This window comes from Lutra lutra, chromosome X (genome assembly GCF_902655055.1).
Source record: "Lutra lutra chromosome X, mLutLut1.2, whole genome shotgun sequence".
Classification (NCBI taxonomy): Eukaryota; Metazoa; Chordata; class Mammalia; order Carnivora; family Mustelidae; genus Lutra; species Lutra lutra.
In genome coordinates, this window is record NC_062296.1 from 64,075,696 (window position 1) to 64,147,784 (window position 72,089).

The window sequence follows — 72,089 nt, forward strand, 5'->3', positions numbered from 1 at the left end:
AGCGGGCCCACAGAGTGCCCCCCCACCCCCTGTCAGCCTGTGTCGGTGGCCTCTCCTGGAATGCGCCCAGAGGACTGGGTGAGACCTCACCCCCTCAACCACCAACCTCTCTTCTAGTCTGGGGTCCTAGCAGCCCAAAGACCCTGCCGAAGTGCCCAGAGGAGGCAGAGGTGGCGTTCTCGGCCACAACGACACGATGGGTAAGAGTCGTCGCTCAGGTTTGGAGGAAAATTCCACAGGTCCCCCCCAATAAGCAGTTACAGTAACTTCCATCCTTTTCAAAGGGAAAGAAGACTCAGAACGATCCCTCCCTTGGCTGGGCCAAGTTCTGGGAGACCCGGCAAGACCTACATCTAATTAGATACCCAGAGAGGCAGGTGTGATTCACCCGCCCATCATTTACAAGCAGATCAAGATTTCAGGTTTTGCAACCGAGGCTCAAAACGAAACCATTGGGGTTTCGCAGGCCTGCTGCAGCGCGCCAGCTTCGGCTTCGAACTGGTGATTTAGTAAACAAGCTGGAGGGAAAACCCAGCTCCCCATCAGCAGGCAAGATGAGCCCGGTGTGGGGAGCTGAGGCAGCAGCTCGATAAGACAAGAAAGAAAGCGCTCAGATTTCGAAGTTGCCAGGACTCCAGGGCTGGAGGTGGGGGTTGCAGGGGGAGGGGAGGCGAAAGGATGGGCAGATCAAAGTGCCCCCTCCGGCCAAACCTGTGGCAAGCGCTTTGATCTCCTAATCACACCTATTTATCCCCGGTCCAGCCTGAAGGGCAAGCCTTTGTGGGCCAGTTGGGCCCCTGGGATCCCTGAGCCCAAAGCCAGACCGGCTCACTGGAGGCCAGGGGAGTGGACACCGCTGGGCTGTGACCTCAGAACCTGGCGTGGGAAACGGGAAGTGGCAGCCAGCTGCAGAGGCCAGAGCAGGGACATTCGCGGGGCTTCTGTCCTCAGAGGTCTCCCACTGTGGGAGTTGTGGAGACAGGCAGCGGGGGCGAGGCAGAGAAGCTGGGTCTCAGGGACCTGCCCTCGGCCACTGCCGGCCACTCCTTCTTCATGCCCAGAGCTGTTCCTATTAACCCAGGGCTCTACTCTCCGAATGCCCATTTTACAGCCCTGGACACAGAGGCACACAGAAGTGACATGAGTCACACAAGGCGCTCCGATGTGGACCCTGGGAGCCACATGCCTCACTGCTAAGCCGTGGCCTGCTCGCCCCCTGCTCCCCTCCCCCTCCTTTGCTCAGAGCCCTGAAACAGGGCTGGTGGGGGGGCGGGGGGGGACAGATCCAGGACCTCAGTGGCCCTGATCTGGGTCCAATGTCCTCACCCATTTTGCCAAAGGCCTATAACCACCCCTGCACTGGCACCCCCACGGGGGTGCTTTGAAGCTCGAGAGATGCCAGGAATGTGAACTTGTTAACAACAACAAAACTACAGGGCCCTTGCCAACCAGAGAGGGCATTTTTCTTCCCTTTCCTCTTCTCAGCTCCTCTGGGCTTCCTGGTGAGATCAAAGTGATAAGAGGTGCGGTAGAAAGAGTTTGGGGAGCAGAGATTTCTGGCAACAGGGGGCTGGGGCCTTTTCCCCCTGGGCTGGAAAGGCCTCTCAAGGGCTCTCTCCTTAGGGCCTGCAGGCAGAGGCGTTTGTCTGATTACTGCAGGGGGCGTCACTCACATCAGGCTGAGGTGGGAGAAGCTTCTCGAAAGGGCCCTTCTGCCTGGGGAACAGCCCAGCCCTGACCACAGCACCCCTCCAACCCCCCGGGGGAGCAGAAACTGAAAGGCTTGAGGAGTCGGGGAGCCAATGGTTAGGGAAAGGGCAGAGACCAAGAGAGGGGGTCTGGTGAGGCCGGGCCACACAAAGGAGGGGCAGCTATCACAAAAAAGCTCAGGGATGCCCCTCCGCCCCGCCCGGGCTGTGGGAGGGAGACCCTGACCACATCAGGGGTGTGTGGCGAGGAAATGAGGCCTCCTCAGGAACGAGCTGCAAATGAGAACCGTATGGAGTTTCGGGAGCCCCGAAGGAACACAGGGAAAGGATACAGTTGCGTCCATGGGAAAGTTATTATCATCTGCGCTGAAGTTAAACATTCAGGAGGGTCTGCTTTCCATCTCTTCCGCCTGGGAGCCTGTGAAGGGGGAGGCGCGGGGGGCTCCTCAGGAGGGCCTGGTGGGTCATGCTTTCCCGAGGGGAGTCAGGGACACGGAGGGGCTGTTGGGGGGTGGCAGGAGCCCGCGGCTGTCTTCATGCTCTTTCTCCAGTGCCCAGGAAGCCATTTGGCCAAGGGCAGGCTCTCTCTGGGGCTGTCAGAGGCTACACTTCACCTCCACAAGTCCCAGGACAGATGGAGGGGAGAGGGAATGAGAGGCCCTGGCCCCTGAAGAGAAAAACAGGGAACGTAGAATTCTGGGAGAACCACAGGAAGGCAAGGTCTTCGGGCTTCTGGACAGTTCTCTCTACCTTCCAAATATACCAGGAATGGAAGTGAGTCTGGCAGAGAGGGCCAAGAAAGGAGGACCGCCAGCCTCTGTATGCCAGGCCTTCACCGATGTTCACTAGAGACCTCTGGGACTGTAAAACTGCCTCAGAAAATGTTTCTCCTGCTGCAGTCGCCCTCAGAGGTCCAGCTAGGCTTTCAGGCTTTGGGAGAACAGGTGTGGGGGGCAGACGACACAGCAGCCTCGAAGCCTGGGGAAACTGAGCACCTTTTCAGGTCTCTTGGAGGACCCCCACCTCAGAGATGGGTCCCTCCCTCGCCCCCCAAGCCCAGGAATTTTCATTTTCATTCTTTGAGCTTGGAGGGCAGAAGGCTACCTGCTACCTGCTTCACAGCTTCCCCGCTCCCTGCCCCCCAGGACCCATAGCCCCACTGCCTCCTGTTCTGGGTTTATCTCTCAAGAGTAACAACGGAAAAAGGTGATTTTTAAGACTCCTTTCACACACACACACACACACACACACACACACACACACACAAACACACACACGTTTTTTTCTGGAGGCAGATCCCTGCCCAGTTGCCAGTGAGGCGCCATGGTCCATAAAGCCTGACAATGCCCCACCTCTGGGGACGTCCCAGGCACTCCCCTGCCCACCCCTTGGGGGTGTACAAGAAGGGCCTCCCAGTCCTGCCTGCAGGACCTCAGGCTCCTTCTGTATTTCTGCTTTGTTTTCTTTAACATGGGGCTTCCATCCTCAAGGTCACAAAATGGCTGCTGGAGCTCCACCCGTGAGCATTCCAGGCAGGATAGGTTTAGGAAGAAGGGGAAGCACAGGGACAAAGGGAACTCTCCCCAGCTGAATGAGCCTTTCTGAAGACTTGTTCTTATATATTACCTGCCTCCCCTAAGCTTCAGGCAAAGCTGGGGACATAGTCCTTTCGCTGGGCACAGTGCTGGCCCTAATAAAATCCGAGGAAGAAGGGAAGATATTCATGGGTACAGCAGCACTGTTGTTAAAATATTGAAATATCTCCATACTGATGATAAATGGCCCTTTCCCCAAGCCTCACCCCCAGTGTCCCTCCTTGTGGTCCAGGACCGTCCTCCCTCTCCCCCTGACTGGACAACAGAAGAGTCAATGCCTGGTCCAGCAGACGGCCTCCAGAACCCCAGCTCAGCATCGGCCTAACACCAGTTGGTTTTGGTCATTACTTATACCACACAGTGGCGAAACATTTCAACATCACCCTTGGCAGAATGGTGAAGGGCCGTGCTCTAGAGGGTGCTGTTCTGACCACACCCCTGCCCTTGAGGCAAGGAGCACAGAGGACCAAAGGGACACCTGCCTGGAGCCTGTTCTTCCCTTCTGGACACAATCTGGAACCCCGGGACCCCGGAATTCTGCTTGGTAGCCCTAAGGGACTGCCCGGGCTTCCTCCCCTTGTGTATCCTCCCAAGAGCCACGTTGCTGTCTGTTCACACCTTTAAGTAGCCAAGAGGTGACTGCTTGCAGTGTGTGTGTGTGTGTGCGCGCGCATGTGTGCGGGCGGGGGTTGTTGGGAAGGTCAAAAGTGGATAGAGCTGGACCATGGGAGTTGGAGGGTGAGCAGGTATGCACCCCAGGCCCGTCCTCGTGTGGGACCGAGCCCCACAGGTGGAAAGGGAAGGAGCAGATGGGGGCGGAGGCAACAGACGGAAAAACCCCACCCCGTCTCCGGAGGAAAAGCCCTGCTCTGGTGGGAGGGAAATCCAGAGCCTGGGGAATGCGCTCATTCCCATTTTCCAGCGGGTGACCAGCAGACTCAGTGGCTGTGACAGGGACCTGACGGGCTCCTTGCTCTTGACCCCAGCATGTAGCCCAGCCCCCACTGCTGAGACCTCCCAGGCGCGTCACCCCTGTCTCCCTGAAGCATGCCTCCCTTCTCTGTCCTCCAAGCCAACTCCACTGTGCTGGGCTCCTAGAGACAACAGTCACTGCCCAGACCAGTCACCCACTCCGGCCAGCCTGTGGACCCTGGTTGCAGCAGATGGAGTCACTCCCCTAAAACTCCACGACAATTTCAATGTGTCAGCACCCCAGGCACTCTTTGGGGGAGGGAGTCTCTAATTTTCACGTGTTTCCCAGCAAAACACTCCATGGTTCCTCGTGAGTGAGTAAATGTCTGCTTGCTTGCTTGCTTTTTTAATGATTTATTTATTTATTTGAGAGAGAGAGCCGGGGGACAGGCAGAGGGAGAGAGAGAGGGAGAGAGAATCTCAAGGAGACTCCCCCCTGAGCCCAGAGCCTGACGTGGGGCTCGATCTCACGACCCCGAGATCATGACCTGAGCCGAAACCAGGTGTCAGACGCTCAACCAACTGAGCCACCCAGGCACCCCTAAATAAATGTTATTTTAGCACATGTGTGTCCGATGATATTTTCAGTGAAAGATCTCATTTTGCTAACTTTTAAAAAGTGTATTGTAAAACATTTCACGGCTTTGAAGAAATAAGTTTAGGAAAGCAAAGGAAAGAAATAGCACTTTCCGAGACAAGTTTTGCCAACACCCCAAACAAAATCCAGATCCTCTGTTATACTCTCTTGGCATCCAATGTTTTTCCTTTGGAACGTTTATCTCGCTTTGTAATTGTATGCTTTCTTATAAGGTCATTTATTTTCTGTCTGAAGCCAGGGATCATGCCTGTTTTATTTTCAAGTGTGTACTCATTGCCTAGCATGGTTTAGGCACTTGATAAATGTGTATAAATGGAATCAATGAGTTCTTCGAGGGAACGGGTCCAAAAACAAGGTTTCATGACTTTGCGGAAGAGTAAGACCAATTTCCACGTGCTCTCAAACCAACTCCAGTTGTTGGCTGAGACCCTACCCCCAAAAGAGAAGATCCGAGAAGAAGTTGACGTTGCCCTGGGTCCCAAATATGCACCTGAAATCCTCCTGCCCATCCCCCCAGCTCCTGGTCAAAACAGCCACGGAAAGAAACTTTCCTGAGACTGAGTGGCAAGAAAAGAAAAGAATTATGCTCACAGGTCGGAAGTGCAGGCAGAGGATACTGGGGACAGCTTGCCTCTGCTCCATGATATCTGGGGCCCCAGTTTCCCTCCCCATGAGTGTCTCCATGTGGACTCTCCATTGGGGCTGGTGGGGCCTCGCGCACCGCTGGCTGGCTGAGTTCTCAGGAGAGTATCCCAAGAGCGAGAACCGGCCAGGTGGAACGTGCATTGCCTTCTGTAGCCGGTTCTTAGGAGTCACAGCATCATTTCTGTCTCATTCTATTCACGGAGATGATTACAAAGTCCCACCCAGGATGAAGGAGGGGGACTCAGACTCCACTGGAAGGGAGAGTGTCACGGCTCTAGAAAAACAAGGAGGACCAGAAATATTACCATGGTCTTTATGGAAAATATAGCACCAGCGAGTAAGTCCCGGGCCTGGTAGCCTCAGATCCCTCCTCCTTCCTCTTCCTCTGCTCTGCCTTGTCTGCTTGTTCCCTGGTGTCCATGGAAGGCACTGGAAAAAGACTGGAAGACAGGAAGAAGGAAGAAGTCAGGGAATTTCTCTGCCTTGCTCTCGGCCTCAGTAGCTGGAGCCCCTCGGTAGCCGCAGATCCCAGAGGACAGGACCACAGCCACTCCAGCTCCAGTCAGCCAACCCCACTGCCAGGCGCCAGTGACCTGTCTCTGCCCTACATCCCTCCAGCCTTGGGGGCAATGGGGGCTTCCTACACACACTCCTCTATGAGTTGCCCCACCTTTTCCTGTTTGGCTTCTCCGTTTCTCCACTGTATGTGTAAACCATTTTGTGCGAGATCCAGCTGCTTGAAACACCTAAAGTAATTTCTAGTTTCTCGACTCAACTTTGACCCCTCTAACTAGCTAGGGGCTGGGGAGTGCTCACAGGACAGCTTAGAAGGTCACGGAGTTTGTGTAAGGAGCCCTAGGATCAAGTCTTGTCTTCATCATCAGTTTGAGTCACTTTGAAAAGTTTGTCTTTCTCCTGGATTCTAAAAGAGCAAAATTAAAGGAGTCTTTGGGGCCCCTATGATGGTAGCCAGAATTTCCAGTTTCCTTTTCAGACATGTACAGTAGCTATCTGACTTGGCTAGCTCTTCACTTTCTCTAGTGTACTTTGGACCCACAGGACCCTCACCCACAGGGCCAGGAACCGCAGAGCCAAGAACGCCGGCCAGACAATGCATATGGTAGCACACCTCCAAGATGGCCTCCAACGAGCCCTAGTTCCTATTCTCGTACCCTTGTATATCCCTTCCTTGACCAACAGGACATTGTGGGAATGACAAAGTATGAGTTCTGGGGCTAGATTATCAAAGACATTCTGGCTTCTGCCCCACTCTCTCTCTCTCAGCCGATCTGGGGCAGGCCAGCTGCTCCGCTGTGAGGACGCTCCATGAAGCCCCCCATGGAGAGATCCAGATGGTGAAGAACTGAGGCCTCCTGACAATAGTCAATGAGGAACTGAGGCTTATTGCCAATGGCCATGCCACTGAGCCATCTTGGAAGTGGATCCTTTGGCCCCAGTCTTCAGACAACTGTGGCCCCAGAAAACATCTTGACTATACAGTCTTACGAAAAACTCCCAAGCCAGAACCACCCAGCTAAGCTGCTCCTGAATTCTTGACCCACAGAAACTGCAAGGTAATAAAGGTTTGTTGTTGTTTTAAGCCATGAAGCTTGGGTGTGACTTAGGAACAGCAAAAGATGACTAGTAACATTAGACTCTTAGAGCAGCGCCAAGGAGAAAGACATCTAGAATCCTGTGGGCAAATGAGATGCTGTTATACCCACCAGGGGAGCTACAGCAAAAAGACTGATGTTGTTGAGTGCTGGTAAAAATATGGAGCAACCAGAACTCTCATTATTTTGCTGGTAGGCATGTGAAACCATTAGTCAGTTTCCTATAAAGTATACACTTGTCATATAACCCTGTAAAAGCACTCTTAGAGATTCACCCCAGACAAATGACAACATATAACCATAAAATAGACACATTGTAAACTACCCATACAATGGCGTCCTACCCAGGGTGGAAAAGAAAGGAATTAACTATAAAAGAAAATAACTATCCACCAACATGAATAAAACTCAAAATACTATGTTCAGTAGGATATGATGTGGTCACATGAGCGTATCCTGTATGATCCCATTTATATGAAATACCAGAAAAGACAAAAACTTATCTATAGTGCCTGGGGCCAGGGGCTGGGGGAGGGAATTGAATGCAAAGGGGGCATAAGGAAACTCTGGGGTCATGGAAATATTCCATGCGTGGGTTGTAGTGGTGATTACATTTGTCAAAACGCATCAATGTATACACTTAAAATGGGTCTTTTTTTTTTTTTTCAAAGGCAGCAAATCTGTTTTCAAAGCCCACAGTATGACAGCTTTACAATTTTCTTTCGGTTTTATGTATTTATTTTAGAGAGAAAGAGAGAGAGAGAGAGGCAGAAGGAGCAGAAGGGGAGGAAAAGGGGGAACCAGACTCCCCACTGAGCAGAGAGCCCAACTCAGGGCTCGATCCCAGGACCCTAAGATCATGACCTGAGCTGAAACCAGGAGTTGGACACTTCACTGACTGAGCCACCCAGGAGCCCCATGGGTCTATTCTATTATATGTAAATCATACATCGCTAAGGTTACCTTAAAGAGAATGCAGTATATGGTTGGATTCTTGCTATAAACAGCACAATCCCACCCATGGGACATTCTGGAAACAACAGCATGGGTTCCTCCCTCATGGCCTGCAAATAGGGCAGCAAGTGCCGGGCTGGCACATGTGAGAGACACTGAACTCCACAGTCACAGAGATGAGGACACAAGGGGACACCTGTCAGGAAGTGCCCTCTGTCTCTCAGGAAGTGCAAGATAGTGTTTCCATCCGAAGCAGCAGATGGGAACTGAAATAGGACCGCACCGTGATGTCAGGGACTTGTTGTTCTAAAGCTGAATCCAAGATTTTAAAACTATACCCAACTCTATGTCAACTTCTGGTCCATGTGTCTAACAACAGCTGCCGTGGTCCTGATCACCTGTTACTGTGTGGACTGTCCAAACCCAGTGGCCTAGTACAGTTGTTTATTATTATTATTATTATTATTACTTTAAAGATTTTATTTATTCATTTGATACAGAGAGAGAGCATGAGCAGGGGGAGAGTCAGGGGGAGAGGCAGAGGGAGAGGCAGAAGCAGACCCCAGAACCTCAGATCATGACTCTGAGCTGAAGGCAGACGCTTAACCATCTGAGCCACCCAAGAGCCACTATTATTATTTTTTTTTTTTCCTAGCTCTTTGAGTTGACTAGACCCAGCTGGGGGCTGTTTACTCTGGATCTCCCATGTAGTTGTGGTCAGGTGTTATCTAGGGCTGGAGTCCTCTAAAGGCATAACTGAGCCAGGCATCCACAATGGCGCGTGCACACATGTGTGTGTGTGTGTGCGCGCACACACACGCGGCTGGCAATTAATGTTGGCTCCTGGCTGGGAACTTAACTTCCTTATATGTGACCTTTCGATGTAGGTCGGACTTCTAACAGCATGATAGCTGGGTTCCAAGAGGGAGTATCCCCAAAGCAAGTGTTCTAGTAGGCCAAATCGGACACTCAACCCACTGAGCCAGCCAGGCGCCCCTCCAATATAGACCTTTAAATTGGGCTCCAACAACTTTGACTAAGGATGAAGGTTTGAAAGAGTCAGGATTGCACCCGTGGTCAGCCCAGGGGCACGTGGGGCCTTGTGATATATACACTTAGCAGTGTGAGGAGTTACAGATATTTGTGTCCCCAAATACAGATGTTTGTGTTCCTCTGCAGCCCTTAGAGCACTCAGGAGTATCTCTCCCACTCCAAGACTCCCCTTTGATATTAGCCCTCACCCTTCCCTCCCTATAACCCAATCCAAAAGATATTGGGCCACACCTGACTCTACAGTCTCATCTGCCAGCACCTGAAGCTCCACTTCCTTCCCTGTGGGCATTTACAATGTCTTGTAAAGCTAGGCTGCAGTGCTCCGTTTCACCAATAGGTGGCAACCTAACATGTGTCTCAGGCCTGAATTTCAGGGAGAGGGGATGCAGGATGAGGGTGGGAAGAAGGAAGGGCCACAGAGGAAGGATCTAACAACATACTCCTGTGTCCCAGCCTGAATTTTTCAAGTTTGAAATCTTGATTGTTCTTAAATACTCTTTTTATCTGGATAATTCTGGCTTCTTCTCAAACAAAGGACATCTATGGTAGCTGTACAGAACATATCAGAGGGAGTCTTGATAATATAAGATCTCATCCAATATCCCACCCCATCTGGGAACCAGTCAACAAACCATAATGGACAAGTCACTCTTCCAAGGGAACCCTATTAGGTCTTCAAAGTGGGTCATAATAAGGAAGAACTCAAGTCACTAGTTTCAAGGCACTACCTGGTAACTTTCAAGACGTTTACAAAACTGTCAAGGGTCTAATCAACTTAAACATGGCAACCACAGGGCTCAAGTGTGGGGCAGTTGAAGCCCATGATTGCTCTGTGTGTGTGTGTGTGTGTGTTGGGGGGGGTGACGGGGAGGGAGCAATGGGGGGAAATAGGGAAGCCCAAAAAACTAGTTGTTGGTGTCCACAAGATACACTCAGGCAAAATGTCCCAGAGAAAATGGGCCGGGGGTGGTGGTGGTGGGGAGACAGACTTGGCTTGAATGGAGGGCACAGACCCTAATTTTGAATTATAAAATGTTATTACCAACAGGAACCCCAGAGACCATCCAGTCCGAGACTAATGAGTAGTAGGGCCATCGTCACTAGAGGAGTGCCTGGACTTGGGATGTGCTGTCCTGACTTTCGTGTTAGGGCTCCCTCCAAGTGCTGAGGGAGAATGAGGTAACGCAAGAAAAGAAAACAGTCATTAGTGAGAATTTCCAAGAAGCAGTAACCTCTCTTCTTTTTTCATTGTGTCCAACTCATTTTGGCAACTCCCTGAGTGAACTTAGGGAGATTGTTTCTCCTCTCTGAGCCTCGTTTTCTTGTCTTATCAGGCACTTACTATCTGCTTTGGTGTTCTTGATGCATTCTATGTGTTAATTCATTTCGTCCCCCACTACAATCGTATGAGGAAGGTAGGGCTATTACTATCCCCATTTTACAGATGAGGAAACTGAGGTAGAGGTTAGTAACTCATTCAAGGTCACACAGCTAGTAAGGGGTGGAGTCAGGTTCAATCTGGGGCCATCTGGCTCCAAAGCTGTCCTGCCTCTTAGCTGGCAGGGCTGGACTAGATGGCCTCTGAGGTCTCTTCCAGGGCAGATACATTAAGGTTCTAGCCACTTGCTTCCTCTAGGATTGGTCCAGGAGAATCCAGAGTTGAATTCTCTTCAATAGTGACCGACAAGAGTGACAGAATGCAACCAGAGCCTAAGAAAATCCTCCCTAAATGGCCATGTAGCCTTCTGCTTTTTGGCACATCTGACAACTCTAGACATCATGGGAAAGGCCAGTGGGGACGATCAGAATTCGCGAAGAGAGACAAATGTGGTGGGCAATGGTACAACTTGCCTTTTCCGATCCCTCCATTTCTGCTGTTGTTTCTCTCGGCAGCTGCTCCCATGGACAGAGGGTCCACTTTTCCAAGTGTGATTTTTAAACTGCAACAGAGAGCAAGCAAAATAAACACAGAACGGTCGGCCGAAGGCCCCCACTTTCTATTCCCTGGTTACCAAGTAAAATTAGCTAGCTGGTGGCCAGGGCTGGGAGATTTATTTTGGTCTGAAGTCAACCCACAGATTAACAATATTGGCAAAGACTCTACAGGAGGGGAAAATATTTTGGACAAGGCTGCATATGTTTGCAGATACATCCATCCCCCTCTGTGCAGCGGCCAAGGTTAAAGAGAATGGGAGTCAGGAGCAGGCCGCGTGGTCGCCTTTCTGTGAAGAGTCGCCTTCCCCTGCACGAGGCCAGCTCACGGCCCCCGCGAGCAATTGCACAGGACGGAGGGAAGGTGCACGGGCAAGCGCACTCCCCATCTGGTAGGAGATGGGCTTGCTCATCTTTTCTTTCCTCCTTTCCTTCCAAGACCCACATTCCATTCTGAGGGTAATTCTCAGGCAACAGCTATTTCCGGATTCTCAAGGACTAACCGAGGGTAGTGTCAGAAAAAAAAAAAAAAAAAGATCCAAAACGGGAAATGGGCAACAGAGATTTTTGCGTGTTGTCTTAGCTCTCGGTGCTGAGCTGGTACCTCTGACTGATTTCCTATTGATCAGACTATTGGCCAGTCCCATGGGTGCAGAGCCGGGTTAACTATCAGATTTTTTTAAAAAGGTTTTATTTATTTATTTGACAGAGAGAGAGCATAAGCAGGGGGAGCGGCAGGCAGAGGGAGAAGCAGGCTCACTGTTGAGCAAGGAGCCCAATGTGGGGCTCGATCCCAGGATGCTGGGACCATGACCTGAGCCAAAGGCAGACGCTTAACCCACTGAGCCACCCAGGGGCCCAACTTTCAGATTTTTGTCTGGTAGCGACGCAAGTATTTCTAACCGAGCTACCTCGCTCTAAATGTTTTCTATTAAATTGCCTATAAATACCCGGCTCCTTTCATTCTCATTAGAACTGGCTTTAACATCCTAGAGGTTCCCTCATTAATGAAGGAGCTAAATCAAATCTTCGACAGGCTGTCATTATCTACTCGCACTAGAGTCCAGCTGTCTAACCCTCTGAAACTCCTTTTTCACAACGGAATGCTTCCATCTGCGGACATGACATTTTTCTCTGGCCACCTTGTCATCCCAGCTCAAGCCTGTGGGCCAAAAACCCACGCTCCTCAGGGGTGGGCTCCACGTAGCACCGTGACAGTAGGTGGCCACTGGGCCCCCTTCGTGGAGATGGGCCTGTCCATGACCCCCCTGGCACCCGGCCCTGCTTACTCCACCCGCTGTCGGAGTGTGCTGATGCTTTAAGGAACAGCAGCGGGCAGGGAAACGGACCCAGGACAAACAGGAGTCACGAGCCTTCTAGATGGCGCATGAGCTTGGGCAAAAAGAAGTCATCAATTTCATTTAGGAAGTTTGCTCATCCACGGAAAGGGAAGTTATTTCTTTTCTTTTCTTTTTTTTTTTTTTTTAAGATTTTATTTATTTATTTGACAGAGAGAGATCACAAGTAGATGGAGAGGCAGGCAGAGAGAGAGAGAGGGAAGCAGGATCTCCGCCGAGCAGAGAACCCGATGTGGGACTCGATCCCAGGACCCTGAGATCATGACCTGAGCCGAAGGCAGCGGCTTAACCCACTGAGCCACCCAGGCGCCCTCTTTTCTTTTCTTTTTAAGATTTTCTTTATTTATTTGAGATAGAGAGAGAGCACAAGTGAGGCGGGGGCGGGGAGGTGGGGTTGGGAAGTAGACTCCCTGCTGAGCAGAGAGCCTGATCTGGGGCTCGATCCCAAGATCCGGGATCATGACCTGAGCCGAAGGTGGACACTTAACCCGCTGAGCCTCCCAGGCGTCCCATGGAAGTCATTCCCGAATTCCGTATTGCACAGGGGGTTCCTAAAGTACTTCTTAAATTTTAACGTGCACAAGAGTCTCCTGTGGACCTTCTTAAAGTACAGAGTGGGCAGGGGCGCCTGGGTGGTGTGGTCAGTTAAGCATCTGGCTCTTGATTTGGTCCAGGTCTCAAGATCGAGTCCCACGTCAGGCTCCCGCTCAGTGCAGAGTCTGCTTAAGACTCTCCCTCTGTTCCCAACCCGAAATAAATAAACAAAATCTTAAAAAAAAAAAAAAATACAGACTGGGCAGACCTGGAGGGCAGCTGAGGGTCTGCCTTCCTAACAGCCTCACAGGTGATGTTGCTGCTTCCGGTCCAGTCCACAGGCCCTTTGAGGAGCTTTGAGGAGCAAGGCTCTGGGGCTTGACACCCTTTGGGAACCACTGGGCATGGCACCAAATACACTGAGAGGCCTCAAAGGGATTATGACTTATACTTAGGGCTCTACTACTACAAGTCAAGGGGCCCTGGGCCTGAATGAATCCCAGAACCCAGCACCTCCTAAGCCCACAGCCCACATGGCAGGGTACCCTCAACCCATCACACACCCGATCTCCCTTAATCCCCACAATTGGCCTATGAGGAAAGGAACGGCCATAATCCCAGTTTGACCAAAGAGGAAACTGAGGCCCACACCAGTTAGCACTGACTTCCTGAGCTGGGTCTGTTGAACTCTAATTACATTCCCTTCCACACAATTCTACGGGGCTGGACTTCTTGGTCAGAGCTGACCAAGGATGTTTGAAAGGGGGAAGAGAGAACTTTCCTCCTCACCATGACCCCCCACCCTCATTGCCTTGACGTTGCCTGAACATTCTTCCATCCTCTCCCTCTGCAGCCGTCAGAGAGAGCCAGGGCAAGATTTTCTATGAATTCCAGAGTAGACCAATGTTTCTTGAGAACCTAAGGTTTGTGTAGCTCAGTTCTGGGCCCTGGAGGGGACTATGGGGAAATTTAAGCAACTGAAACAGCTCCCGACCCGCCAGGAGGTTACAGTCCAACGGGGGAGCGATCAGGTCTCTACATTATGGCAACAGAAATTCAAATTGTCTCTGCCTTTTGTTTTGGGAGCTCCTCAACTGCTTGGGGCAGGGCCCCTGTTTATCAGCAGACCTTGTGGTCTGTGAAGATAACCCTTCTGAGCTTTTTTTTTTTTTTTAATGGACTGGGAGCAGGGAAGGACAAAGCAGGTGGCAGGTGGGGGGAGGGGGAAGGCTCGCGAGGGGCAATTATAGCCTGTTTCAGTTGACAGTGCCCGCTCCCAGGGACCCAGAGACTGGGTGCTCCTTTGCCAAGTGTAAATATCAAACCAATAAATGCTAATGTAGCATGAAAAAGTGCTGATTTGGGAGAAAGTTCCAATTATTTAGAGAGCTTGTCTCAGAAAGCAGTTAGGTGTTCCAGCTGCAAGGGAGTGTTGGGGAAGGAATTAAGGGGATGGAATGTGTAGCTTCCTTCTGGGTCTGGGTACTACCCTGGGCACCAGTTCCAGGAAGAGGGAACCAGCAAAGAGAGGCCTGGGCTGTGGGGGCAGGGAAGGGACAACAAACGAGGCAGAACCAGGAAAGGCGGTCAAGTTTCTGAACATCTGGCACCAGAACAGGGAGGGAGCAAAAGGCCCTGTTTATCAAGATCTCTGTGAACTTGACACCTGCCTCGATGCATGTGCCTTTGCCCAAGATCATTGTCATCCTGAAGGGTTTCCTGAATGCAACCTCAGCTGTATTAACCTGCCTCGGGGACCCCTTCCTAATTGTTGGCTCTGATCTTTCTGTCCGTCACCCTTCTACTTCCATGCCACCAAACACCCACACTTCTAACACATTTATCAGGATACCCCACCCCCCAAAATCCAGAGCCGCTTGCAGCCTTGCCCAACACACGCCCACCCCACCCCCCTCCCCAGACCCTAGGGGAAGTCTGGAGTTCCTTGTGAACTTGACTCAGTGTAAGTGGCAGTTAGGGGACCTGAGGGACAGAGAAAGTGGGAAGGGGGTGCTGGGGAGTGCTGGAGAAAAGACGCCGAGTTAGGACCACTGGGTCCACTGGGTCCCAGGCCTGGCTCTGCTACCTCCTTGACCCCAGCAAAGCTCCCCCACTCTCTGAGCCTTGAAGCCTCCGCTGCTTCCTCTGTAGAATGGGAATAACTGTTCCCATGGGGACAATTAAGTGAGACCAATAGATTCGTGCAAGTGCTTGGTAACCTGCAAATCTAGACAGTCATTAGGGCATGTTTCTCGCAGAGGAGGTTGTCTGGGAGACAAGCCGCAGTGGGGCCCTCACCCCAGATAGGCTGTAGCCAGACCCCCTGCATGAATGACATCATGGCCCAAGCTCTGCCAGGCCCCAGGCTTTCTGGTTTCTTTTTCTGGCCCTGGGTCACTGAGCAAACACCTTAAGCCTCCTTACTGCGCTGCTGCCTCCCAGCATTCAGAGGGAAAGAACATTCGGAGAGCAAACCACTCATCCGCACGACCCCTCCTCCCGTCTAATCTAATCTGGCCATCGACTCTGGTCAAATTTCTATCCAAATCTTTTTCAGACCTGCAGGTCTCCTTCCCTTCCATCCCCTTTCCAGGGCTGCGGCCTTGTTTCAGATCCTTGTCTTCCCGTGTCTGCTGCTTTCTGTCTACCCAGTTTCTTCTTCTTCTCCCCCGCTGCCTCAGTTACCCCCCAGCCCCTTAATTCAGCATTAACCCTGTGTTCCCTGGGGTGCCTGGGTGGCTCAGTCATTAAGTGTCTGTCTTCGGGGCTCGGGTCATGATCCCGGCGCCCTGGGATTGAGCCCCACATTGGGCTCTCTCTTGGTGGGGAGTCTGCTTCTCCCCTTCCCACTCCCCCTGCTTGTGTTCCCTCTCTGTCTGTCTCTCTCTCTGTGACAGATAAATAAATAAAATCTTTAAAAACAAAACCAAAAAAACAAAAAAAAAACCTGTGTTCCAGCCTCATCCGGCCCGGCACTCACAGACCTGCCCAACCCCCTTGCAGGCCCCAGAACGCACATCACACCTTCCCACCTCAGGGCCTTTGCACCTGGCTACTTAACCAGAACAGCAATGCTGACTTGTCCTCTTTGGCCCAGCAGGAGCGCTGGCCCCCCCCACTACCCCTCAGCAGGATGTGAGCTCCTTCCCAGGCACTGTCTTCCCTCTCCAGGCCTGCTTGGCTCTTGGCCTTGTGGGATGGTTATTTGGGTTTCCCTGAATGTGAACTCCCTTAGAATGAACTCAGAAGCCCAAGGTCAAGGTCTGGAAGGAGAGTTTCCAGTAAGGAGAAACAGCTGGGTCCTAAGCCTTAGCAGCTGGATCTCCCTGCCTCTTCCCTTTCCACAGCCTTTGGGATCCTCTTTAAAACCTTGAGGGGCACCTGGGTGGCTCAGTCATTAAGTGTCTGCCTTCAGCTCAGGTCATAGATCCCAGGGTCCCGGGATCGAGCCCTGCGTCAGACTTCCTGCTCGGCGGGGAGCCTGCTTCTCCCTCTCCCACTCCCCCAGCTTGTGTTTCCTCTCTTGCTGTCTCTCTCTCTGTCAAATAAATAAATAAAATCTTAAAAAAAAAAACCCAAAACACGAAAACCGCGAGCCCACCGTCAACATAGGTGCGGAAGGCAAACACTTTGCAGAAGAACATGAAGGAGCTGGGGCAGACTAGCTCAGATGGCTCTGTCCTCCACTCCTTCACAGAACACTCTGTGCCTGGCTTTAGCATTAGGCCGGGCTCTGGAGATACAGCAGTGACCAAGACAGACCCAGATTCTACCCTCCCAGAGAAACCCACCCTTGGGGATGCCAGCTGCCGTGCCAGGAAGAAACTCAAGGAGCCATGTGGAGGGCTCACTAGGGGAAAAGTGAGGCCCTAAGCCAGCAGCCGGCACCCACTCGCCAGTGTGTGACCAAGCCTTGGAAATGGGCGCTCCAGCCCCACCCGAGCCTTCGGATGACTGCCGACTCTCGAGAGATCCTGCTGCCCGGCCAAGCTCCAGATTTCTGGGCCAGAGAAACCAGGAGAGTGAACGAAATTATTCATTTTAAGCCACTAAGTTTTGGGGTGATCTGTTACCCGGCACTGTCTAACATACTGTGCCCCAGATGATCGACCTCAGGGCAGAGAAGAGGTAGGGAAGTCAATCCGGTATCATGACAGTGGCTATGATCTGTTGAACAGCCGCTGTGTGCCAGGTGTCCTACTGCGACTCTGCACACCTTACCTAACCCGCTGTCCACACTGAGCCTGAGGCAGGGCTTATTATTGCCAGTCTAGACAAAAGACACACAAATGTTAAGCCACTTCTCCACCACCACACAGTAGGGCTGTCTCCAGCCCCACATTCTGGGACCCTGGCCCTTGGGGCTGTGTGTATAGAATCCCCTCTCCCGGGTTCATCTCATTTTCCTTGTGTGTCTCACTCAGCATGGACTTGGACCAGTGACCTCTGCTTAGGAAGGAAACAAACACCATCTAACAGAGATGCCTCGGTGGGGTGCTCTGGGTTCAAACTGCCCTTGCTCCCACTGCTCGAACCCATCACAGACAAAAGCGCAGAGCAGACTGTATTTTCCACGAATGGCTGGAACAATACTATCCATCCCACATGCTCTCCTACAATGTGACACTGACACCCCTCATAGAGAGACTGGGTCTGTGCTCCCATCCCTTGAACCCAGGAATCCTTGTGACTGCTCCCATCAAAAAGCACAGAGGCAGTGATGGCGGGCGTCTCCCAAGGCTGAGTCCTAAAAGGCTGTGTAGTTTCCACCTCGTTTGCTAAAAGAATCACACTTGAAGCTCTGAGCCACCTGGTAAGAAGTCTTATCAGGCAGACGGAGGTCACCATGCTGCGAGGAAGCCCAAGCCACCTGGAGAGCGTACCTGTAGGCACTGCAGTCCACAGTCCAAGACTCTGAATCCTCCCAGCTCAGCACCAAACATGACAATGACCAGGGGGCGCCTGTGTGGCTCAGTCAGTTGAGCATCTGCCTTCAGCTCAGGTCATGATCCCAGGGTCCTGGGATCAGGCCCCACATCGGGCTCCCTGTCCCTCTGCCCGCTTGTTCTCTCTCTCTCTCTTTCAAATAAATAATAAATAAAAATCTTTTAACAAACATACTAACATGATATCACTGAACCTGCAGGTGACCCTTGCCCCCAACTACCATCTCTGGCTTTGGGCTTTGAGTCTTTCCGGCTGAGGCCCCAGACATTGAGGAGCACAAATGTGCTCCCTCCCCTACTGTGTTCTGTCTCAGTTCCCAACTCACCAGGTCTGTGAGTGTAATAAGACTGTTGTTACATGTCACCAAATTTTAGAGCAATTTGTCGCATAGCGATGGTCACTGAAACAACACCACAAAAAGGTGGATGAAAGCCTGGGTCAGCTGGTGGGTTCCCCCTTCCCCAACATGAACAAACCGCCACCATCGTATCTCAGCTCTGAAACCAAGGAAACTCTGCACTCCCCCTTATACCACCACCCCCACTTATCACTGAGAACTGAAACCATATCATTCCCCCTTCCTGTGACTCTTGCCCCCAATATGAACTCCCTTGCATCATTGCTGCCCACATGGAATAAGGCTGGCCTCTAAAATTAATAGGGCATGGTGGAAATAATGAAGTGAGATTTCCCAGGGTAGGTCAGAAAAGACACCGTGGGTTCTGCCTGGTTCTCTTTCGACTTATTCCCTCATGGGCAGCTACCCTGCGATGAGGCCACTAAGTACTCCTAGCAATAGCTAACACCATGTCACCAACCATGTGAGTGAGCCTTTGGAAGTGGGTCTTCTAGCCCTGCTCGAGCTTTCAGATGAAGGCTGGTAACTTTGGCCAACACCCCAGCTGCAGCCTCATGAGAGACCCCAAGACAGGACCATTCAGCTCAGCCACTCCCAAATTCCTGACCCTCCGCAACTGTGAAATAATAAATGTTTGTTGTTTAAAGTCACTACGTTCGGGGGTTCATTTGTTATTCCCCGTCCCTATGTTAAACAATACTGGGACCCGGCATACTTGTCCCTGTGTTCGCATAACACTGAGAACAAGCAAAAAATGACTTAGCTATTTTTCCCTAAGAAATCCTTGCTCCTGGGAGAAAAGACTGAGCCAACTAAAACAGCTTGTTATCAAGAGCAATCGTGGGCCCATCAAAACTCACCACGAGATCCTCGCCTTGCGTACTATCCAAAACTATCGTTACCAAGTCTCCCTAACCCCAGTTCCTTGCCTTGGAGACCCAACTTCAAAATCACCCAGTCCAGCAACAACAACAACGAAAAAATCACCCAGCACCCAGTCTCGTCTCTATAATGCTATAAATACCCTTCCCCACATCTCTGCTTGGAGACATTACCAACATTCTGTCAAGGGATACTGTTCCTTCCTGAAGTAGGTCTAATACACTTAGCTTTGCTTGACTGACAGACTTTTCTGATGGTCTTTTTAGGCAGTTGACAATACTGTACACTGCCAAACTGGGGCATCCGCGCTTGGATTTTTTGGGTCATCTGTCCCTGCGCTTCCAATATGGTGGCCACTGACCACATGTGGCTTTTTAAATTACATAAACTGAAGTAAAAATTTAAAATTTACTTCCTCAGTTGCACCAGTCCCATCACAAGCGCTCAATAGCCACACGGACAGCACAGATGTAGCATTTTTCTATCCTCGCAGGACGTCTCAGGCTACCCCTGAGAAAGCTCATAGAAGCAGATGAGTTTGGGGGGGGTGGCAGCAAACTGGGGGCGGGCCGCCTCCCAAAGGCAAGCAGACCATCAAGCTTGTTCCTCATGGGCCCGACAAATGCCCACGTTGGCCACAGGGACGACTCCACCGGGCGGGCCCTGTGGACTGCAGGAAGTCACCAAGCTTTAGACCCACAGTACACACAGGCCCACAGATCCCTGGGTCTGTGCGTGATGTCTGCGGAGCAGCCCTAGCTCAGCAGGCAAGGAAAAGAGACCATCTCCAATCAACACAGCCTCCCTCATCAACTCTCCGGCCCGTGGTGGGCCTTGTTTACTTGCTTCAGGTCTGACAGTGCCCTGCAGGTCTTCAGGACCTCCTAGCCAAGTCCCCAGCATCCTGGTGACCCCCCGCACCCCCCTCCACGCCCAGGTCAGGGACCCGAGGAGAAGTTCGAGGAGAAACAATGGCCTCAGATACGGCCCTTCCAGAACAAACACTGGGGCCAAAGGGCAATCTGGAGATGACTCAAATCCATAGACTTATTTTACCTTTTCTTTTTTTGGCTTTGAGAATTTTGATTTCTTCCATGGTAACTCTTCCTGGCTGGGGAACATCACTTAAAATAATTCTGTCTTTGAAACTGTGGGAAAAAGTCACCTCCAACCAGGTCCTCACCATGCAAATCAAGGACATTTCAAACTGCTGGCAATCTGCTCAGGGACTTCAAAGGTGTCCAGGTCCAATTACACTTCATGTGGGGTGTGAATTGAGGAGTCTGGGGGAGGTGGCCCCGGGTGGAACGTGTCAGGGTTGATACTGTGGTAATGAACCCAGGCCTTTGTTCCTGGGAGCCCAGCTGCTGACAAGTGGGCTGTTTCCTGAAGGGCGGAGACGTGCGGCATCCCCTACCAGGTGCAGGAAGCAGCGGTAGAGACGGGCTGTCATGAGAAAAAAAAAAAATCGTTGGTGGGGGGGGGCTTTTATTTTCCTTCACTTTAAAAAAAAATCAAACATTTATGGCAATTTTAAGAGGCGGGAGCTACAGCCAGGGTCAACATCTCAATCTTGTCCTGTTCTAGAAATAGCCACGCTAGGGATGTCTCACATGATTTGATTGAACTGGGGTCTAGGAAGGGACTTGAGTCTAACTTAGGGCTTTGGTACCACGTCGATTTCTGCGGCAGAGTGTGTTTGGATGGGTGTTGGGGAGAGCCTAAAGGGAAACGAGATCCTTAGCATTCATTCCCAAACGCTTAATTTTTTTTTTTTCTTATTTTGGTTTTGCTAGCTAGTTAAAATAGAACTGACTGGCTGTTACTAGTTTTGGAAACTCAAGCCTCTGTGGGCAAAGTTGATAGCTTAAGGGCATTGAAATATGCTTTGCTCAAGTTCTTCTAGAACTTGAATCCCCTCGAAAAGACACAGTATATTCAGAAATCTCAGCCAAGACTGCTGGGTAGATTCCTAGCGGGATGTGTGATGGCAATAAATCTGGGGTAAGTGGGAGAAATGAGATCAAAAGCTGGTCTCTCCCACTTGCTAGGACACTTATGCAATTCATTATTTCATGTCCTTGCTTCTTGTTTTTCAAATGCAGATACCCTGAGAAAGGTAACACATCCAGTCACTAACACCTTAGTGCAAATGCATTCATCAGAAACATTTTAGGGGCGCCTGGGCGCCTCAGTCGGTTGAGCATCCGACTCTTGGTTTTGGCTCAGGTCACCATCCCGAGGTCCTGGGATTGAGCCCCATGTTGGGGCTCTGCGCTCAGTGGGAAGTCTGCTTGAGGATTCTCTCTGCCTTTTCCTCTGCCCCTAACCCTTGCACTTAAGCGCGCTCTCTCTCAAATAAATAAATAAATCTTTAAAAAAAGAAAAAAAAGAATCGTTTGGAATAGCAGAAGAATCTGGGTAAGGCTGTCTGGGAATAGGGACTAAGAAATACAGAGGCTGGAGGCACAGCCCAGAGATAGGCTTTCCCAGGGTGGAACCCTAACAGCAATACTAGTTTACAAAGCTCTCCAGGTGATGGCCAAGTTGAGAACCTCCGGGCCAGAAGATCCAGACGGAAGAGGGGTGAGGACAGAGAGGGAGGGAGTGGATGACACGGAAGAAAAAAACATAGTCCATCTAATGGAAGACCTAGGCTTGCGTCCCAGCACTTCCCTTGCTCCCTGCGTGATCCCGGGAGCTTCTTAGACCCTCTGAGCTTCATTTTCTTCATCTGTTACGTGGGGATAATAAGCTTAATGAATCAGTGGCTCTCACACTTGGACCTGTAAGGACATCAGAATCAGCTGGAAGGCTTACTAAACTACAGATTCCCGCCGGCCCCCACCCCACCCACCAAGATTCGGACTCAGTAGGTCCTGTGTGAGCCCTGCAAATTCGCATTTCTTTCTCTTTTTTTTATTCTTTTCATTTTCTTTCTTTCTTTTTCTTTTTTTTTTTAAGATTTATTTATTTGAGAGAGAGCGTGCACATGAGGGGAGGGGCAGAGAGTCTACCAAGCAGACTCCACACTGAGTGCTGAGCCCGATTCGGGGCTCGATCTCACGACCATCATGATCTGAACCGAAATCAAGAGTTAGATGCTCAACTGACTACACCCCCCAGGCATCCCAAGAATTCAGATTTCATTTTTTTTAAAAGATTTTATTTATTTATTTGAGAGAGAGAGAGAGAGCACAAGACAGGGGAGGGTCAGAGGGAGAAGCAGACTCCCTGTCAAGCAGGGAACCTGATGTGGGACTTGATCCCAGGACTCAGGGATCATGCTCTGAGCTGAAGGCAGTTGCTTAACCCACTGAGCCACCCAGGTACCCCAGATTCACATTTCTAATAAGTTTCCAGGAGATGCTGATGCTGCTGGTGCCGGCCCATGCTTTGAGATCCACTGATCTGGTGGGCAGCTGAGGCTATTACTAGTTCACAAATTTAATCCATGACAGGCTTGAAACCACAGGTAACAAAAAAGGGCTCAAGAGCCACATAGGAGTTGAACTGCATACAAATATTCACGATGTTTTCGCATTTCGCTAAGATACAGCCCACATTCAAACTGGAGGCCTGAAGCCACCATCGGTCCATCATGGAGAAGACGGCTCTGGAAGAACTGTGCAAGGCCACAGAGAGGCCACATTTTAAGTTACACCCCTCCGCACCAGAAAAAAACCAAAAACAAACCCACCCCAAAACCAAAACCAAAAACAAAACCCAAAAAACCAAAAAGCAAAAACAAAAAAAAACCATCCTTGCCATATGTCATCCAAAGGGGCTTGGCCTGGTCTTTCTGGAGCCTGCTGGCTGGGACACTGTCACCAAAAGCAGGTATAACTGATTCAGGCTACTGTGCTCCCTGAGGGAACAAGCTTCCTCCCTTTCTGGAGCACAAGCCACACTGTGAAACCACGGTGTGTGTGCGCAGGGGGGCACAATTTCTTCTTTAAAATGCACAAGGGCTTTCAGAGTCTGGAAGAAGGACTGGGGGGCTCCTATCTTAGCTGACTCTCAGAGCAGGGTGGGCCAAGATCAGGCTTTGAAGTCGGGAAGATCATCACCTTCCATTCCAGCTACCCATCTCTCCTGCCCTTCTCGCCCCAGAGCCCAGCCTCCTTTTGTTTCCAGCCTGGGCATGTTGCCTGTCTCTGCCCCAGACTTTCCCTACTTCCTCCTCTCGGAAGGTGGCCAATTCAAACTTCCAAGGTGTCCTCAGGAAGGTAAAGGAACCTAGTCTTCACATATTTGGGGGTGGCAGGTGGAGGCATGCTCCACGAATCTTGGCATTTCCTGGGGGGAGGGGTCTCCCAAGTGATGGACTCTGACTCAGAGAACCACAGGGGAGGCTACAAGCTCTGGAGGTGTCTCCAGGATCAAAATAAAAGCCAGAGCATGTCAGGTCAGAGCCAGAAGGAGACCTTCCATCAAGAAAAGGGAAATTGAACCAAGAAATGCAAACTCTGTCCGTATGGGTTGCACCTTCCACTTGACATCGCTCACCCGCGAGCCCCCAGTCACCAATTAACTAGGCATGATGAGCCTGAGATCTGAGATACACACCAGATACACCAGGGCCTCGGATGGGTGGATGGCAAAATGGATGCATGGAAGGGTGGATGAATGGATGGAAAGATGGAGGGATGGATAGAAAGAAAGATGGACAGATGGATAGATGGATGGATGGATGGCTGGATGGATGAGTGGGTGGCTGGATAGATAGATGAACAGATGGATGGGTGAGCGGGTGGTTGGGTGGATAGACGGTAGGTGGACTGGCTTTCACATCTTACCAACGTACTTCTCCTGTAGATATCATAACACCCAGACCAGCAGTTCTCAAGCCTTTAGTTCTTGGGACCTCTTATTTATTATTGAGAACTCTAAAAAGCTTTTATTTATATTAACCATATCTATCAACATTTCCTATATTAACCATGAAAACCAAGATGTTTAAACTATTTATTTATTAATTCATATAAAAATAGCAATAATGAACTTATTATGGGTGGTAAGCAGCCTCTATGAAGGTGCCAAATACCCACCCCCCACGTCTGTCCTCCATGCCCAGGGACAATCTTCTCCCCTTGAATGTGATCACTTCCAAAATCAGATAATAAAGACTGTGGCGTCTGTCCTGGGTACTCACTCTTCCTCTGTCTGGGGAAAGCCAGCTGCCATGTCACAGGGCAGCCTGGTGGAGAGGCCCCCATGGCAAGGAACTGAGGCCTGCCAACAGTCACATCGGCAAGCTTGAAGGTGGCTGGCTCTCTCCCCTCCCCGGGTGAGCTTCGATCTGCCCGCAGCCCTGGACCACAGCTCCACTGCAGACCCTGAACCAGAAACCCCCCAGCTAGCTGCTCCCCAATTCCAGACCTGCAGAAACCGAGAAATAATAAACGTTTGCTGTTTTCAGCCCCTAAGTGTTGGGGTGATCTGTTTTACGGCAAGAGGTAACTACTACACACATGAACATCGATAGCACCACTGAACGAGAAAACAACTCTCTTCTGAAACAGAAGAAAATTTACAGAGAAAAGCAGCATCCTTTTACATTTTTGCAAGCCTCTTTAGTATCTGGCTTAATAGAAGACAGCTGCTTTCTCATAGCTGCCTCGGCATTTAATCTGCTAGGATACGTTGCTCTGGTTGCGGTGGAGGAAGAAAATCCAGCCTCGTGGAGTTTTGCGGTTAAAAAAGACAATTGCAAGGGTCTTAGGAGCGGCAGGGATCCTCGGAACAAACTTTGGGAACTGCTGACCTAGGCACTCATGGATTCGAAGGATTCTAACTCTAGGGCCCTCGCCCCCAACCTTGGTTTCCTGCTTAGGACACGTGCCCATTTCTCCCGGCGCTGGGGTGACTGTGGTAATGGGTACCACCCGGGCGGTCTTGTCACCTGCCGGAAGGGGTAAGGCTGTCCTCTGAGGCCTCACAGTAGATGACCCTGATGAACAGACGCCCCGTCTTGACTGTGTCATGCCCAAGATGTCACACAGAAGGGAAAGGATGTCCCACCTCGGAGAGCTGAGCTTAAGGCTGAGGCATCTGGGACAGGGGACGGAGGAGGGGCCAGTTCCGCCCAGTGAGGGCTTCTGGAGCCTGGTTTGCCGGATTCTCTCCTGAGGCACACACTCCCTGGCCCAGCCCCCCCCCCTTCCCCAGTTTAAGTCCTGTTTTCAGCGGGAGCCGGTCTAATTTTCGCTGCCTAGTTGGTCAGAGAAATGCACGCAGCTGTAGCAAAGAATAAAAATAGCCTCCTCCGTGACCAGTTTCTTCCCACTTCCCTTTCTGTCTCTCCATGCGCGCCTCTCTCTGTGTCCCCACCTTCTGTGGAGGCAGGAAGGTCCCTGGAAGGTGTGAGCATCCGTGAGATATGCCAGGTGCCTGAGTTTCCTTTCCAAGCAGCACGTGCTCTTGGTTCTGTTTCGCTGTGGCCCCTGCAGGCTGGCGCAGGCTTCCCAAGGGACAGGGCGCACGGTCGGATGGGTCCCTGCCTGCCCAGAGTTGCTGCACCTTGCTGGGCAGCCTTGTTCTCCCGCAAGCAAGGGCTGCAGACATCGGCATAGGACGCGCCCGCCTGCAGCAATCTAATCTGGGGTGCGCGGTGTCTGCTGGAGCCAGCCAAAGTCTCCTGCCTGTGAACATTCTGGATCTTTTGGCACCTGAGAGGTTAAACAAGGAACCTTGAGCTGGAAAGAAAACCGACCGGTGCTATGCACGGAGGCTCCAGGCGGTGTCCCCAGCGGCCCGGGCTTCCTCTGCACGGGGCGACTGCGTGTCCCAGAGGCGTCGGCAGCTGAAGACGGAATCCGAAAGTGGGCGCCGGGTTTTCCAGTTGAGAAGCAGGAGCAGAGACTCAAATCCGCAGCAGCTCAACTCTCCAATTCCGAGGGCTCGCCCGCCCTAGGCGAGGGAGCATTTCTAAAACCATCTACACCCCTTGCCGCTGGCAAGAGTCAGGAATATGGCCTGGACATCCCCAGCCTCTCTTCCCCGAACCTGTAGGACCGAAAGGGGACAGAGAACAGGCCCCTCTCTCCTCTCAGGGGCAGCTTGTGGGGGTACGAGCCTGTTGGCCTCTCTGTGCTGCAGTTGGGAAACAGAGTAAACCACTCCAGCGAGGCCCGGTGAACTTGTCCAAACCACACAAAAGTTCAAACCGCACAAACGTTGGCTGCCACGGGGTTTGGAGCACAGGGCTGGCTTTATCTGTCCCCCGAGGGCTTCGCCCTGCCTCACAATTGATTAGGGCTCCTGAAAGCCACTGAAAGAGTTTATCTTGTGGAGTCAGCCTCAAGCCCCCTGATGAGCTGGAGCAGGGCCTGGCTTGTTCTGGCAGCCAACGCCAGCCTAGCTTCCACCCAGCCCCATAGCCACCAGGGCCACCTGCCTGGACACTGCTGCCATGGGCACTCCCCATTTTGTGGCGGGAAATAGGATGAGGGAGAATGAGGGGTTTGGCTCTCGGGGGGGGGAAGCAATCTGTTCACTGAACTAAGAGTAGGGGGCTCTACAAGCCCCCCCCCCTTACTTTTGTGCCCTTTTCCCTAGTTCTGTCTTCCTCTCCTCCGTCAGGACCCAGCGCCCTTATGCCCGGGTTGCCCCGTCTCCCCAACCTCAGCCTTCGGGCCCTCTGTATTTTGAACTTCTTCCCAAGCAACCCCCAAAGAATTTATATTCTGTCAGTTCTTTTCTCTGGAAACTCTTACACTAATGGGGCTAAGGTCATGGCCATAAGAATGTTATTCAGCACAGAAAGGGAGATCTTTCAAAGCTGCCGGGAGGTGGCTTTACCGTTTTGTAAATACAAAAGGTTGAACTGGGAAGGGGTAAGGAATTAAAGTGGGCTTTAACACAAACCAATGGAAATGGAGTTGATCGGGGAGCCCAGGCGCCTGCCTGGAGGGGTGAATCCCGGGGTAGCTGACCTTGCAGGCTCACACCAGAAAGCCTGCTGCCTTTCCCAGCTGCCCTTGGGGCCAGTCACTGCTCTAACGGGGGGACAAAGAGGCACAGTTCCCCCTGAATACATAAGACAATGCTTGCAGCCTCCAAAAACAGGCAAGCCACCCGAATTACCAGAATTCTTTCAGCTGGCTTCTGTCCCAGCCGTTCCAGGTAGAAGAGCCCACTGGGAGCATATAAACTTGTGTGGCTGGTCACAAGGCTGCCTAGCCCATCGAGTCTCCCCCGACAAAAGGGATACCCTTCCCTGAAAAACACCTAACGTACCTAACAGGCTTCACAGTTTACGAAGCCGTAGCCTCCACCAACTCAGCTCATTCCAACAACGACGTGAGCAATGGGGTGTTACCTCTGCTGCAGTTAGGATTTGGTTGCCGGAAACAGAAAACCTCTCCAGCTATTTTAAGCAAGAAGAGATTTAATACAGGAAATTAGGTGCTTACAAAATCCCCGGCAGGGCCAGAGGAGCGGGCTCTAGACTCCCATAACATCACTGAGCTGTGCTACCAAGGTTGCTGCCGTCCTGCCGCCGCTGCTGCTGCCATCCGGAAGGTGGGGAGGTAGGGGGCCACCTGCAGAGATGATCCCGGGGTCAGGAGGCCCCTGCTACCACCACCACAACATCTCTCAATACCTGCAAAGCCAGGGACCAACAAACAGTAGAATGTTGTCCCACAGTGTGCACGCACACACACACGCACACATGAGCGCACGCGTCACAGTGCCTCTGGCAGCAACGGCCAGAGTAGCAAGCAAATAGCTTCCGTCTCGTCTCGCTGCTGCCTTGCTAACCCTACACAAGTGAATCTAACGGGTGACTTTGTTTTAAAAGATTTACATATTTATTTGAGCGGGAGGGAGCAGAGGGAGCGAAGGAGAGAATTTCAAGCAGATTCAACATTGAGCGCGGAACTGACGCGGGGCTCGATCTCACCAGCCTGAGCTCACAACCTGAGCCAAAATCAAGAGTTGGATGCTCAACCTACTGCGCCACCCAGGTACCCCAGGGAAATTTAATTCTCATCCACAGCTCCTGCTGTGAAGGGCAGTCTAGAGCCTTCCAGTCTCCGCAGGACATGAAGGCATCACGGGACCAGGTTGGAATGGAGGCTGGGTGCTTAGCACCTCGTCTCCACTTTGCCGATAGGGAACAAAGGTTAAGGAATGGGGGGCAAGATCACATGGCCATTAACCCCCATCTCTCTGACTCCAAAACCCACACTGTCATCTGTTACATGGAACCGACGGCCCCCTTCCATCTGGGGCTTTGGCAGTCCTGGGGCATCTCTCTGCCGGGGAGCCCAGATGACAGCAGAAGCTCCTACGTACCTTCTGCATGGTCAAGGCTGGACAGCAGGCAGTGAATTGGAGCAGAGGCCCTGAGACAGAGAACAGCTTGTCTAAGGTCAACAGGCAGAGGGGACGGAGGATTGAACCCATGGTCCTGACCACACGTGGTGTAACATGTTCCTGTCCTTACACACACACACACACACACACACACACACACACACTTCCATCACTATCTGAAAGATGGGAAGATAAGAGAGAAACTCAGCTATCCCTGGAGGCATGCAATTCCCTACATTTTTCCAGGTAAGGTAGGGACATAGCTGACCCATGTCCAGTCCCCACAACCCTGTTTGAGAAATTCTCCATCCTCCTAGTCGCCTCTCCCCAGAGAAGCTAAAAATGCCAGAGAGTCACTTTCCCAGCTGCTGTTGCGTTTAGTGCAGGCTGACGTATACTCCACCAATCAGATGCCCCCGTCAAAGACCCGGAGGCAGGAGCCCGTGATGCAGGGAGGCGGGGAGCCCCGAGGTCCATTCTGGTGGAGGGTGGCAGTCACCAAGGCAATGACATTCCATTTCTGGGATGGTAGGGACCATATCCACGTGCACAGGTGGCAGTATAAGCCGGGACGTCCTGGACTTGGCAGGGGTGTTGTTCTGGATTGGCCTGACCTTGGCCATGGTCCTGACCGCCACGCAGTCTCCTTTGTTTGGCCTGCTTTCCAAACCCAGCTCTCCAGCCCTCCTGATTATTTTGTGAACTCCCTAAGTTCCTTTTGATAAAGTCCTTTTCTGCTTAAATAAACCAGAATTACTTCCTGTTGCTCGGAGCCAAGAGCCCAGGCTCAGTTGCCAGATTTTGCCTGGCTTCTCTCCGCAAGACCACACAGGACACCATCAATGCCTAGATACCTCGTGTATCCCACCCAGTCCGCTCCCTGGGAGCTCCAGCTCCCAAGACCTCGGCATGCTGCCCTTACATCAAGAGAACTGGTCTGGCCCGACAGAGGGTCCTGTATCCCTCCCCGGAAGCTGCGGGACAACATTCCTGGGCTCCATTTCAGACCCTCTCCCATCAAAGGCTTACTATTGACTGTGACCTTTCCTTGGGCACAAGTCAGAGGCCTCCCACACACCCCACACACACATACCTCCCCAAGGTCACCAATTCAGCATCCAGAGAACATTTTCTCTTTTTTTCCAGAGGCTTTGCTTTTTGTTTGCCTTTGCTCTGAGCTGAGGCAGAACAGCTGTGGGCCCCACTCAGCATTCAAAAATGAAGGCTGGGGCACAGAGGCTATTGCGAGAGTATTGGCTGGAGGTGAGAGCCCAGGTTCAAGGCCTCAGCTTTGCCATCGGTTCATGATAGGGCATTTTACAGATGGCTTACCCCCCGGGGCCTTAAGAAGAGTGGCGGGGGAGGGTCCGTCCATAGGAAGGCGGAGTGATGCTCTCTGCCAACATGGGACCTGACCGTGACCAGGGAGGGACTGAGAGAAGGACGTTCCCTACCTAACGTGCAGGGTGGAGGGCTCAGAGCCGCGGCAGGATTGACCGAGCCTCGGTTGGTCAGAGGCTGGCGAGAACAGGAATGGGCTGGGTTCCCATAGTCATCAAGGTGGGGCCAGCTCAAAGCAGCCTCCGGCTAATGGCGACAGAGGTCAGGAGAGGGAACCTAATCCCGGCAGTGGCCCAGTGAGTGAGCAGTCTTCAAGTCTTCTGGGATTACGACAGGGAGCTGTAAACTTGGGCTTATCTCTGAGATACTGTCTTTGTTCCCGTGATCATTGTTTTGCTAGTAGGAGTCCTTCGAAACATGAGCTGGGTGTGCCCCAAGGTGGACAGAGCCAGAAGGCGACAGTGGCCCGAGAGGCCGGGATCGCCAGGATGGATGGGGCCACTGCCGTCCTGCCTGGGACTCTGGAGAAAGCAGGAGTAGCTTTCTGTCGGCAACGTTGAAGAGAGAAAGGCGGACAGGGACCAGCAGAAAAAGAGTTCTTTTCTCCCCTCCGTCAGGTGAGCGGGAGAGGTTTAAGATCATTATGGGGATAAGACGGGAAATCAGCTCGCCATCATCACACTGCAATGGGGTGGCAAACGCGTGCCTGCCATAGACCCAGTCCCACGCACGCCTGGAAGGAGGAGCGTGGAATTTAGAGTCAGACCGCCCTGGGTTCAGATCCCAGCTTATGCCATTCACCAGACGTGGGATTTTAGGCAAGCCTTTTTTGGTAGACCGTTAATGTGGGCTGCCCCTGATGAACCAAGTTTCCAGTATGCATGCCCTTGACAGAGTCCCCTTCCGTGTTGGCTCTGGGTTTGGCCACGTGACTTTCTTTTTTTTTTTTTTAAGATTTTTTATTCATTTATTTGACAGAGAGAAATCACAAGTAGGCAGAGAGGCAGGCAGAGAGAGAGGAGGAAGCAGGCTCCCCGCCGAGCAGAAAGCCCGATGTGGGGCTCGAACCCAGGACCTGGGATCATGACCTGAGCCGAAGGCAGCGGCCCAACCCACTGAGCCACCCAGGCGCCCCTGGCCACGTGACTTTCTTTGGCCAACAGGACATTAACAAGCTTGATGTTCCTTTAGGAACATGTTCCTTTAGGCTGAGGTCCGTCCTCTCTCCAGGAGTCCAGCTGCCATGCTTGGGGAAGCCCAAGCTAGCCTGGTAAAAAGGTCATGAAGCCAAGGACCAAGGCCGCCCAGCCAGCAGTCAGCACCAAGACCCCAGGCACGTGAGCAGCCCTGTTTGACCTTGCAGCCCAACACAGCTGCCAGCTGACTGTATCCACATGGGAGACCCCAGCCGACACAGCCTGGAGTCCAGGAACCACCCAGTTCATCCCCAGAATCATGAGAAATTATCCCTCATTCATTATCACTCAGCATTGTTTGAAGCCACAAAGGTTTGAAGCCACTAAGTAATAAATAACTGAAACAACATTTAACCTTCCTGAGCCTCGGCTGTCCCTCTCCATAAAATGGGGTGATCATATCTATTGGCACAAGTTACAAAGAGTGAATTTCAGACACAGTGAGGTCATTTGCTGGGCACCCGCTGTGGTTCTGGGACCACAGTGGATGCCTTATACACGGACTTTGGAGCATCTCATCTGGAGGGCACCTCTGGGCAGGAGGTACTGTTTGGCCCACTTCACTGGCAAGGAGCCTGAACTCAGAGGGGTTCACTAACTTGCCCATGGGGGTGCATCTCAGGTCAGAGCCAGGACCCTACCCCAGGTCCCTCTTCTAACCACGATGGCCCAGCAAGGCCTCCTCCACGGAAGCCCAAACCTTCCTGTGTTTTAAGAACTCTGGCTTTGTCACGTGGTTGGAGGGGGGAGGCAGGGCGCATGCTCACAAGCTCGTCTCCTTGAGGGCAAGTTAGCATGGCTACTTTTGGGGGCCAGTCCCGTGCTCTCTGTGCTGCTTCTGAGAGCCCTGGGTCACAAGAGATGACAGAGTTCAGAGCAAATCCATTTTTCACTTCTAGGAAAGCAGCCAAATGCAGCTATGATTATTAGGAATAAATGCATGTCCACAGTCCACAGTCACGGGTAAAAGGCTGCTTGTTTCTCAAGAGGCAGGAAGTGCCTGGGCCACGGGTGCCCTGCCCCCACCCCTGGAGTGCCTCAGGAAGCCCTTTTGTTCCCCCATGAGTCCCTTGGAGATACACACACACACACACACACACACACACACACACACACACTAAGCCATGGGCAGGAGGCTGATGTGGGGACCTGGCCCACATGGGGTGGGGAGTGGGCCACAGGCCTCTGCTGGCCCAGGCAGACACCCTCCCAACCCTCCCAAGAACGGGTGAGTGACATTGAAGAGAGTGGCGGAGGAATCTCCCCTTGTCCACTCCCAAGCTGAGAGCGACCCTCTCCACCCCAGAGGCCCAGGAGCAACCACATCCTAGGTGGGCGACGGAACCCTCCAGCTGAAAAAAAAAAAAAGAAACCCACAACCTCCCCACGTCCTTGATTCCCCCGATCTTACTCAGAAAGCCTTTGCTTTCACAGTCTCTCGGAAGTGCTCACCCATGGCTCGGTGGGTTAAGAGTCTGCCCGACTCTTGATAGCGGCCTCAGGTCATGATCTCGGAGTTGTGAGATCGAGCCCTGGGCTGGGCTCCATGCTGAGAGTGGAGCCTGCTTAAGATTCTCTCTCTCCGTCTGCCCCTCATCGCCGACTCCACCCGGCTCGTGCACACGAGCCCACACACATGTGCACACATACTCTCTTTCTCAAATAAGTAAATAAATAAATTTTAAACAATGGAAGTGCTCACCCACGATACAATGTGTGGAAAGAGCTGGTCTGAAAGTATATTGCCAGAGAGATCTCAACTTTGCTTAAAAAATACATATATTTAAAATTTATAGATTTGGATATATGAGAGATACATGAAAATGAGCAGCAAGAACCACCTGAAGACGTTCCGAGTGAATTTCTCAAGCGGTAAGATGACTTTTTTTTCTTCTTTATATCTTTCCGCATCTTCGACTTCACTACAAAGGGCATGATTGCTTTTAGCATCAGAAAATAAACTATATTGTCTGTGCTGCTTTTTCTGAATGTGAGTGGCCTAGAAAAGTCACACCTTAAAACTCTTCCTGTGCAGCACCTTCATTTTAGTTCCTGCCTGGATTGTTAGCTGGTGTCTCAGGACATCCTAGTACTCGAGTAGGGGAGTTGGGGGGGGGGAAGTAGGGGGATGGGGGGAAGGGGGGAGCCACACCAACTCCAAAAGCAAAAGGGGCAGGGCCACTGAGGCAAAGCAGAAGGGGGCGGGGTCCGTGAGCGGGCAGCCTGCACATCCTTACCATAGAGACCTGAGTCCAACGGCAGTGCAAGTCTGGGCTGGAGAAGTTGCTGGAATGGAGGGCCACCCTGCCTGGCCTGGGCCTGGTGGGACAGGAATCCCTGGGCTGGAAGTAGAATTCTGAGGCTCGGTCATCATGCATGCCACCTGGGTCACCTTGGACTCGGTGACAAGATAGAGTAACATCTCTATTTTGCAGGCTGAGTGTGCATTCTAGGAGGTGAGTTGGTACACATACAGTGTTCAGCACAGATCCTAACCCACACTGGGCACTCCCTAAATGCAGTTATGATTATTAGGAATAAATGCATGCCCACCAACTCCAGCTCTCTGGGTGAGCTCAGCATCTCAGTCATCCGGCCCCAGAAAAGGACTCAGCTATGCCATATACTCTCAGCCAGTGATTTCCTATTTTGTCCCTTGTTGGGTCCTGCTGTCCAAGCGGCCAGAGACATTTTTTTCTATCCCCAGAGCAACTTTTAGTGCTCTGTTCTGTGCAGCAAGGCGAACTGCTCATTAGCACGAGTGAGAACTGTGCAGATGACATCACCAGAGGCCATCAAAGTAGCCCAGATGATTGTGGAATGTTTGTTTCACTCGGCTTGGAACAATGCCAGCACCCACAGCCACAGTGGGAGCCAAGTGGGGCAGGGGGCGTCTGGGGAAAGCAGCCGCAATTGGGGATGACAAAGTCCTCTCCCACTAGGGAGTGGGGCCCGAGATGAGTTCCTCCACCCTACCACATCTCCAGGCTTGCGGTGCCCAGCTTCTCACGCCCTGCTCTGACTTGCACACCTGATCCCAGGAAGGGTTTTCCAAGTAAGTCCTTTACACGGTGGTGTGAATTTTAGTGCTCCCAATGGCCTCTCATCCCTTGAAATCCCACAGTATGGGAAGGTCCTTGGGCTTAACTGGGAAAATGAAGAGTTCTAATTTGGATGTTTTAACCACCCTGGACCCAGCTACCCACATCCCCAAGGTCAGGACCTCCTCTACGAGTCCAGGAACGCGTGCGTTTGCCTTTATTTCTCTCATTAAGGAGACTTGAATAAAAGCACAAAAGGCTTCTCTCTGTACCCTTAAAAGAGAAGGATTTAAAGAGTAAAAACAGTATTATACTCGTTAAAAGTAAAAAAAAGAGACAGAACTCTGAAGTCAGAAGGGAAAAGACGGACAGGTGTGACAAGACAAACCTTGGCAGTGTACCACGGCAACGATCTGAGATTGCAAACTGGGGGCCCACACATCCACCCCAGTCCCAACATGCGTTGTTTCTTTTAGTGCTCACAATTTTTTGAATGAGTTGCTCGCACTTTAAAATTGGAAGTTTTCCCATAAAAAATCTATATTTCCAGCATCTTCTGAAGAATCAGAAGATCTGGCACCCCGGTTCCCACTGGGCAACACTTGGCGGGAGCCCAGCAGAGGGGGGGCACGCTTCCCGGCCCACTGTAGCCTTGCTTTCGTGTGCAACTGGCCTCACCCCAGCAGACCCCTAAGATGTGCCATAAACGCAGGGAAAAGACAAAAGATGTTCTCGGAGAACAACTTTGCAGCATAGCCAACAAAAAGTTAATATCCATTATATAGAAATAAGAGCCAGACAAAGAGTTGAAGGTGGGGAGGGAAACGGGGCGAAGTATAAACCGCTAATTCATAGGAAAAGGAATTTAAGTGGAAAATAAACATGAAACATACATGATCCACTGGTGGTTAGGACAATGCAAAGGAAAACGAGAAGATATTTTTTTTTCAAAAGCCATCAAGTTGGCAAAAAAATCAGCCCGCTTCCTAGCATCGCTGTTGTGCGAGGTTGTGGGCGAAGGAGAACGTGTGTGCCTTGTTGGTGAGCATGTAAATGGGTGCAACCTTTTTGAAGGGCGATTTGCAGTTCCAGTGATTATTTTGAATACACCCGCCTTTAATGAAATACAGGGAAACATTTTATGGAAATAGAGCATGCATAGAGAAAAGGCTGATAGACGGGAAGTATGTGGCTCAGACAAGGAACATGTCCATGTAACTATCACCTAGTCCAAGAGAGGAGAGCGTTATCAGTGCGCAGAAGTCCCCGTGTTCTCTTCTACTCAGTAAATCCCCCAGGTAACCACTATCTTGACCCCTAGCAGGATCTGCCTGTTTCTGAACATTCCATGAATGGAATTATATTTTTTTTAAGGTTTTTTTTTTTTTAATATGACAGAGAGAAAGAGAGAGACAGTGAGAGAGGGAACACAAGCATCAGGAGAGGGAGAGGGAGAAGGAGAAGGAGAAGCAGGCTTCCTGCTGAGCAGGGACCCCAATGTGGGGCTCGATCCCAGAACCCCAGGATCACGACCTGAGCCGAAGGCAGAGGCTTAACCATCTGAGCCACCCAGGTGCCCCCAGGTATTATACTTTTAAGCCTTATCTATATTGCTCTGTGAAGCAGAACCTTCATTTTTGTTGGTGCATAGAATTCCACAGCACGACCAGACCCCGCTGGGTTGTTCTGTTGTACTGCTGAAGAACATTTAGATGGTTTCCAGGTTGGGGCTATTGTAAATAGTACTGCTGTGAACATTCTAGCATGTGACTTTGGGTGCACATAGGAACACATTGCTGTCGGGTATCTTTCTCTTGACAACACTTGCCATCTGGAATCTCTCTTACAGAAACCCCGGAGAGAATAAGCCTGAATGTCCAAGGGTGTTTATTGAAAGCCTAAAAAATAGTGGGGTCAAGGGGCGCCTGGGTGGCTCAGTCGTGAGGTGTCCGGCTCTTGGTTTCGGCTCAGGTCATGATCTCAGGGTTGTGGGATCGAGCCCCACGTCTGGCTCTGTGCTCAGTGGAGAGTCTGCTGGAGATTCTCTCCCTCGCCCTCTGCCCCTCCCCATACTCGCACTCCCCCCCCCAAATAAATGAATAGGGGCACCTGGGTGGCTCATGCAGTTAAGCGTCTGCCTTCAGTTCAGGTCATGATCCCGAGGTTCCTGAGATCAAGTCCCGCACTGGGCTTCCTGCTCTCCCTCTCCCTCTGCCGCTCCCCTGCTTATGCTCTCTTTCTCTCTCTCAAAATAAATAAATAAAATCTTAAAAAAATAAATGAATAACTAAAATCTTTTGAAAAATAGTGGGAATAACCTCTGTGTTTACAAATAATGATATGGTTTAAAAAAATTATTATCTAGGGGCCACTGGGTGGCTCAGTCAGTTAACTAACTCTTGATCTCAATGCAAGTCTTCATCTCAGGGGCGTGAGTTTGAGGCCCTGTGGAGCCTACTTAAAAAAAAAAAAAAAATATATATATATATATATATACATATATATATATATATCTTAATATATCTTAATCCTGACTTGGAATAGTACACACACAGTTGGTAAAAAAAGAGAATAAGAGACATGGGTCCTGATATGTAAGGCTGCCCACACACTGTCAAGTGAAAAAAAAAAAAACCCATCCTGCAAAAATATAGATATTACAATATATAGAGATAGATATTGCGTGGTACCACTTTTTAAACAAACAAAAGGTAAAACAGAACTTCATATGTGGAGATTTGTGGGCATTAAATGTCTAAAAAGACTTTTCACATATGAGCTAGAGAAGGGAGTGCAACAGGGAGTGGGGAGGATGAGATTTGACATACACTCTACGTATCTCAAATGTACCTATTTTTCTCCATCTTCATTGAAACTGCCCTATTCTAAGACACCCCGACCTTTGGCATTGAAAACACAATGGTTCTCTCTCTTTCTCTCTTTTTTAAATATTTCTTTATTTTACTTCTTAAAGAAAGAAAGCACAAGCTTTGTTTCTTTATTTTATTTCTTAGAGAGAGAAAGAAAGCAGGAGCAGGGGTGGGGCGGAGAGAGAAGGAGAGAGAGAGAAAATCCCAAGCAGGCAGAACCCGACTCGGGGCTTCACCCCACAGCCCAGAGATCACGACCTGAGCCGAAATCAAGGGTCCCACACTTAAGCGACTGAGCCACCTGGGCGCCCCACGAACAACGGTCCTCTTACTGGTTCACCTGTCAAGTCATCTCTGCCACAATGGACTCAGGAGACCCCCCGTGGAAGGTATTGACCTCAAGAGTACACTTCTGTGGCCGCGATCCCGGGGTCAGGACGCCACTGTAAGACTGTCTGTGGCACAGCCCATGATATTGCCCATTAAGTGAAAGAGGGGTCTTGTGAAAAGGTAGGCAGAGTATAGTCTGATTTTTTAAATAATTTTTTTTAAGAGAGGGAGAGAGAGAGAAAGAGGGGGGAGGGGCAGAGGGAGAGAGAGGGAATATTAAGTGGGCTCCACGCCCAGCATGGAGTCTGCCACAAGGCTCGATCTCATGACCCTGAGATCATGACCTGAGCCAAAATCAAGAGTTGAACGCCTAACCAACAGAACCACCTAAGCGCCCCTTAAAATAAACATTTTTTAAAAAAAATATTTATTTATTTATTTGGCAGACAGAGATCACAAGGAGGCAGAGAGGCAGGCAGAGAGAGAGGGAAGCAGGCTCCCTGCTGAGGAGAGAGCCCGATGCGGGGCTCGATCCCAGGACCCTGGGATCATGACCTGAGCCGAAGGCAGAGGCTTTAACCAACTGAGCCACCCAGGTGCCCCTAAAATAAACATTTTAAAGTTAAAACAATACTTGACAAGTGAACGTACATAGGTGCATTAAAATCTTCGAAAGCCATGGCTAGCACAATCTCTCCTCGTCCACAAAGCGGGTTACAGGCAGGTGGTCCCCTAGGAACCACTAGGTTCACCATGGTGTCCCATTGACCAGCCACATGTTCACACAGGCAGGGCTGGAACCTCAGCTGATCTGGGTCCTGGCGGAACACAAGAAGATGGAGGTTTGTGGAGAACAGCTATCTTCCATTCGCCTCCTGTCGCACAGGCTGGGGGGGGTTGGGGTTGAAGCCCAGAAATGTGTTATCTCACAGTTCCAGAGCTAGATGCCCCAGGTCAAGGGGCCAGCCAGGTTGGTTCCTTCCGAGCGCTGTGAGGGGGCATCTGTCCCAGGCCTTTCTGCTGGGTCTGTAGAAGGCTGTCTTCTTCCTGTGTGCTCAGGTCCTTTTCCCTCTGTGTGTGGTGGCAGTGTCCTAATCTCCTCTTCGTACAAGGACACGGGTCAGATCGGGTGAGGGCCCACCCACAGGATTGTACTTCAGCTCTTTACAAAAATCTGCCTCCAAATACAGTCACATTCTGAGGTACTGGAGGTTAGGGCCCCAAGATTCGAATTGCAGTTGGGGGTTGCCTAATTCAGCCATAACACCTCCTTATCTCCCCCGGGAGGCTTGCAGGAGCCATTCCTGGGTTCTGATGAGGTAGGAGACCTACATACCTTCTGCCACAGGACAGGGCCATGCACCACAAAACCTCCTCGTTGTGTACTGCCGGCCTGGAATTAGACCGTCCAGGCCCATTTATCTCAGTGGCGCCCTTTGTGGCGTGGGACGACCCTCCCCCCACCCCCCAAGGAGCCAGCACTTTCATATGATCTTCCTTTCACTGTTTTTGTAAGTAAGAAAGTGTCAAAAATCTAAAAGTGGCTCATTGCTTATTTACCAGCCAAATTAGCCCAGCCTTGGCCTTGGCTTTCCTGGAAAGTCTTCATGGGGGCTTGACAACAGGCACTGGAATGTGTTGCAAAAACAGAAACACAAATCCTGCTAACAGAGGTGGGAGAAAGAAGACATGAAGGATGGCTCCCAGTTCTGCGCTCCTCTCCTCCCCGCACCAGGCCCCCAGCCTTTATGTCCCCCGAATTTGAACTTGCTTGATGTTTACAAAATAGGGGCCCCTGGCTGGCTCAGTCAGAGGAACATGCAACGCTTGATCTCAGGGTTCAAGCCCCACGTTGGGTATAGAGATGCCTAAAGAAATAAATAAACTTAAAAAGCCATTAAAGTAAAATAAAGAAAATGAATTCGCAAAAGATAAAACGCAATTCTATGGGACTGTCTGTGGGCAATTAAATATTTAAAAGAACTTTTTACCTATGAAGTGATAGTACTAATAATCCGTGAGGAAGGAGGACGAGGCACATGGAAGGGATTTCAACATTTTATAAATATTTTATATAACAGGCCTTCTGATGCCCAAGCTGAGTCCACCCCCAGGGAACATCCCATGTAGTAATCACGACTCTCCACTTCTTCCCCACCAGATAAGTTTAGCTAAAATCATCAAAACCACAACGAGAGACCACTTCACATCCGTGAGGATGACCATTATTAAAAACAAATAAACAGGGGCTCCTGGATGGCTCAGTGGGTTGAGCCTCTGCCTTCGTCTCAGGTCATGATCTCAGGGTCCTGGGATTGAGCCCCGCATCAGGCTCTCTGCTCAGCTGAGAGCCTGCTTCCCCCTCTCTCTCTGCCTGCCTCTCTGCCTACTTGTGATCTCTCTCTCTCTCTGTCAAATAAATAAATAAAATCTTTTAAAAAAACAAATAAACAAAACAAAACAAACAAAGCCAACGGAAAATACAAAGCGTTGACTAGGATGGGGAGAAATCAGAACACTTGCACCCCCGCTGGTGGGAACAGGAAATGGGTAGCCACTCTGAAGACCAGCGAGCCAGTCAGGAAAGGACAAATCCTGCATGACTCCACTTAGATGAGGTCCCTAGAGCAGTCGCAGTCACAGAGACAGAAAGTGGGATGGCAGTTGCCAGGGGCCGGGTCACTGGGGAGAATAGGAAGTTAGTATTTAAGGGGTACAGAGCTTCTGTTTGGGAAGATGAGAAAGTTCTAGAAATGGAGGGTGGTCATGACTTTATGCCACCTCCTTGTGCACTTAAAAACACTTAAGATAGGGGACCTGGTGGCTCAGTCTTGATTTTGGCTCAGGTCATGATCTCAGGGTTATGAGATCGAGCCCCGGCTTTGGGCTCCAAGCTCAGTGGGAAGCCTGCTTGAGATTCTCTCTCCCTTTCCCTCTAGCCCTCCCCTCCAAATAAATAAATAATTTTAAAGAATGCTTATGATGGTCAACTTTATGTTATATTTTACCATATTAAAAAGTGGTATAGTGTTCGCTTCGATAGTGCGTGTAGTAAAATCAGGCCAATATGGAGACGATCAGCATCAACCATGCACAATGACGACATGCAAATTCAGGAAATGTTCTGTGTTGTATTTTTTTTTTAATGCAGGAAAGATATGAAGGCTGGAATAAAAATGTCCTAGTATCCTACAACTTATCTCACCACCAAAAAAGTATTAAGAAAATGATCTCTTCTAAAATAAACTCTATACTACACACACACACACACACACACACACACACAGAGTTCAGCTAAAGATTTGAGAGGCTTTGATGCCTAGATGGAACTTAATAAAGATACCAGCTCCCTGGTTCCAGTCATTCAGTTGTCAAGAGAGGGAATGAGCTCATCCACCTGTAAGCTAATTGCCAAACTCCCCATGCAGGAACAGTCTCCCACCAGCGAAACGGACATGCTGTGGGTATGTCATTCCCCCTTTCTTTCTTTTCTGTACACAGACTATGAGAGGGGACACAAGGTCAAAGGCTGAGACACATGGAGTGTTCCTGAACACCCTCTCCATCCTCTCTGTCTCACCCTGCACCTGTCTCACTGCACCTCCTCGGTAGAAGCTTCTCGAACTTTTCCTGTGCCATAGTAGGCGCCATAACTGCAGCCACAGTTACTCATTCCATGTGTGTTGTTTCGGCCCCTCCAACTCCCTGCTTCATTATTAGCTGACTTTGTACGGCTGTGTGTGTGTCTTCTCTCCTCAACTAGACCAGAAGTTCCTCGAAGGTAGACACTGATTCTTTGCCCATTTTGGATCTCTTTAGCACTCATGTCAATGTCTAGGGTATGGTAAGGGGTAGGCACATCCAGACAATGGAGTACCATTCCACACTAAAGAAATGAGCTCTTAAGCCATGAAAAGACATGGAAGAACCTTAAATGCATGTTACTAAGTAAAAGAAGCCAATCTGAAAAGGCTACAAACTGTGAGCCCAACCACATGACCGTTCTGGAAAAGACAAAACTATGGAGACAAGAAAATGATCGGTGGTTGCCAGGGATTCAGGGCACCCCAGAGAGGGAGGGAGGGACAAATAGATGGAGCACAAAGGATGTTTAGGGCAGTGAAACTACTCTGTGTGACACAATAATGGTGGATGTATGGCATTATGCTTGTATCAAAACCCATCGTAAAACAAAAAGCATGAACCCTAATGAAAGCTACGGAGCTTGGTTAATAATAACGTACCAATATCGAACCAGTCTGGGGCGCCTGGGTGGCTCAGTGGGTTAAAGCCTCTGCCTTCAGCTCAGGTCATGATCTCAGGGTCTTGGGACCGAGTCCCACATCGGGCTCTCTGCTCGGAGGGGAGCCTGCTTCCCCCTCTCTCTCTCTCTGCTTGTCTCTATGCCTTCTTGTAATCTCTGTCAAATAAATAAATAAAATCTTTAAAAAAAAAAAAGAAAAAAAAATATTGAACCAGTCTGCCCAATTTTCTCATAAACCACATCGATGTTTTCCCTCTGTGAAGGGAAGCTGGAAAGGTTTATCCAGGCCTGACATTTTTTTAAATTGAGGTATAATTGACATATAACATTATATTAGTTTCAGGTGTGCAGCATAAGGATTTGATCTTCATATACGCAGTGAAATGCTCACCGCAATAAGTCTAGCTACCCCCCGCCGCCATCTAAAGTTACATAATATGCAATCCGATGTTGTTGACCATTGTCACCATGCAGCATGTGACAGCCCCATGACTTATTTATTTTATGGCTGGAAGTTTGTACCTCTTGACCCCCTTCTCCCATTTCACCCACGCCAACCCTCCGGCAACCACCAATCTGTTCTCTGCATCTGTGAGTTTTGTTTGCTCATTTGTTTTGTTGTTTAGATTCCACATATAAGTGAAATCATATGGTATTTGTCTTTGTCTGACTTATTTCACTTGGCATCCTACCCTCTGGGTCCATGTTGTCACAAATGGCAAGATCTCCTTCTTTTTTATGACTGAGCTGTATTTCAGTGTATATATACATACTTTATCTTTTTTATCCATTCATCTATTGATGAATTGATTGTGTTCATATCGTGGCTATTGTAAATAATGAACATAAGCATGAGTCTATCTTTTCGAATTAGTGTTTTTGTTTTCTTTGGATAAATACCTAGAAGTGGAATCACTGGATTGTTCTAGTTTTGATATTTTGAAGAACCTCCATACTGTTTTCCACAGTGGCTGCGCCATTTACATTCCCACCAAGAGTGCAAGAAAGTTCCCTTTTCTGCACGCCCTTGCCAATACTTGTTATTTCTTGTCTTTTTGACACTTGACATTCTGACAGGTGTGAAATGATATCTCATTGTGGTTTTGATTTGCATTTCCCACTGATGAGTGATGTTGAGCACTTTTTCATATGTGTGTTGGCCATTTGTACGTCTTCTTTGGAAAAATAATCTATTTAGCCTCTGCCCGTTGTTTGATTGGACTGTTTGGTTTTTGCTCTTGAGTCATGTGACTTCTTTGTCTATTTTGGATATTAATACCTTATTGGATATATGATTTATAAATATTTTCTTCCATTCCATAGGTTTGCCTTTTTATTTCTTTGATGGTTTCCTTGGGCGTGCAGAAGTTTGACATAATCCCACTGCGTTGGCCTAGTCGTTGGACTCAGTTCTAAAAAATATCACAGAGAGTGAGGTCAAGGAGCTTACCACCTGTGTTTTCTTTCAGGAATTTTACGGTTTCCAATGTCATATTCAATTCCTTAGTCCATTTTTTGAGTTGAGTTTTGTGGATGGTATAACATAGTGGTCCGGTCTCATTCTTTTGAATGTGGCTGTCCAGTTTCCCCAATGCTATTTATTGAGGAGACTGTGCTTTCCCCACTGTATATGCTTGCCTCCTTTGTCATAAACTAATTAACCATATGTGCATGGGTTTATTTCTGAGCTCTCCATTCTGTTCCATTGATCTGTGTGTCTGTTTTTATGCCAGTACCATATTGTTTTGATTACTGTGGCTTTGAAGTATAGTTTGAAATCAGGGTCCATAATGCCTCCAGCTTTGTCCTTCTTTGTCAGATTGCTTTGGCTCTTCAGGGTCATTAATGGTTACATACAAATTTTAAGATAGAAAATGCCACTAGAACTTTGATAAGGATTATGGTGAATCTGTAGATTGCTTTGGGTACAGACCTGTCATTTTTCAAAATGCCAAGAAATATAGTTGGGAATAAATTAAAGTTTCTCCTCAAAGCCCAAGAATAAAAATTGTAAGAGGAGTAAGCATGTATTTGTGAGCTAAAATTTACACAGAAAGTTGTGTTTCTTTACATGTTTCTCTAATTAGTGTATATTTTGTATTGAAATCTCAAGTAATTTTCACAGAGAACCAAAGCATCCTTAATTATATCTGAAATCCCCTTTCAAGGCCTCCTCCAGCCCTGACCTCTAAAGGGAAGGAACAGGCCACATGTAATTTCATTCACAGAACTAAGAAAGGGAGTTAAAAACCAAATGTCCAGAGTTCCTGGCTGGCTAAGTTGGTAGAGCATGAAACTCTTGACCTGGGGGCTGAGAGTTCAAGCCCCACCCTGGGCATGGAGCCTACTTAAAAAAGAAAAAAGAAAAAAAAAGAAAAGAAAAGTCCAACTTGACAGCAGTATTACTTGCCCACTCAATGGTTTCAGGAAAGACCATATTCAGAGGGCGCCTGGGTGGCTCAGTCGTTAAGCGTCTGCCTTCAGCTCAAGTCATGATCCTGGGGTCTGGGGATCGAGCCCCGCATCGGGCTCCCTGCTCGGCGGGAAGCCTGCTTCTCCCTCTCCCACTCACCCTGCTTGTGTTCCCTTTCTCGCTGTGTCTCTTTCTGTCAAATAAATAAATACAATCTTAAAAAAGAAAGAAAGACCAACAGTATTCAGGGAAGTACACTGCAGAAAGAAACATGAAGGCTCCGATGTCAATAGATACTTGTCAAGAAAGTGTTCAGACAATAGGCGGTGAGCAGGACAACGGTTCCTGGTGGCTGTTTCTATAACAGACCAGGGCAGGCCAACATCGGCGGCCCGTGTGAATTTCCACTGCCTTCCTGCCCCTCCAAACCCACGACGCAACGCATACGCAGGTTGCAAATTCTTCTGTATGTCCAAGTGTCCGGCTTTTGCTCTGTTGAGCTCACTGCATCACTAGCAAGCGGCACTAACATTATTTTGTAGGCATTTGGGTTGCCTGACTTCAGGGTGCAAATATGCAGGAAGGAGAGGCGAATCAGTGCCCCCAGCCTGTGGTCCTGATGCTCAGTTCGGAGGAGGACCTTCCCACAGTCCCGGCTCCCAGGTGACCGCGATTCTCGGCTTCCCACGGCCCCCTCAGCTCCCTCTCTCATTTATCATTCTTTCACTCCCATGCCAGCTTCTGATAAGATGCTAGAAAACAGGCCCTGGGAGGGAGCTAATTACTTAAGTGGGGGACAGAGAGGACACGCAATGGCTTGGTAATGGTCTCTGAGCCTCGTGAGGGTTATTACCACAGGCTGCGGTGACTGGCAATGTCTCTGGTCGGTTCCCCGGAAGCAGAGCCCCGGGCACAGATTCCTGCGCAAGTGAATTATTGAGGGAGGGCTCTAGGGAGAAAAAGGTAAAGACAGGACAGAAGCAGTGGAGGGCAGGGGAAGAAGCAAAGTGAAGATGGAGATTTAGACTCAGCCTGATTGCCTGGCTGAAGGGGGTGGGGATCGCAGAGTCATTCCTCCCCACACATGACACAGGGGGCCGGGCCTTTAGAGCCCCTGTATCCATGAGTCACTGACGGCAGGCCACCCCCACTGGGGGAACGGGGGCACGTAAGCCCCAAGTCCTCAGCTCTGGGCAAGGCTACAGGAGCAGGCAGACACCGGTTCCTGAGACAACATTGAAACGGTAAGCTGCTCCTCTGGAGATGAGCGCCGTGGGCAGCACGGGGAATCTGGCTGGATACCGCGCCATCCACCAACAGTGGCCGCTAATACAACAGGGAGAGGAGTGAGGCAGCCACCAGGAAAAGTCTCTGGAGCTTTCTGCAGTTGCCAGTTACTGGAACTGATGGATAGGGAATGGCCATCACCCAGCTAGAAGCAGACCCAAGCAGGAGGTTTGGGCAGGTGCCTTCAGGAAAGACCCAAGCTAAGAATTTTTTTAATAATTTTTTTTCAAAGATTTTATTTGTTCATGAGAGAGAGAGAGAACACACGAGCAGAGGGGAGGGGCAGCAGGAGAGGGTGAAGCAGTCTCCTAGCTCAGCACGGAGCCCGATGCAGGGCTCAATGCAGGGTTCAACGTTGTGTTTGATCCCAGGACCCCGGGATTATGACCTGAGACGAAGGCAGATGCTTAACAAACTGAGCCACCCAGGTGCTCATGAGGGCTACACCACCACTCTGCTTCCCCTGGCTGTCCCTCTAGCTGGGGTAGACAGGAGCTAGACAGCAGGAGACCAACCTGGATGCCATCAGCTGACCATGTTTATAAACCTCGGCATACATCAGAAGCAGCCATGGTTGATTGCTGCACAATAGAATCTGGGACCTCATCCTGAATCAGGACTCAGGACTGAGAGGCGGGTGACAATCTATACATTGAGCAAGCTTCTCAGGTATTCTGACACTGGCAGTCCAGAGTCAACTCTGAAACCCCACGATCATCCAGATGAAAGAGCAGGGTCAGGTTCAAGTCCTAGCTCTTGCACTTTCTACCTGGGTGATCTTGGAAAAGTTAACTAACCTCTCTTAGCCTCAGTTGTTCTCAAATCTAAAATAAAAATAATAATAATGTTCCTCTTAAGATTTTGTGAAGTTTAAACTGAGTTACTGCACATATAGTATAATTATACGTATATATATATTTTAAACTATATGTGCATCTTATATATATAGCGCATATTAGATTTTATTTCTATATATATGACAAAGGTCAGGTAGGCCAAACTATTGAGGGTGCTTATCTCTAGGGAGGGAAATAAGGAAGTGGGGTAAAGCGGGTAGAGAATGGACTGGAAGGTGTTCACTTTTTACTCTATGTATTAAATTTTAATTTTTTTTTTTATTGAGAGAGAGAGAGACCACAAGGGAGAGAGGGGGAGAGTCTCAAGCAGGCTCCACGCCCAGCATGGAGGCCAACCCCCCGGCTCTATCTCAGAACCCTGAGATCACCACCTGAGCCAAAATCAAGGGTTGGGCGCTCAACTCTAATTAAGCTACCCCTTTGCCCCAAATTTTAAGTCTTTACAAAAAGAAGATATTAAAGTACTGCATATAGAAAATGTATTTCATCCAAACCAAACAGGCCAAATAGAATCATCTAGATAAAGTGCCTGGCACACAGTAGGCACTCAATTCATGGGAGCCGTTAGCATCATTGTTCTCATCCACAAACATTTGCTGAGTGTCTATTATGTGGGAGCCATCGTAGTCAGACTCCATAGGGAGGCAGAGAAGTACAAAACAAAGTCCCCGCTCTCACATGCACAAAAACACCCCAAACGCCCAATGGCAGTGTTTACTTTGGGTCCAATGAGTGCTATAGAAAATAAAGCCTTTAAGAAGTTGAAATGAGAGAGAGATCATTTCCAGCTGGCCTCTTCAGGGGAGGTGGGGCTTGTGCAAGGCATTGAGGAAAAGGGAAGATTTCAATAGGCAGAGAAAGGGGGAAAGAACATTCCAGCGGCAGAAAAAAGCGAGGTTCAAAGGGCAAAGGGACTCTGTAGGCATGCGCAGAAGACGCCGAGGGGACATTTGGCTCGGCTCCCCCGGGTCTGCAGGGGACAACCAGGCCAGATCTGACAACTGCAAGAGCCGGCCTCTCCCCCCTCAACTGCAATAAGACAATCTCTAGCCCCAATCCTTCCGGTACCTGGAAGGGGGCCAAGAGTGACTTTCTTTACAGTTCTTGACCCTTGTGGGCTGAGCCTAAGAATGGGAAGCAAAGTAGCCAGGGCCATTTAAAAAAAAAAAAAAATGAATCCTTTCCCTTAACTGCTGGGGCCCAGGTGCGCGCAGGGCAGCCACACCAAGCCGGGGGTGCCGAACTGAGGACCCACTGTAACGTGCCAGACGTGCATGCGCCTGCTTCTACGTGGGGCGTGGGGGGGAGCGACGCGTGAGCGCGCACGTCGTAATGACATGTGGTATTTCCTGTGATTGTGTGCTGTGATATACTGGGTTGAGTTATGAGGGCAGTGTGTGCTAACCGCATTCCTGAAGGCTAATCTCTGTGAGCAACGAAGGAGGGGGCAGAGGGAAACAAGCAGCCGGCGAAGGATCTAGCCACAGAGCACGTCGCTGCCTTCCGTGGGCAGCGCCGGGACTCGGGGGAGGGGGCAGCCTGGGGAGGTCGCCTGGCGGTGTTCGCAAGGGGGGCATGCGAGCGATCGGGAATAAAACCGAGGGCCATTTAGATTCCAGACGGCGCCGGAGTGGCCTCCTGGTCAGCAAAGTGTCGCATCGCAGCACCCCGACATCGTCCTTGAGCTGCTGCCTGTGTGTCTCTCTCCACAGCGTGTATACAGAGACTAGGGATAAACACTTTTTTTAAAAAGTTAAAGCTTGATTAGCTGAACAGCACAAGGCCCTGGGAAATTGAATTTAAGAAAAATTTGGATAATTGGAACAGCATATAATATCGAGAATGTTAAACACACAAGTCGGCTGAGCACAGAGTTTATGGCAAGCTCTGATTAAAATGAAGTTTCTGATAATCAAAGTTTTAATGGCAGAGGCTCATTTGAATTTCTTCTGTCTAGAAGGGAGATTAGATATCGTGTGCACAGAATATCTTGTGATAGTTTCCAGTCTTCCCAATTCCACTTGGGTCACATACACACTGTGTTATGTATGTATTTATTTCATGAAAAGTGCTCTATCCTCTGGTCGGCCCCCAACTAGCCCAAACAGGACTTGCCACAGATGTGTTTATCAGATTGCTCTGCAAATGCACGGGGAGGAAAAGTCTGCCTATCGTCTAAGTGATTTCAAAATCAAAGCCATTCCAGACACACCAGAAGCCTAAAGCAGCCAAGAGATAGGCCGAGTTTATAAACTTCCATAATATGTTTATTGCAAGGATGGCAATTACCCAATATCCCTGCCCTCCTGGGTCTTAGATCAGAATATTTCCACAAAAAGAAATCTGTGTTCGACTGCATTTAGCCAGTCATAATTCCAGATGTCTGGAATGTTCCAACACCAGGCAAGGGGCTAGGGAGGAAGAAAGGAAGGAAGCTGCTGATCATTGTTATAGCCCCGTGGTCGTCTGCGGTGGCATGTCTAGTGTGGCTGCTTGTCCCTCTTCCTCCTCCTCCTAATGGCCAGGTGTCACAGGAGTATCGTTAGATGGGGCGGGGGCGGGGGGGGGGGCGGGGTTGGCTGTCTTGAGCCACCAGAGGCTTTTCTGTCCGGCTCTGGAAACTCGACACGTCACATCAGAGACGTAATATCTTAATGAAATGACTTGAGTGTGCGTAATTTACGCCAGAATGGAAAATGCTGACATGGCAGAAAGGACGCTTGTTCCTGCGGTTGCGGGAGCACATTCGGGCCACATCGCTTGGGAATGAATCAGACCGGCGTTACAGGGAAGCCTGCTAAGAGAATTGCCTCCTCGAGTGCTCCTATCAAATGTTGAGGTTATTTAACGCAAGCGTACATGGTGGCTCATTCTGCCCTGTTCGTTGGATTACAAACTTGGGTGAGTTCAGTCATTTGTCCCAGACTCCTTCCTGAGCCTGAATAAGAGGCAGGGTTATTCTGTGGAGTCATCAGGAGGATTGATTCTGCCCTTTCCTCTGGGGCTCTTCTGGCAAACATTAAACATCACAGCACCCCATTAAGGGAAGTTGAGGTGCTCGTTTCATAGATGCTAAGACTGATACCAAGGTTTTGCATCTGTGACACCTTATGGCCAACGGCATAGATTTTTTTTTTTTTTTTTTTTTTTTTTTTTTTTTTTACCCCCAGCAGATAGAGATGTGGTGGCTTGGGTATGGCGTGGCTGAAGAAGTCAGAGTTTCTTCTGATCATCATGGGGCTAGGGAGTGGGGTCTTAAACTCTGAAGCCTCTGTCCTCTGCTCACCACGGGGCAAGAGGCATCAGGTCAAGGCCAGGTGCAAGAAGACTTTTTCTGCTGGTCTCTATGCCAGGAAGTCTCCAAAGTGGGGTGACATATACCCTAAAACAAGATAATCCTTTGAGGGGTAGGGGTAATGGGTTGAATTGTGTCCCACCAAAATTCATGTGTTGAAGTCCTTGGCCCTAGTACCTCTGAATATGACCTTATTTGGAGACAGGATATTTATAGAGGCAATGGAGTTAAAATGAGGTCACTAGAGTGGGCCTAAAAAATATGACTAGCGTCCTTATAGAAAGGGGAAATTTGGACACAGACATACACAGAGGGAAGACAATGGGAAGAGACACAGGAAAAAGATAAGCCAAGGACAGAGGCCTGGAACAGCGGCCTCCCTCACGGCCCTCAGAAGGAACCAACCCTGCCAGCACCTTGATCTTGGACTTCTGGCCTCCAGAACCATGAGACAGCACATTCCTGTTGTTTAAGCCCCTCAGCGGGTGGTTCTTTGTTATGACAGCCCTAGCCAATTAATATAGGTAGGAAGAAAACATCAGAACTTGAGAACTTTCCTTACATCACTATGGTAGTTTGGCTTATTTTTTTTTTAAGGTTTATGTATTTATTTGAGAGTGAGAGAGAGAGCTGGGGAAGGGGCAGAGAGGGAGGGAGAGAAGCAACCTCCCCACTGAGCACAGAGCCAGGGGCCCCAGTGGTTTAGCTTATTGATCCTAATTCATGGCTCACCTGGAACAGAAACGACACCGCTTCCTGTGACTTTGCAGTGCTTTGCACTGTGGGTGGGATATACTCTGGCCACCCAGGAGCAGTTGGGCTTGAGCAAGATTATTGCCAGAAGTGGCACGTGAGAGGCCACTTTAAACGTATTGCATGGTATGGTTTGCCCTCTTGAGCTTCTGCCATCACTAAGAGAACAGGTCCCAGGTGGCTGTATTCGCATCGGCCAGGGCTCCAGACTTGCACAAATTCTGTGACCTGGAGCACTTTCCATCTCAAACTGTGATGGGGAGAGGAGCTGCTGCCATGTCCTCCCACCTGCAATGGACGGTGGGGCGGAACTGCTCCAGCTTCCTGGTGGAGAGGAACAAGAAGGCGTACAGCACTGACCCCCATAACCTGAAGGCAAACAAGTCCTTCCGCTACATGGGCTGATTCACCACTAGACTCTGGGCGTGGAGCCCAGTCCCCGCAACAGAGATAGGGTGGTGGTCATGAAGCAGAGATCCCGCCAGTGAAAACCCACCACCACCGGCTTGCAAGCCACCAGGAACCACAAGGCCCGGGCCACCCTGAGCAGCACCAGGCACGTGATCCGCAAGAACGAGTAACGCCCAGTTACGCACGTGACCGCCATTCACAAAGCCAGCGCCATCCTGTGCAGCCAGAGCTTGTGATGGTGAAGAGGAAGTGGTCCGCCCCACAAAGAACTCCTGAGCACCTGCCCCCCACCTCCAAAGCAATAAAGATGTCAACCATCCCAAACAAACACACAAAACCAAAAAAAAAAAAAAAACCCCGTGACCTGGAACCACTCCCAGCCATCCCGCTGAAATAGCCAAGCCTAGCCAAGATCAGTCAGAACCCCACAGCTCTGCAGGACTGTGAGCAAGAAAAATAAACGCTGGGTATCATAAGCCACTGAATTTCGGAGCGTTTGTTCCACAGCATTATGGTGGCAAGAGCTGACGATTACAGTGACTGGTATACAACATGCAGATTGGCCTTGTCGGGGCGCTGTGCATCACCACTCAGCATCCAGCGCGGCAGGTGAGGAAGGTAAGGGAAGAGTGGCAGTCCCATAACTTGGACACCATCTGCCTCAGATGGTTTTTCACCTTCAGCAAATGGCCTATGATGAGTGCCATGGTCAGTGAATTTACAAATTACATTACTGCGCTCTAACCAAACTAATCATCACCAAATGAGCAAGGGGCTCCAAACGGTTCCTCTAACAAAACCACGGCTGGAAGATAGTCCTATAAAATGAAGCCTAAGCTAAGAAGAAACTGGTGGTGCTCACAGTTTTCCTACTTTGAGAGCTAGTTCACTTTAAAATGTTCACACTTAAGGAGATAATTTGAAATACGGCTTTTTTACTTCTATTGTTAATAATGGACCTCACACACAGGAGGACTTATGATCTTAGCAAAAAGCATTAGCACAGGAACATAAGTTATAAGGAAATAAACATATGGGGGGGAGGGGTGCTAAAAATGTTTCACTGTGGGGGTTGAGACCATTTGAAAGTCACTTGAAAGTTAGCTCACCAAAAAAAAAAAAAAAAAAAAAAAAAAAGGAAGGGAAGAGAAGGAAAAGAAAGGGAAGGGAAGGAGGAGCACGTGGCTGGCTCAGTCAGGAGAGTGCAACTCTTTATCTCAGGGTTGTGAGTTTGAGTCCCACATTGGGTGTAGAGATCACTTAAAAATACAGTCTTTTAAAAAGAAAACTGGAGGGGAGCCTGGGTGGCTCAGTGGGTTAAAGCCACTGCCTTCAGCTCAGGTCTTGATCCCAGAGTCCTGGGATCCAGCCCCGCTTCGGGCTCTCTGCTCGGCGGGGAGCCTGCTTCCTCCTCTCTGTCTGCCTGCCTCTGCCTACTTGTGATCTCTGTCTGTCAAATAAAAAAAAAAAAAATTAAAAATTAAATATTTTTAAAAAGAAAGAAAACCGGAGGGGGTGCCTGGGTGGCTCAGTTGTTTGGGTGATTGCCTTCAGCTCAGGTCATGATCCTGGAGTCCCCAGATCGAGTCCTGCGTTGGGCTCCCTGCTCAGCTGGAAGTCTGCTTCTCCCTCTGACCCTCTCCCCTCACATGTTCTCTCTCTCACTCACTCTCAAGTAAATAAATAAAATCTTTTTTAAAAAAAAGAAAAAGAAAACCAGAGGTCAGCTCGCCATACTGAACTGATTTATTTACTTGTTAGGTGAGTTAATTTGTGTTTAATGTTGTAGAATTACGATGGTGTTATCGTTGAACACGGGAAAGGCCTGTCCCCCCAAAGCACAGAGCGTAGACCCATGGGCTCTCCAGTGTTGTGTTGCGCTCCTGCTGTTTCTGAAGCCTGGGGGAGAGATGATGTCATGGAAAAAGAGATGACACACCTCAGTACCAGGCCTAATGAGCGCCATCCAGAGCCAGGAGCTAAATTGCTCTGCTGTAGCCATGGGGCCTGGGGCTCTCACGGAGGGATCAAACGCCCTGCTCCCCACCCACAGTCTCCTCCTAGTTTTGCAAAGGCCTGAAAGGGATGCCTCTGTTGGCCTGCCCCAACTCTGACACCACCATTCAAGCCCCACTCTCAACCAGAAACTCTGCTCTGAACCCATTGGGTTCCTCTCCCTCCATCATGCAAACCTTGCTCTGGGCATAGTCCCTGAGCTGGGGTATGGAGCAAGGGTTTTGTAATGGAGCAAGACCTCCCAGCCGTGGGGGAGTCTGGAAAAGGAAGAGTCTGAAGGGAAAGTTGGAGGGTTAGAGGAGAGTCGTTAGGCTGCCAGAGTGGGGCCATGAAGGAGAGCTTGGGGAGAAGCCCAAGGAAGATATGTCTGTACGTCTGAAGGCGGGCTGGGCATGGCACGGCTATGGCACAGCAGAGCCAACAGTCAAAAAGCAGAACTGCATGCATGGCAGGAGAGAATAAGGGCAAGGTGGCACCTTCTGGCACCTTCTGTCGTTCACTGTATCTAAGCATGATGACCAAAGAGGAGTGGTAGCTGCTTTTCCTCCACCTTCCAAATGCGGTGCAAATTTCTCTTCTGACCAGCTCGCATCTGGAACCACAAAAGTAAGGGAATTTGGGGGAAACATCGCTCCAGCCTTGCCAACGTGACACAAAACGAAACCACCACCACAGGCCAGATTTGCACAGATTGCCAGAGGGTCTGTGGCCGTTCTTTGGCCCAGCTAGTTTCAAAGTGAAGATCATGCATTTCTGGACCCCACGATGGCCCAGTGGACCTGGTTCATGAAAAGAAAGGCCTTCACTGGGTAGCATCTTCCAAGACCCACCTGTAGGTCAACTTCAAGGCTGTCCTTTTAACTCACTTATCACTTGAGAAGGATGATTTCTGGCTGGGAGACTCAGAGAGAGAGAGAGAGAGAGAAACAGCTAAGGGCCTGTGGCAGATTGTACTTTCCAAAGATGGCTGCTGCTAAGGACCGAGTAGTGTCCCCCCAACACCCTGAAATTCATAGGTTGAAGCCCTAATCCACAGTGTGGCAGTATTCGGAAATAGGGCCTATAAAGAGGTAATTAAGGTTAAATGAGATCATAGGGGTGGGGCCCTAATCCGTTAAGACTAGTATCCATATAAAACCAGGCAGCCGCTCCAGGGATCTTCCCAAAGAGAAAAGATCGTGCAAGGATGGGCAAAGAGAGAGAAGCCTCAGGAGAAACCCACACTGCTGACACCTTGATCTGAGACTTTTGGCCTCCAGAGCTGTGAGAAAATAAATTTCCATTGCTTAAGCCCGCCCCCCAACTTGTGGAATTTTGTTACGGCAGCCCCAGCAGACGAATGTAGCAACTGCAATATCTCCCATCCCACAGGGTCTCCCTCAAGGTGATAATGACATTCCAAGTTTGATGACGCTTCTGGTGACGGTGTCTACGTCCTCTTCCCTTGAATGGGGCCAGGCCTTTGTGACTGCCTCATCCAACAGAACACAACGGAAGCAAAGCTATGGGACAGCTGAGGCTAGGTCCTCAAACTGCCAATTCCCTGTGTACCTTGTTTCCTCGGGCCACTCCTCCTTCGAACCTAGCCGCAGCCCTTCAAGGACACCAGGAATCCACATGGCGAGGCCACAGTGGACGACCTCAGCCGAGGTCCCGGCAGCCAGCCAGCGCCAGCACTAGATCTAGGAGCAAGAGCCTTCAGGTGACCACAGGCCCCAGAAGTCAAGCCACCCAAAGGACACTATGTGGAGCAGATCAAGCTGTCCCCACGGGCTTTGTCTGGACTGCAGATTTGAAAGCAAAGTAAACAATTTGTTGTTTTGAGCCACTAATATTGGGGGTGGTTTATGACACAGATAATCAGAACAGAGGTCTTCAGAACAAACGCATCCAGGATGCCACCTGGAAGAAAAAGGAAGCCACGTCAGTATATAGGGCTTTACCTGCTTGGAGGGGGATAGCAGGGATTTCGGACAGTCAAGCCAGTACCGACCTCTGGCACCAATGAGACAAAACAGGCTGCTGGATGAGTGTTTCCCCGAAGATCACACCCACTTCTAGGATTCCTATTCATTTTCAGATGGCTCTGAAAGTCTTCCCAAGGAGATTTTATTATTATTATTAATGTTGATCAAGCTCCAGACAGAGTTTAAAGAGGACATATGTGCAGAAAGAAATGCTGGAATCGGGAAGTTGAGCTGGAGGCTAGAATAATTAAAGGTTAAACTCCAGGGTTGCATTTGGTATTTATAGAATTTTCCATGCTTGGTGTGAGGGTTTTAAAACCAGGCTGAGCAGGGAAGCTCCTTTCAGCCCTTACAGGAGGGAAAGGATTTTAACACAAGGAATCCAGCCTGTCTAGTTCAAAGTTTTCAAAGGCAGCGTAATTAAGCTGCTTTGTTGCTTCAAGTGATGCTGTAAAGGTGAACAGGGCTCAGAGAGGAGGCTTGGTGAACAAAACAAAGCCAAACAAAACACTTTCTTTCCCTACCAGGCACCCAGGGCTGTCAGCAGCGGGTCCCTGGGTCATCGAAAGCTGTTTTCTCCTCTGTTACCCGCCCCCCTCGGGCGTGGAAGGAGCATGACTGCTGCTTATGGGCATATGACCGAGGCCATAGGGGAGGCGGCGCTCTGCTCTGGTACATTGTGAGGGTCACCAAAGGATGTGCACGAAGGATGCAGGTGAAGGAGGAGGGAGCGAGAACCAGGCACGCTGCCACCCTGCCGCCGGCTCGGCTCGCGGCTGCACACTGAGGCTGAAAGCAAAGGCACTGGAATGCTGGTCCGCTTTGCTTCTCGCCTCTTTCCACTCCCTCCCACCACCGTCTTCAGGATAGAACATCAGAGAGACTCCTCTGTGTCTTTCAGCTTGTTGTTGTCTGTTTTCAGGAATTAGATGTCTCCTTTTGTTTCCTGAAGCTTTGATGGGGGTGGGGGGGCAGTGAGAGGCGAAGGGTATGGGGCTCCAGGCTCAGACTGATCTGCCAGGGAGCATTTTCCAAATGCATCCCTGCTCCAAGCCTTCCAAAGACACGGATGGGGAGGCTTGTAAAAACTTGTCTAAACTGGCACTGCCTCTCTTCGTGAAAATGGAGTTACTTAGACCGACTATAAGCAGCTATTGCAAAGGGTGATGGTAAAGACCATGTGACAACACGGAAAAAGGCAGGCGTGATATATCCTTAAACGAAATCTCAGAACTCCAAACGGCACCAGGGTACCATTGCAACTATGTTAAAAGTGGACTGGGAGCGATGGATCAAACAGAGACAGCACACCCGTGTTCATTACAGTGCTAGTCACAATAGCCAAAAGGTGGACACGACCCAAGTGTCCACAGACGGATGAATGAATAAACAAACTGTGGATACAATATCATTTGACCTTGTAAAGGAGTGAAATTGTCATATGCTACATGGCTGAACCTTGAGGATATTACGCAAATAATATGAAATAAGCCAGTTGCAAAAGGACAAATATTGTATAATTCCATTTATATGAAGTTCCTAGAGCTGTCAGATTCTTAGAGACAGAAAGTAGAATGGTGCTTACTGGTGGGAGGGGGAAGAGGGAATTAGTGTTTAATGGACATAGAGGTTCTGTTTGGGAAGATGCAACTTTCGGAGATGGGTGGTGGTGATGGTGGAAGGACACTGTATACTAATGTCACTGAACTGTACATCTAAAATGGTTAAAGTGATATATTTTACATTATGTATAATTTACAATGAAAAAGAATAGTTAATTTTAAAATTTGGATTAGGCAGACTGGTGATTGTCAGGGCCCAGAAGGAAGAAAGAATAGGGAGTAACTCATGGGTACAGAGTTTCATTTAGGGATGATAAAAATGTGTTGAAATCAGTAGAGGTGAGAGAAGGAGCAAGATGGCGGAGGAGTAGCAGATGGAAATAATATTACATCCCAGGAGTTCAGCTAGATAGTTATCAAACCACCCTGAACACCTACAAACTGAACAGGAGAGAGAAGAGAAGAGCAGCAATGCTAGGAACAGAAAGCGACCACTTTCTGGAAGGTAAGACGTGTGGAGAAGTGAATCCAAGGCAACATTTGGGAAGACAGACCACAGGGGGAGGGGCCAGCTCCCAGCAAGTGGTGGAGCAGCGGAGCACAAAATCAGAACTTTTAGAAGTCGACTCCACTGAGGGACGTCGCTCCAGAGGCTAAGCGAGGGGGTGGAGCCCTTGAGGGGACAGTGTGGTCTCGGGTCCTACAGGGTCACAGAAAGACCAGGGATATCTGAGTGTGGCAGAGCCCGCAGGTATCAGAGAAGGGAAGCCGGCTACAGAGAGGGAGCTGAGGAGTGAGCTCTCAGCTTGGGGTTACCGTAAATCGTGATCCAAGGCACAGTCGGGTCACTCCTCTTCAAGCAGGGACCCCACAAGTGGCAGATCTGGGGAGACTCACCTTCTTCTCTGGGAGGAGCAGCACGGGAGCAAGAGGCAGGAATCTGCTAGTTTGGAGACTCCAAACGGGGCCATGCGCCAGAGATAGAAATGCTCGGTCACAGGCTGGGTGACCTCAGAGTGTGGCCAGAGACCAGGGAGATGGGAGAGACTGACTGCTTTTCTCTGAGGGTGCGCTGAGGAGTGGGGCCCCAAGCTCTTGGCTCCTCCGGGCCGGAGATTAGGAGGCCACCATTTTCATTTCTGTCCTCCAGAGCTCTATGGAAAGCGTTCAGGGAACAAAAGCTCCTGAGAGCCAACTCCAGCAGATTACTTGGCCCGGCCCCTGGCAAGGGCAGTACAATTCCGCCTCAGGCAAAGACATTTTAGAATCAGAGCAAAAGGCCCCTTCCCCAGAAGATCAGCAAGAACATCCAGCCAAGACCAAGTTTACCGATCAATGAGAACTGTGGAACTCCAGAGCTGGGGAAAGCAACACCTAGAATTCATGCCTTTTTTCCCAGGATCCTTCAGTCTTTCAAAGTTAAATTTTTGTTAATTTTATTTTTCTCTTATTCTATTTTTTAAATTTTTCCACTTTCCTGTTTTAACTTTTTTATCTTATTAATACCTTTTTAAAAATCTTTTCTAATTTTCATTGTTATAGTCATACTTTGTCCCTTCGTTGTATTTAACCTTATTTTCTGTATACATATAGGGTTTTTTTTTCTTTAAAATTTTGAGATACAGTTTCTTCTAACCTATCAAAATACACCCTAAGTCTAGTGCATGGCTTTGTTCTAGTCTCCAGCCTGATCACATTTCTTCTTCTTTACTTCTTCTTTTCTGTTTTGAACTAACTTATCAATTCCTTTTTTAGAATCTTTTTAAATTTTCATCTTTACAGTCATATTCCATCCTTTCATCATGTTTTCCCTTATTTTTGTATATATGTAAGTTTTTCTTTCTTTAAAATTTTGGGAGACAGTTTCTTCTAACAGACCAAAATACACCCAAAATCAAGTGTGTGGCTCTGTTCTATTCACAAGTCTAATACATGTATGTATTTTTCTCCCCCCTTCTTCTCCCCCAGTTTTGGATCTCTTCTGATTTGGTTAGTGTATATTTTCCTGGGTTTGTTGCTACCCTTTTAATATTTTGTTCTCACATCCATCTATTGTTATCTGGATAAAATGACAAGGCAGAAAAACTCACCTCAAAAAAAAAAAAGAACAAGAGGCAGTACCCACAGCTAGGGACCTAATCAATGCCGACATTAGTAAGATGTCAGATCTAGAGTTCAGAATGACAATTATCAAGGTGCTAGCCAGGCTTGAAAAAAGCAAGGACAATACTAGAGAATCCCTTTCTGGAGAAATAAAAGAACTAAAATCTAACCAAGTTGAAATAAAAAAAACTATTAATGAGGTACGATCAAAAACGGAGTCTCTTACTGCTAGGATAAATGAGGCACAAGAGAGAATTAGTGATATAGAAGACCAAATGATGGAGAATAAAGAAGCTGAGCAAAAGAGAGAAAAACAACTACTGGACCACGAGGGGAGAATTCGAGAGATAAGTCATACCATAAGATGAAGCAATGTTAGAATAATTGGGATCCCAGAAGAAGAAGAAAGAGAGAGAAGGCCAGAAGGTATATTGGAGAAAATTATAGCAGAGAATATCCCTAATTTGGTGAAGGGAACAAGCATCAAAATCCAAGAGCCACAGAGAATCCCCCCTCAAAATCAATAAAAATAGGTCCACACCCCATCATCTAATAGTAAAACTTACAAGTCTCAGTAACAAAGAGAAAATCCTGAAAGCAGTTTGGGACAAGAGTCTGTAACATAGAATGGTACAAATATTAGATGGGCAGACCTATCCACAGAGACCTGGCAGGCCAGAAAGGACTGGTGTGATACATTCACAACATATATAAATGAGAAAAATATGCAGCCAAGAATACTATATACAGCTAAGCTGTCATTGAAAATAGAAGGAGAGATTAAGGGGTGCCTGGGTGGCTCAGTGGGTTAAAGCCTCTGCTTTTGGCTCAGGTCATAGTCTCAGGGTCCTGGGATCGAGCCCCACATCGGGCTCTCTGCTCAGCAGGGAGCCTGCTTCCTTCTCTCTCTCTCTCTCTCTCTCTCTCTCTCTCTCTCTCTCTCCCTACTTGTGATCTCTGTCTGTCAAATAAATAAATAAAATCTTAAAAAAAAAAAAAAAAGAAGGAGAGATTAAAAGCTTCCAGGACAAACAAAAACTAAAAGAATTTGCAAACAGCAAACCAGCCCTACAGGAAATATTGAAAGGGGTCCTCTAAGCAAATAGAGAGCCTAAAAGTAACAGACCAGAAGGGAACAGAGACAATATACAATAACAGTCACATTACAGGCAATACAATGGCACTAAATTCATATCTTTCAATAGTTACCCTGAATGTAAATGGGCTAAATGCCCCAATCAAAAGACAGGGTATCAGAACGGATAAAAAAACAAAACCCATCAATATGCTGTCTCCAAGAAACTCATTTTAGACTGAAAGACACCCCCAGATTCAAGGTGAGGGGGTGCTTTAAAAAAAATTTACAAGAGGCACCTGGGTGGCTCAGTGGGTTAAGCCTCTGCCTTCAGCTCAGGTCATGATCTCAGGGTCATGAGATCAAGCCCCGCATCAGGATTCTGCTCAGCAGGGAGCCTGCTTCCTCCCCCTCCCCCTCCTGCCTCTCTGCCTACTTATGATCTTTGTCTGTCAAATAAATAAGTAAAATCTTTTTTAAAAAAATTACAAAGTGAAGGAGTAGAAAACAATTTACCATGCTAATGAACATCAAAAGAGAGCTGGGGGTGGCAATCCTTATATCAGTTAAATTAGATTTTAAGCCAAAGACCACAATAAGAGATGAGAAAGGACACTACGTCATACTGAAAGGGTCTGTCAAGAAAGAAGACCTAACAATTTTAAGTATCTATGCCACTAACATGGGAGCAGCCAAATACATAAACCAATTAATAACAAAATCAAAGAAACACATAGACAATAATACAATAATAGTAGGGGATTTTAACACCCCCTTCACTGAAATGGACAGATCATCTAAGCAAAAGATCAACAAGGAAATAAAGGCTTTAAATGACACACTAGACCAGATGGACATAACAGATATATTTAGAACATTCCATCCCAAAACAACAGAATACACATTCTTCTCTAGTACACATAGAGCATTCTCCAGAATAGATCAATCCTGGGTCACAAATCAAGTCTCAACCGGTATCAAAAGATTGGGATCATTTCCTTCATATTTTCAGACCACAATGCTTTGAAACTAGAACACAACAAGAGGAAAGTTGGAAAGAACTCAAATACATGGAGGCTAAAGAGCATCCTACTAAAAAATGAATGGGTCAACCAGGAAATTAAAGAAGAACTAACAAAATTCATGGAAACAAATGAAAATGAAAACACAACTGTTCAAAATCTCTGAGATACAGCAAAGGCGGTCCTGAGAGGATGGTATAGAGCAATACAAGCCTTTCTCAAGAAATAAGAAAGGTCTCAAGTACACAACCTAACCCTACACCTAATGGAGCTGGAGCAAGAACAGCAGAGAAACCCTAAACCCAGCAGGAGAAGAGAAATAACAAAGATCAGAGCAGAAATCAATGAAATAGAAACCAATAAAAGAGTAAAAGTAAAAGATCACTGAAACTAGAAGCTGGTTCGTGAAAGAATTAATAAGATTGATAACCCCCTGACCAGATTCATCAAAAAGAAAAGAGAAAGGACCCAAATTAATAAAATCATGAATGAAAGGGGAGAGATCACACCAACACCAAAGAAATACAAACAATTATAAGAACATATTATGAGCAAGTATACACCAGCAAATTTGACAATCTGAAAGAAACTGATGCATTCCTACAGACCTACAAACTACAAAATTGAACCAGGAAGAAATAGAAAACCTGAACAGACCCATAACCAGTAAGGAGATTGAAGCAGTCATCAAAAATCTCCCAGCAAACAAGAGCCCAGGGCCAGAGGCTTCCAGGGGAATGTTACCAAACATTTAAAGAAGAATTAATACCCATTCTCCTGAAACTGTTCCCCAAAAATAGAAATGGAAGGAAAACTTCCAAACTCATTTTATGAGGTCAGCATTACCTTGATCCCAAAACCAGACAAAGTTCCCATCAAAAAGGAGAATTACAGACCAATATCCTTAATGAACATGGAGGCAAAAATTCTCACCAAAATACTAGCCAATAGGATCCAACAGTACATTAAAAGGATTATTCACCATGACCAAGGGGGATTTATTCCAGGGCTGCAAGTTTGGTTCAACATCTGCAAATCAATTGAGGTGATACAATACATTAATAAAAGAAAGAACAAGAACCATATGATACTCTCAATAGATGCTGAAAAAGCATTTGACAAAGTGCAGCATCCTTTCTTGATTAAAACTCTTCATAGTGTAGGGATAGAGGATACATACCTCAATATCATCAAAGCCATCTCTGAAAAATCCACAGGAATATCATTCTCAATGGGGTAAAACTGAGAGCTTTTCCCCTAAGGTCAGGAACACGGCAAGGATGTCCACTATCACCACTGCTGTTCAACATAGTACTAGAAGTCCTGGCCTCAGCAATCAGACAACAAAAAGAAATAAAAGGCATCTGAATAGGCAGAGAAGAAGTCAAACTCTCACTCTTTGCAGATGATATGATACTTTATGTGGAAAACCCAAACAACTCCACTCCAAAACTGCTAGAACTCATACAGGAATTCAGTAGAGTGTCAGGATGTTACATCAATGCACAGAAATCAGTTGCATTTCTCTACACCAACAACAAGACAGAAGAAAGAGAAATTAAGGAGTCGATCCCATTTACAATGGCACCCAAAACCATAAGATACCTAGGAATAAACCTAACCAAAGAGGCAAAGAATTTGTACTCAGAAATTATAAAGTACTCATGAAAGAAATGGAGGAAGACATAAAGAAATGGAAAAACGTTCCATGCTCATGGATTAGAAGAACAAATATTGTGAAAATGTCTATGCTACCTAAAGCAATCTACACGTTTAATGCAATTCCTATCAAAATACCATCAATTTTTTCAAAGAAGTGGAACAAATAATCCTAAAATTTATATGGAACCAGAAAAGACCCTGAATAGTCAGAGGAATGTTGAAAAAGAAAACCAAAGTTGGCAGCATCACAATTCCAGACTTCAAGCTCTATTGCGAAGCTGTAATCATCAAGACACTATGGTACTGACACAAAAACAGACACGTAGATCCATGGAACAGAATAGAGAGCCCAGAAATGGGCCCTCAACTCTATGGTCAACTCATCTTCAACAAAGCAGGAAAGAATGTCCAATGGAAAGACAGTCTCTTCAACAAATCGTGTTGGGGAAACTGGACAGCCACATGCGAAAGAATGAAACTGGACCTCTTCCTTACACCACACACACACAAATAGACTCAAAATGGATGAAAGACCTCAAGGTGAGACAGGAATCCATCCAAATCCGTGAGGAGAACACAGGCAGCAACCTCTTCGACCTCAGCCGCAACAACTTCTTCCTAGAAACATCACCAAAGACAAGGGAAGCAAAGGCAGAAATGAACTATTGGGACTTCGTCAAGATCAAAAGCTTTGCACAGCAAAGGAAACAGTCAACAAAACCGAAAGACAACTGACAGAATGGGAGAAGGTATTCGCAAATGACATATCATATACAGGGCTCGTATCCAAAATCTATAAAGAACGTATCAGACTCAACACCCAAAGAACAAATAATCCCATCAAGAAATGGGCAGAGGACATGAACAGACAGACATCCCTGCAAAGAAGACATCCAGATGGCCAACAGACACATGAAAAAGTGCTCCACATCACTCAGCATCAGGGATATACAAATTAAAACCACAGTGAGATACCACCTCACACCAGTCAGAGTGGCTAAAATTAACAAGTCAGAAAACAACAGCTATTGGCGAGGATGCGGAGAAAGGGGAACCCTCCTACACTGTTGGTGGGAATGCAAGCTGGTGCCGTCATAGAGTTTCCTCAAAAAGTTGAAAATGGAGCTACCCTACGACCCAGCAATTGCACTACTGGGTATTTACCTAAAGATACAAATGTAGTGATCCGAAGGGGCACGTGCACCTGAATGTTTATAGCAGCAATGTCCACAATAGCCAAACTATGGAAAGAACCTAGATGTCCACCAACAGATGAATGGATATAGAAGATATGGTATATATATACAATGGAATACTATGTAGCCATCAGAAAAATCTTGCCATTTGCAATGACGTGGATGGAACTAGAAGGTATTATGCTGAGCGAAATAAGTCAATCAGAGAAAGACAATTATCATATGATCTCTCTGATATGAGGAATTTAAGAATGAGGGTGGGGATTTGTGGGGGCCAGGGAGGGAAAAAAATGAAACAAGAAGGGACCGGGGAGGGAGACAAACCATAAGAGACTCTCAATCCCATGAAACAAACTGAGGGTTGATGGGGTGAGGGGGTGGGTATGGACAGGGTGGTTGGGTGATGGACATTGGGGAGGGTATGTGCTATGGTGAGTGCTGTGATGTGTATAAGCCTGATGATTCACAGACTTGTACCCCTGGGGCAAATAATACATTTTATATTTAAAAAAAAAAGAAGAAGAAATCAATAGAAGTGATGATTGTGCAAGATTGTGAATGTGCTAAATGCCACTGGATTTTTCATTAAAATGTTTAATTGTGGGGCATCTGGGTGCCTCAGTTGGTTAAGCATCTGCCTTCAGCTTAGGTCGTGATCTTAGGATCTTGAGATAGAGCCCCACCTCAGGCTCTGCACCCGGCATGGAGCCTACTTAAGATTCTCCCTCTTTTTCTGTCCCTCCCTCTTCTCCCTCTCCCTAAGGAAAAAAAAAAAAATGTTAATTATAGGGGCTCTGAGCTGGCTCAGTCAGTAGAGTGCAAGCAATTCTTAATCTCCGGGTCATCAGTTCAAGCCCCACGTTGGGTGTGAAGCCTACTTAAAATAACATTTAAAAAAAAAGATCAGATGATACTTTATTTAAAAAAATAAAATAGGGGCGCCTGGGTGGTTCAGTCAATTAAGCGTCTGCCTTCGGCTCAGGTCATAATCCCAGGGTCCTGCAATTAAGCCCCACATGGGGTTGTGTGCTCAGTGGGAAGCCTGCTTCTCCCTGTCACTCTGACTATCGCTCTCCCTGCTTGTGGTCTTCTTGCTCTCTGTCAAATAAATAAATAAATAAATGTTTTTAAAAATAATTAATTAAAATAAAATAAATGGTTAATTGTATGTCGTGTGAATTTCACCTCAACTGTTTTTTTAAAAAGTGGATTAGGAGAAGCTTGAAAGGGAATGTGGAAAAATGAGAACTGTTTAATGCATTAGGATTATAGGACTATTGGTGGATTTATTTTGACTCCCTTTTTTAAAAAGATTTTATTTATTTATTTTATATTATTTATTTGACAGAAAGAGACAGAGCAAGAGAGGGAACACAAGCAGGGGAAGTGGGAGACGGAGAAGGAGCCTTCCCACTGAGCAGGGAGCCCGATGCAGGGCTCGATCCCAGGACCCCAGGACCATGACCTGAGCCGAAGGCAGATGCTTAATGACTGAGCCACCCAGGCGCCCCTCATGTTGACTTCTGAAAAAAAAAAATTATTAAAACTGTGCAATGTATTTTTTATGTGTTTAAGAGAAATGCGTCAGGCCAAAATTCTATTATTAAAAAACAGACTGTTTATCAACAATAGCAAAAAACTTTCTTAAGACTTATGGAGCAAGACTGTCCAGAGAGAAGCACCAGAAGGGAAGAGAAATTGGGGACTGAGCTAAGATATCGCTTGTCACTTCTAAATATGTATTAATATATAGTATGTGTCATGTATCAAATATATTAGTACTACAGAATAGAAGAGATGAGTACAGTAGGTCCTCACCCATCGATCAGACATAGATGCTTCATATCCGGTGTTTTCCGGTATGGTGCTGGGCCCAGAAGGTGGACTGGAGCTAGCCCTTGTCCTCATGTAGTTGATGCCATCCAGCTAAGTTGTGTGATGCTGATATCGAGTGCGTGAGGTCAGAGAAGGGAAAGAAGCCAAAGCACACAGAGGCTGCCTAAAGGGAGAGAGGGCACGTTAGCGGGCCTTGGGGGGGGGCACTTGCAAAGGCAAAGGGGAGAGAGGAGTCCTTCTAGGCGTGAGAGGACAGGCAGGGGGCAGGAGGGCTGACATCTTTGAACAGGAGAAGGGAGGGGAGAGCAGAGGGGTACGCCAGGCAAGTTGAACGAAGCCCAGTGAAGGCAAGCTTTGAACTCCTTCCCAGAGGCATAAACACTGCAGGCGGTAGGCAGTGAGGAGCCGTGGCTGGCTCCCGAGTGAGGGACAGAAGCCATATTTTCAGGTTACTCTGCCAAAATAACAGTAGGTCCTGGATCCCCTTTCCTTTTACCCAGGGGGCCCAGAGAGGCCAAAACACAGCTGGGGCCCCAGCCCTGCCATGGATTACAGTAGCAGCAGCATGGAGCAATTTTGGAAAACCTATTCTCATCCCCAAAGGGAATACTCTTAGAAAATCATGGTATGTCTGGTTAAAGATGGAGGATTGCATCCTCTGCTTCCTTCCAAAACTTCATGAAAATGCTAGTTGAGGGATTTTTAAAAGGCATTTGCCTGCAAGTCTAAAGAGAACAGGAAAGGAGAAAAGAGCCAGGAGCTTGGAAGCTGGAAGGCGGAGGGTTGTTTGGTGACTGACTTACAGCAGGACTGAGAAAGCCCATCCCTCAGGTGGCAAGGGGAAAGGCTGAGAAACTACCAGAACTTCACTCCCCTCCAAAGACCAAGAAGGGGCCATGCCAGGTGCTTCTGCAAGTGGAGGCGAAACAGATCAATTGAAAGTCCTTTCTAGAAGCAGTCAGATATTCGGGTGCCTTCCCCTGCTCTGTACACCTAAGTGACTGTCCCTACCACCCCCACTGCAGGCAGAAGACTGGACCTTTATTATCTGCACAGGGTTCAATGAAAAGGTCTTTGTCTTTTATTTTTTTATTTTAAATATTTTTTTGTTTATTTAAGACACAGAAAGAAAGAGAGTGCGGGAGAACAAGCATGAGCAGGGGGTAGGGGCAGAGAGCCTGCTAAGCAGGAAGCCCAATGCGGGTCTAGATCCCAGGACACTGAGATCATGACCTGAACCAAAGGCAGATGCTTCACTGACTGAGCCCCCCAGGCACCCCTAGGTGTAAGTTTTGTTATGAATATCATGGCCCTGGCCAAGCTCTCCTGGTCATGCAACTCCTAGAAACTTGACATTCAGGCTCAGACACCCTCTAGGAAGGAGACTGAATACTGCCACCAGACATTTCTCACTTACATAGCCTTGCCAGATCACCACACAGCAGTAGTTCTCAAGCTTTAATCTGCACCAGAATCCCCTGGAGGGTTTGTTAAAATGCACACAGCCAGAGTTTTGAATCCAATAAATTTAGAGTGGGACCCAAAAATGTGCATTACTTGCAAGTTCCTAGGTGATGCTGCCACTGCTGGCCCAAGTACGGGGACCATACTTGGAATACTGGTGCTCTAGAGTGAAGTCTGCTGGGATGCCTGGGGGGCTCAGTCGTTAAGCATCTGCCTTCAGCTCAGGTCATGATCCCAGGGCCCTGGGATGGAGTCCTGCATTAGGCTCCTTGCTCTGCAGGGAGCCTGCTTCTCCCTCTTCTTCTGCCTGCTGCTCCCCCTGCTTGTGCTCTCTCTCTAACAAATAAATAACATCTTTTTAAAAATTAAAAAAAAAAGATTTTATTTAGCATGAGTGGGGGCGGGGAGGGCAAAGGGAGAGGGAAAAGCAACAGACTCCCCGCTAAGCAGGGAGCCTGAGGACCCCGGGATCATGACCTGAGCCAAAGGCAGACGCTTCACCAACTGAGCCACCCAGGCGTCCTAAGGCCCTAAAGGCTTCTAAAGAGAAAGTACATATTATACACAAGGATTGAGAGTCAGAGTGGCCCTAGACTTCTCCATAGCAACCCTGCAATTTGGGAGAAAAGAGAAAAATGCTTTTCAAAATTATCAGGGGGAAATGATCCAACTTGGAATTCTATATCCAGCCAAACTATCAGTTAAGTGTAAGCCTAGAAAAGTACTTCCCTGACATGCAGGGTCTCAAAACGTTGCTGTCCCTGCATCCTTCCTCAGAAAGCTGCTGGGGGAGATGAGGCACCAAAATGTTGGAAAGTCATGAAAAAGCATGTGTGGGATCCAGGGAACCAGGGGTGCCACCCAAGATGGAGGCAGAGAAATTCTCCAAAACGAGAGAAGGAGACCACAGGGAGATAGCTGAGCCCTAATCCCAAGGAGTGACCACTCTAGGCACTGCTCAGAAGCCTCCTGCTAAGCCGTGGCCAACAAGAGGGTCATGAGGTGCTTGGACACAGTGAGAAATTTAGTAAATCGGGAGAGTTTGGGCTGCAGCGACCTGCGTAAACTGAGGCAGCCAGAACATGGTAAGACAGCTCAGTGACTACAGCCTGGCCTGAATTCTGATTTTCCGTGCAAAGATGAAAAGGCCCAGCTCCCGTCTCTGCCTTCCTCCACCAGCAGCCACATCCCCAGACGCATTTGGAAAGGCAAAAATATCTAGGCCAATTTTATCATACTAAAAAGAGAAAAGAATGATCAAAGTTCAAACTCCCCATCATCAAATGATCTCAGAGTCTCCCCAGTACGAAATTCCAAATGTCTGGGTCCAGGCACTGTCATGGGTAGATTGGCAATGGTCATTGTTTTATGGAAGGAGAACGCGCTAGGGTATAATTAGATGACACAGATTCCTTTTTCATTTTTTATAGGGAATATCTTGCCGTTACATTGGAGTATGGCATGATTTGTTTATGGCCAGGGATTTTTCACCCGGATGGTATCTCTTTTGGGGGTTTATTTAAAGTCAAAATGAGGGGCGCTTGGGTGGCTCAGTCAGTGAAGTGTCTGCCTTCAGCTCAGGTCAGGATCCCGGAGTCCTGGGATCAAGCCCCACATCAGGCTCCCTGCTCAGTGGGGAGTCTGCTTCTTCCTCTGCCTCTGTGAGCTCTCTCTTTCTCAAAGAAATAAATATAATCTTTAAAAAAAAAAAAAGTCAAAATGACACCAACGTGGAGAGCAAGTGGTCCAGCTGTTCCTTCCCCTGCACCACCCCCAGATCTGCCATGCAGGTTAACGACTGTCACTTACACATTTCTCTTCGATGCAATTGGCTGCCTTTAGTCATTTACATGAAGTACCATGGTCCCAGTCTACCATTTTCATCATACAAAATGTAGGACTAATCAGGATGGGAAAGCATCTCAATAGGTTGAAATAAATAATGAGCCTTATCTGGGCACCACCCCCCCCCAAAAAAAACTACACCAAAAAAAAAAAAAAAATCCATTCCACAACCCCATGATTTAATCAAGAGTCTTCTCAAGGAGGACAAGTCTCTCTGGGCCCAGGGCTGCTGCTGTCGCTCAACTACCGGCCATCCAGCCATGATGGATGCCTGCCCCAACACCCACTGTGAGCTTCTCTGGAATCTGGCAGACCCTCTCCAATCTCCCTACCCTACCCCCCACACATCTGCAACCAGACTAGGGGTCAATTCCAGGCTGAGCCTCCAGCCCCTCGTGTCCCCTACACTCTATCCACCTCCATAGGCAGCCTTCCTTCAGCAGCCCAGGACCTCTCACTGCCAGTCTCCCCTTGGCTCGTGTGCCAGCGGAGGGTAGAAAATGTAGCTAATTCATCTTTGGATCCAAGCACCCCGCAGAATCTTGCACAAAGCCGTGCTTAATAAATAGTTGTTGAGTGAACGAATAAATGAAGGAATGAACAAAACAAACGCGGGAGACGTATGACTTTGGGGCTTCAGGAAATGCCTCATGAATGGACTGACGTCATGTGACTGCCCGAAAATGCTAACACCAAAGGCTTATGCTGTTGAGCAGTGGTCTTCGGCGCTCCCACTGTGGTGCGTTGACAACTTTAGTCTCTCTCTTATTTCTTCAGGATAAAAAAATATACGTCAAAGTCCCCATGTCAATATTAAGGGAGATTACTTTCTTTTTTAATTCGCAGATTCAAGCCAATGTGACTAGTCTCTGCGTTTCCTTCACAGATTCCTGCTGGCGGGTGCCCTTCCCTGGCCAGTGCCACCATGAATGCTGGTCACCCATGGTCCCTGCGAGACCAGGAGAAAAGCAAGAAGCTGGCCTCCCCCTCCACCGTCAGCAGATTGTGACGCACGGCAGCTTACAGGTGCGTAGTGACGTGGATTTACTGATCATATGACCTAGTTTTAACTTAACTCCCAAATGAGCCATAGGGCTTAAAAAGATTCCTGCAAAGAAACCATGTGTTAAAAATAATACCAATAATACAAGCACGCCTGGGCAAGATGGAGGCAGAGCAGATGTTTCTTCTAGCACGAGCTCTTTGGCAGCCACATCATGACGCCAAAACAACCATAATCTAATCAGATCTGAGATGAAGTCGGCCCTCAAATTGAAAATATCAAGAGACAATTTGAAACACGAGTTTCCAATCACTGCCGTTTTAATGACAAGCCTGGCCTTGAGTGTAAGATCGTATATGGGGACTCTCTGACGAACAGCAGAAACCGCCAGAACAGAGGTCTTTAAACACAAATAAATGCATCAGATTGCGAAGGAAACCAACAGCATTTAAATCATTATCGAGTTATTAAAACAGATTTGTGATATAGATATTTACGCACTTCTTTAGTAAATCATTAAGCGACAAGTTCCTGTGGCAGATCTAATAACTATCATCACTGCATAGCACTGGTGAACAGAAGTGATACTTCAAGATCTCCGCAACAATGGGAAAGTGATTTTAATTGGTGACAGCCACAGGTACCAGGAATACCACTGAGGTTTCTTGCTTACGATCATAATGGAAGGAAATGCTAAATTTCAGTTAGGAGCGAGTGAAAATTAAGATGTCATGTCTTCCTGCATCAAATTCACAGACCCTGTGAATTTTATCCTTGAATCTCAGCGGAAGAGCCTTGGTCCAGAAAAAAGTAAAGACTCTTGGTCCCACGTCTCACAACCTCACTACCAGGTGTCCCGTTCAAAATCATCAACAAACAAACAAACAAAAAAACAACTCATAGAAATTGCACATAAAAGCATTTATTACAGAGTGCCCAGGTGGCTCAGTAAGTCCTGGGCTCGAGCTCTATATGGAGCCCTGCATGGAGCCCCCCTGCAGGCTCCTCGCTTAACCCTCTCCCTCTGCCCAAGCCTCACTTGTTGCTCTCTCTTTCTCAAATAAATAAATAAAATCTTTTAAAAATAAAAACACCAAAGACACACGTATCTATATGGAAGCACTTTCTTATGGACTGAATTGGGTGCCCCCAAATTCATAGGCTGAAACCCAAACCCCCAGTGCAACTGTGCTTAGAGATAGGGCTTTACAGAGATAATTAAGGTCAAATGAGGCCACAAGGGTGAGCCCCTAATCCGAGAGGACTGGTGTCCTTACGAGAAGAGGAAGAGACATCAGAGAGCTCTTTCTCCACCCACAGAGGGGAATGACTATATGGGACAACGAGAGTGAGAGTGGCCATATATAAATCAGAAAGAGGGGCCTCACCAGGAACGGAATTTGCCAGCAGCTTGATCTTGGACTTCCAGCCTCCAGAGCTGTGAGAAATTAAATTTCTGTTGTTTCAGCCACCCAATCTGTGGTATTCTGTTACAGCAGCCTGAGCTGACTTGGACACCAATGGATGGGCTTCTGACTATTTCAATGACAGCAGAAGTGACACTCTCTGACTTCCAAAGCCATGCGGATCCTGTCTCACTTGGGGGTAGGGGGTAAGGGGAAGCATTTGCTCTTAGAGTCTGGGTCATCCTGTAAAAAGCCTTGCGTTGTGGGTTACACTGTGTCCCGCAAAAGGATATGTTGAAGTCCTAATTCCTGTGACCTAAGAATGTGAACTTATTTGGAAGTAGTCCTTGAAACTAAGGCTAACTAAGTTAAGATGAGGTTATATGGTGTAGGGTGGGCCCAAATCGAGTCTGACTGGTATCCTTATAAGAAGAAGGAAATTTTGGACACAGACCCACAGGGAGAAAGGAAAACACATGTGGAGACACAGGGAGAATGCCACACAAAGACAAAAGAAGAGGTTGGAATGATGCTTCTAGAAGCCAAGCAATGCCTGGGGCCCCCAGAAGCCAGAAGAGACAATGAAGGACCCTCCCCTAGAGGCCCCAGAGGGAGCATGGGCCGGTGGACACCTTGATCTCAGCCATCTGGCCTCGAGAACTGTGAGACAGTACCTTTCTGTTATTTTAAGCCCCCCAGTTTGTGGCACTTTGTATGACAGCTCCGGGAAATCCATACGTCCTTCCAGCCTGAGACTGCCACCTTAGTAGTCCATGAACACTCACAGCCGAACCTGGCCTTCCATGCTCCAGGCCCAGGTGACCGCCATGCCAGGGAGGACGCCATCTTGGAAGTGGATCCTCCAGCCCCAGCTGTGTGACTCTTCCCAGCTGAGGTCCCAGATATCACGGAGCAGGCGCAAGCTGTCCCCTCCAGGCCCTTGCCAGATTCCCACCTGATAGAGTCTATGCGCTGGTATTCTGGTTAGTTTATGCCTCTGTGTTTTGGGGTAGTTCGTTACATTGTGTTAGGTAAGTGGAAGAGATACTGTTATCAAAGGGAGGGAGAATGGAGACTGGGCAGGCAGAAACAGTAGTAGTGAGGGTCTGTGTCCTTTGTTTCTACAGAAGGCGATCTGTGACACGTGCTGCTGCTCCAGTGGCCGTTGGGCTCCATGGGTGTGTGGCCTGTGCACCCAGAGGGACCCCATGTTGGCTTTGACACTTCCCTCTGGCTGGATGGAAACTCTGAATATTCAAACAAGGGGTCCTGCATTTTCATTTTGCACCAAATTATGTAGCAATCCTGGCTGGAGCTTGAGGAGCTAGCTTTAACCACCTGAGGATTTCAAGAATGGGGGACACACACCACAGAGAAGAGGAAGGTGACAAAGACTCTGG

General features: G+C 48.6%; 1 pseudogene; it reads left to right on the forward strand.

The window, feature by feature from the left end:
- Positions 1 to 50,397: 50,397 nt before the first annotated feature.
- Positions 50,398 to 50,942, forward strand: LOC125091992 (60S ribosomal protein L28-like; annotated as a pseudogene).
- The last annotated feature ends 21,147 nt before the right edge of the window (positions 50,943 to 72,089 follow it).